Source organism: Conger conger, chromosome 16 (genome assembly GCF_963514075.1).
Source record: "Conger conger chromosome 16, fConCon1.1, whole genome shotgun sequence".
In the NCBI taxonomy this organism is placed as follows: domain Eukaryota; kingdom Metazoa; phylum Chordata; class Actinopteri; order Anguilliformes; family Congridae; genus Conger; species Conger conger.
The window spans coordinates 27,512,117-27,584,205 of NC_083775.1; the positions used below are offsets into that span (position 1 = coordinate 27,512,117).

Sequence of the window (72,089 nt, forward strand, 5' to 3'; positions counted from 1 at the left end):
ACACTCACAGCAATGGCAATAGGCTGCCATGCAAGGCACCAGGAGCATTCGGGGGCTGGTACAGGAACACGTCAACACACCCAAGGCAGGATCGAACCGACTGCCAGACTGCTCTTACCTCCTGAGCCAATGTCACCTCAAACAAATATCCAGTTCTGTAAACCGATAGTTAGAAAACATATTAAAATTGAACCTTTACTTATACAGGGTAAAATGTTTAAAAGGTTAGAGAGCCCGTCCAGTGCCTTTTAAACCTTTTACTTTTACTTCTGAAAACATCAATAGTCAGTATGGATGTGGGGTTACACTGTAATGAGTTCTTGTGCAACTATTCATCAATAATTACCATAGATTTTAAACCTCAAATAGAGATTATGAAGGAGAAAATGTCTGCTGACAGTGATGCTAGTGTTCTAGTTCAGCTATGAAGAGCCATCGTCTGATTGCAGAAGAAAAGTATCCATACCTGGGAAACTGTCACCATTTGAATACTGCTCATAGCTTAATTAATAATTAAAAACTGGTACAGAATCACTTAGTCCAATCCTACCCAAAAGGGGCTGATATGGGTGCAGGTCTTTTTTGTTTTAGACCAGCACAAAACCCAACTGAAGACCTGGATGATAAAAGAACCAGGCATCTTCGTGCGGGGCAAAAACAAAAACCTGCACCGGCATCAGCCACTGTCGGATGAGGCTAGACATCCCAGATCTAAAGAAAATATCTCAGGGACAAAGCAAAGTAACAAAGTAAAGTATCCAACCAGAGGTTTAATGAAGAATCACGTTAAGGTTGCTGAACACATGCAATAACTGAAAAACGTTAAACCCAGTTCACAAAGCGGGACACAATGCCCAAATCTTGTATGGCACAGCCAAGACATGCCAATATAACAGACTGGTTAGCACTCAGTGACGAAAATGCATAGGAACCAAGAGCTTTTGTTAAATTGACAGGGGGAAATGGCTAAAGCTAAATTCCGCTCAATACCGGGAAGAATTTTGTCACACAGATTTATCAACGTGCAGACCATCTTGCTGTGTCATGCACCAAGGTGTCCAAGACACCATACGGAATACCATAGTTTGATAGCCTGTAAATTAAGCATCACGTTCTTATTCTAGATTCGTATACTTGCAAGTGATCAAATTCCACCTTACAGGAGAGAGGTGCTGATAAGAATTTTTTATTTTTTTTTCTAATCATTTATAAATTCATTTAAATGCAAATCATATCACAAGAACCCAGAACAAAATAAGAATGACAAAATAAGACAGGAGAGCAAGAAGACATTTGCTACAGGTTTGGTGTGGTGGTGACAACCAATAAAAACATACAAAATCATTCATATCATGCGGATCTGAGCACAGAAAAAAAAGAAAGAAAGAAAATGAACACACATTTTTAGTGTTTTTTGTACATTTTTGTAAACATGTCTAGATCGTTAAAACACAATATGGCAATTCGAAGGGAAAAATAAAAATACATGGAAACAAGATAATTCAATGTGGTAATCACAGGCATGAAAACACTGCATGGCAATAATGCTTTAGAGCCAAAAGTTATTATAAAAAAAAAAATTTACCCATTTTCCTTCCGCAATTGTAAACACTGTTTACAGTTGTATTATGGTTATACAATATGTTCGATGTGATCCAGAAAAATACCACAGTATCTGCGCTACATACATGAAAACCTGTCCCTGGTCATGAATGAACAGTGATATGAGGTATATAAAGGTCGATTTCATCCGTTTGTCTCGTGTCGTTAAAACACGGAGCATGATTGGAGTGGTCAGTCTTTGTTCCCTGTGATATTACAGCTGAGCGGTCCCAGCTAGGCTTCAGGGCTCTGCCGGTCACAGGTGTGGAGGGAGGGGCTCGGGAGAATAGAACTGAACAGATAACCTCCCCGCTGCAAACCAGCGGCAGTGGAAGACAAAGCAACCATCGTTCCGGCTACAAATCGAAGAATCGCCATCGAAATTATTACACTATCCTTCATTAGGCATGCAAATTGGGGCTTCCTCAACTATTTCTTTACAAAGAGGTGTGATGAGTTTGTTAGTTTTTTTTTTTTTCCAGCTTTTTGGCTTGTTAAAAGTAACGGGAAATAGTTTTTTTTTTTTTTTTTTTTTTTTTTTTTGCAAATTACAATTGCATCCACATGGGCTCATTGTGTCGGTTTGTCTGTTCAGTGGTACAGTGTTCTCTGGGCAATACTTTTACACTTACCTGATTAAATGGTGATAATTTACAAAGAGGTCCTCGTCCCCATTTAACCTGTTTACATATCTGATAACATCCAGGTGACAACGCAAAAACAATTCCCCCGCCCCGCCCCCCCCTCCCCCCTCCCCAATACTGCCCCACCCCACCCCCAGAGTGCCTCATAAGGCCATTCCAAAACTAAGAAACCCCCCCCACCCCCATCCCAACCGCCCCAACCTCCCCATCCCACCCAAACCCTGCCCACCCCAACACCGATCGGCTGACACATCATCCTCGAACAACTGGCGGCCCCAACCAACGTCTCTTTTTAAAAGCAAGTCAGTTCTCCCTCTTATCTGAATGGGCTGTTTCTTAAAAAAAAGAAGAAAAAAAAAAAGAAACAAAACAGGGAAAAAGTGCTCGTTAAAGAAACAGGTGGAGAAAGAAAGAGCGGGAGACGGAGCTGAAGAAACTTCCGGAAAATCTCCGGACGACGTCGCTACGCAATCGCTACCGAGCGCCAGGGTTCGACGCGGCCCACGCGGGCGGAGTTTCGCGACTGGGGGCTTCCCCCCCACCCGCCATCCCAGCGCCATTCGTAACAGTCCCATTTTTTTTTCTTTTTTAAATGCCCCATTGCTCGCTGCAACTCCAACCCTGTGACAAACTGAATGTGCGGGGGGACTCCACCACTTCCCTCTTCTAAACTGACCACAGGTCCTTTTTTTTTTTTTTACAAATTCCCTCCTCTATCACATTGCAGTCACCCCCCCACTCTGACATATACTGTACTCATAAATATATATGGCCCTTACTGAAAGAAACATGAGTGTTTCGCATTGACAAAAAGTACCATAATCTCCATTCAGCTAAGTGGAAAGTGTTCTTAGTGTAACCAAGCAGGCAGCATCATCATTTGTCGCACTCTGTTCTAAAGAAAAAAAACAAAAAAAAAAAACACCTTTGTTGCACTTGCAAACATACAGCTCTAAAAAGAAACTAACAATAATTAAAACAAAGAGTGCTCCTGCTGCATCTCACAATAAAATTCTCCTTATTACACTTTTTTCCTGAGTTATACTTTAAATCCTTGTAACAGACAATATCTTTTATTTTTTGCCATTTCATATCTGGGCTGTTCCCTGCCATCATTATCATTATTAATTATTTTTCACAATTGTAAAGTTGATTGCTAAAACACATAGGTTTGAGGGGAAAAGAAATGTCAAGCCAGTCCTTTGCTACACTAATATTTTTGCTTAAAAAGTACTTCTCCATCTATTAGTTAACGACCAGACCTAATTTTACACTAATGAATAAAACAGACTAAACACAGAGGGCGGGAAAAAAACAAAAACAAAAAAAAAAATTCAAAACATTGCATTTGAAGGAGGTCACACAGACCCATTCCGGTTCGATTTTATACAAACATTATAATGGCAGTGTAATAATTAAAACATAGCCTCATTAAAAAACAAAAAAAAAACATTAATAATAGTAATAACACAAGAAAAAAAAAAAATGAACAAACCTCCAAAACTAGGTCTACCGTCTCAGACCTTACCTGTAGCTTTGGCTTGTGGGAGTCTTGGATCTTGAACTAACTGGCTCATTGACATCAGCTAACAAACTAGTGAAACCTGAGAATTCTGTCACGGGAGTCCTAATCCTGTGGTCCACCTCTGCGTTCGAGTCAGTGCTGAACCCCAGGGGCACCCGGCTGCCCCCTTTGAACTGGGAGCCGAAGGCCTGGGCGAAGTTTTCCATCTGGTAAGGGGGCCGGAGGTCCACGCCCTTGGAGGGGTCGATGGGGGCCAGGTCCTGGGCCGGGAGCTGGTAGGCCGAGCTGCTCTTGGGCGGGCCGTCTTTGTGGCCGCCCAGGTCCGGGGGTGGGATCTGGAAGGCCCCGGGGGAGGACTGCTTCTCCAGCTGCTCGGTGAGCTCCTGAGAGGGGGTGAGCTGCTGGTGGTCCAGGCCGCCCAGGTGGAAGCTGGGCTGGGAGGAGGACGAGGAGGAAGAGGAGGGCCCCGCCAGCAGCATGCCGAAGTGCGGCTTCGGCAGGGGGCCGGGCGGGGCCGAGGTAAGGGCGTGGCCGAAGCCGCACTCCAGGGGGGCGGCGGCGTAGACGTGCTTGTCGGAGAAGAGCGGCGGGCTGGCGGAGGAGGCCGCGCCGGCGAAGGGCCCGCTGGGGCCCGACAGGAAGCTGGCGCTGTGGCTGGTGCGCTCCAGGGCCTGCAGGAGGAAGCGCGAGTACTCGTGCATGATCACCGCCTTCTCGCCCACCTTGTCGTCCTCGTCCCCGCCCTCAGGCGGCGGCGGCGCGGCTGGGTGCAGCTCCACGTGCTGGTCCCCGCCCAGGTCGAAGGGCACGTCGTGCGGCCCCTCGGCCTTCTGGGAGTAGTGGTCCAGCAGGCTCTGGAGGACCTCGTCCGGGATGCCCGACTTGTCGTGCTTGGGGTCGGAGGCCCCCATGGGGGAGGAGTCCAGCAGGCCGAGAGGGGCGTGGTCCAGGCCCCCGCCCACCACGGCACCCTGGATGACGGTGGGCTGCTGGGGCAGGTGGGCCACGCCCACCTCGTAGTCGCTGTTGGCGGCGGCGTGCAGGTAGCGCCGCTTCTTCAGGAACTGCATGGCGTCGTCGTAGTTGCTGCTGCTGGGCGGGGCCTGCTTGGCCTCGGGGCCCTGCATGAGCCCCATGCCGTCCATCACGCCCAGGGGCCCCGGCTTGCCGGAGGGGTCCTTTTCGGGGCCCTTGCGGTTGACCTTTTTGAAGAGCAGTTTGGGGGCGCGTCCGTGCAGGCCGCTGCCCGAGGCCTCGTAGTTCTGCAGGCCCAGGTCGCCGCCCGGCTCCCCCCCGGCCTCCGCGCCCTTCCTGCGCTTGCGCTCGCCGCCCTCCCCTTTGGACCTGCCCTTCTTACGGCCGGGGCCTCCGCCGTTTCCCTGAGCGAGGCCGTAGCCACCCTGCCCCATGTCACTCAGAGCCTGGTCCAGGGCCCCCGGGTCCAGCCCCTTCTTTATGGCTTCTCCACAGGTTCTTTTGTGCTTCAGCAGTCGATCCGTCCTGGAAAAATACTGAAACGGGACAGGCACACGTCAAAATTCAGGGGTTCTGCTCGATTAATCAAGACACGCACATTCTTTCGACCAGGGCTTCTCAACCCGGTTCCTCGAGATCTACCGTCCTGTAGGTTTTCACTCCGACCCCAACAAAGCACACCTCATTCAACAGCTAGAGATCTTGAGTTGGTAAGCAGAATTAGGTCTGCCAAATTAGGATTGAAAGAGTAGATTTCCAGGAACAGGGTTAGGCAGCCCTGATTTAAACCCTCAATGCCTTAACTTGTGCAAGTCTTAAGTACACAGACATCATAAGCTTTTGCATTGAGTGCCGATAGCAGGAGAGAATGTTCAGCATTAAACACACAACTCCATGACATTCATGGCCTGAAAATCATTAGTTTCAGGAACTAATTATGAAAACTTACGGACGATGTACCGTAAAACCTCAAATTGTGGCCGGGGTCTTTTATTTACTTAGGCTGCACAAAGCACAGGCCTTTATTAGGGGCAGGCTGGTATTCGAGGCAGGCCTTTATTTCTAATTAGGCTTCTGTTGTAGAATTTTATTCTTAGAAATAAAGTAAAAGGCTACACTTAAAGTGGGCCAACACTGTTCAACACTTCCTGTAACCATTCAGAAATCAATTAGTGTAGGCTAATCAGGAACACCGTTTGGTAAGTCATAGTGTCAGTCTTAACAGACTTAGTTTATTACAAATATTCTCAAACACAATAAATCACATGCAAGTCCAGAATCCATAAAACAACAACTTGCCAGACACGCCTTCATGAACAATAACAAATTAGCGTAGATAACAGCAAGTTAAGGATCTTTTTTTCCTAAAGTGCGTTTTATTGTGAGACATGCGTTTCGTTTGGAGCAGCATAACTGTAGGCTATCAAAAGATTTTCGCTTTGGTTTGGGATTTAATTTACTTTTGGACTGTTTGATTCTATTGCTAAATGTTGGGACTGATGGGCACTGAAATCTGGGGGGTATTTGATGGTTCACTGTTAAGTTGTAATGTAGTTGAAAGAGTGTTGGGATTTCCACCCGTCTGTTTATTGCGAGCCATGGCAGCCGCTTTCATTCATTCATTGAATATACGAAATACATGGAAACCTTATTGCGTAGCCAAGTAGCCTAAAGTTCATTTTTAATTTTGCCTGATTTACTTTTTATTAAATTTGTAGGCTGGAATGCCTTCGCGGCAACAATTGTGTTTAAATGTATACTGCTTCAGCCTTTGGCAAGCTACTCAGAAAGCGACTGGTAGCTTGAGAGCAACGTGTTGGGAGACCCATGGTGTAGGACAACAACTTTTCATTGGCAACAGTATTAAACCGACCTACAATATAAAATATTAAGAAGAGCTCTTTTATTTCATCGAGTTAAATCGAGACAATGTCTTCTAGTGCTCATGGACTGATAGCCCTACTGGTAGGCAATATTACCCCGGCTTGTATTTGGGGGGCGGCCTTTATTTGTCCGAATCGACCACGCCCCCGGCTATTATCCGAGGCCCGCCTTCAAATAGAATCCCGGACACAATTTGAGGATTTACGGCAAGTGAAATTAGCATAGATATAGACAGCACTCACCTGTTGGCAGGTGTCACATTTGTATGGCTTTTCTCCGCTGTGAGTCCTCTTGTGCCTCTCCATGTGGTACTTCTGAATGAACCGCATGTTACACTGGTCACAGCTGAAGGGCTTCTCTCCTGCAGCACAGATTACAACGAATCAACCACGGTCAGTGAAACACACACAACCAAATCAACCACGGTCAGAGGAAAAAACACAACAAAATCAACCACAGTCAGTGGAACACAGACAACCAAATCAACCAGTCAGTGGAACACAGACAACCAAATCAACCATGGTCACTGGACCACATGGTCAATTAAAACAGTCAGTCACTGGAACACCCTCAACCAATTTAACCAGGGTCACAAGAGCACCTCGTCTCAAAGACGACCATGGAGTCTGGTGTGGATTTTTGTTCAAGCCCAGCACTGAACACCCATTTCAGCTAATCATGGTCTTAAATGTAAGCCTCCCCCACACAGGCCTCTCTCAAATAAGACATGGAGGGGATTCCCATACTGCAATTACTGCTTATCCTTACTTGAAAACGGAGACCACAACCCCAAAAACCTACACTTTAACCGACAGAGTACAGTTTCACCCGCACAGGACATGTTCCTGTTACAGGAATCAGGGATTCATTTACATTTATGCTTTGAAATTTAGGAAGTGCTTGTATATAAAGGGGCTAGAGTGGAGGCAGGTCAAATCAAAGTCAAAAACAAGTCAAAGACACAGACAAAAACAAAAACAGTCGGAGACAAAAACAAATTCAAAGACAAAAACAAAGTCAAAAGGCAAACGCAAGTAGTTTTTCCTACTCTTCCCAGGACTCACCGCTGTGTATCTTCTCGTGCCGCTGCAGAAGGTACTTCTGGATGAAGCTCATGTTACACTGACTGCACCTGAAAGGCCTTTCTCCTGAAACAAGAGAGACAGAGCACACACAAGTCAACACCACTCTGAACACCTCACCCCACGCCACTGTACAGAGCACCTGACTCAACATCGACACCTTCCTGTTATCATGCAGTACCTGTTGAGCCCTTGGTTTTCTAAGACAAGCGAGGAAAACCCTTTTGTTGCACTTGAGGTATCTGGGTTGGGCTTGAAAAACAGTAAAGTGGCATGAATTTTAATTCCAAGAGGTTTGCTGCTTTGGTTGGCCGTTCAAAGAATTTGCGCAGAACCTCCGACTATTCCAGCATTTTCATTTTTACAGAATTTGCAACTCGTCACGATCTAATTTCAGAGACTTCAAAGGACCCATTTACATCAAAAGATCCTACGAAAAGAACTCCTAATATGATACAAACAGTAATAACTTTCACAAAAATATGGAGAAAAGTCAAAACAAAAAGGGAGCTGACAACACGGAGAACACAAAGCCGCGCGTTCGTCTTCTGAAACGGCTGAAGGAATAGGCGGTAAAGCCGTAAGTCCCGGAGACGGAGGAGGTGCAGGGCCCAGGCGGCCGGGCGTAGCCCCATACCCGTGTGGATGAGCACGTGTCGGCGCAGGTGGTAGGAGCTCCTGAAGGCTGCGTTGCAGTGCTCGCAGATGTGCGGCTTGGAGCCCGGCGAGAGGCTGCCCAAATCGCCGTCCAGCATCATTGACTGCGGACAGAGGAGAGGGGTACGGGGTTAGTTTTTTTTTTTTTTTTACGATCTCCTCTCCCATTCTCCCACGACAATGACCGCATGCTCAAGTCTACCCCACGCACCACTCCAGACTTCAGACAATACCACTCGGGTCTCATTGTTCCCCTGTCACTTAAGACACTAGAACTAACGCAGACAGAGTCTAGGGCAGATTTGTAGGAGCAGGGATACCGGCTGCATAATGCATGAAGGCGAAGACCGTTTACAACACTAACCGGAAGCAGACTCACAGCAGCTACAACACTGTGCTTTCATCGGCAAAATGACTGATGCCTCAATTAGTTTAACTTGCAGAACGGTAACATGTACCGTGGCAAAAACAGTACATGACATTATATTTAGCCTCATGCACCAGAGACTAATTCAAGGATGGGCAGCATTTTCAATGCATGTATTTGAAATACAAATTTGAATGCATGTCTGTCACATGCAACATGAGTTGCTTGTCTCTCTCCACAGTGCATACCTCCGTTCCAACTTCAAAGTTCAAGAACCATTTTGACCAACATGAATATATTCGGGAGGTATTCTGTAATTTAGTAAGCTGCACGTCGCTGCTTTCTGTATTTCTTCCCATTCCGGGTAACACTAACAGAATGGAAGGTTCTGGAACGTCAGAGGAGGAAATGGGGCCCTCTGAGGCCGGAGCCCGAGGAAACGGCCGTGGGCGGCACGCACCTTTGAGGAGTCCCCTCGTTTCCTCCGGGGCTTCCCCTCCTGGCTGTCGCCGTTTGACCTCCGACCCCTTCTCCCCGAGGAGTCTTTCACCAATCTCTGTGACAGCTGCAGGGACGACAAAGAGAAAGGAAATCAGTACGAGCGAGAGCAAGAGCGCACGAGGGAGAGAGAGAAAGAGAGAGAGAAAGAGGGAGAGGGTGAGAGAGAACCCAAATACGGGTGACAAAGGCTGCACCCGCCCCATTGAACGCGGGACAGCTTGTGGAGGAGCTGAGAAGTAGAGTAATAAACCCAAATTTACGGTCCCCTTGCTACCGCATCGGAGGTCACGGCTATGCCATTGCGGGAGGGCCGCAGACACAGGGCCGGTACGCAGCTGCAAACAAACCCAAAAGACCTCACATTCACCTCCAGCACAAGCTACACACAACACAGCACTGGGAGCATTAAAGTCCAACATTTCTAAGGGGGAAAGGTACTCACTTTTCACACTAACTGGGAATAAATGGAGATGGCTTCAATTAACTGAATTCATTTAAAGCAGTTCACTATTTAAAAGTCTCACCATGGATGGAAGTAAGTAAGAGTTCATTTTGACAATTTACCCGAACATATAAATTGGATTTAGTCTTCCCCAAAGCTTGCTCTACATCTGAATAAAAGGTCTGCGGGAGACTAAGTCTTCATCAAAATGGTGAGCTGGCTGGTGTTTGTTTTGCGGGAACAGACAATGCGTGCTGAACAATAAAAGAATACCAGCATGCTCCTATTATGCTGCCAAGTTAATTGAATCTGTTTCAACAGCTAACAAACACAATGCTATATTTTTAAGAACTAATGTATAGTCATGTTAGTGAGCTTTTAAACACCTACAGGGGACATGAATCAAGGGATTTTTCAGAAGCCTTTTCAGAAGGGCAGAAATTGCTAATTTTCCTAAATAAAATAGATCTCATTTTATCCAGACAGCATTTTAATTAAAATGTTGTGCTTTACAAAACGACTGACTTTAGCAATTCATTAGCATTACAAAAACACAGAACTTGCCAAATGATTATTCTGTTCCTCCTTTCGTGTTAAACGAAACATAAAAATAAACCTAGAGACGAAAGACTGTGTTAAGCGTCACATTTGGAAGTGTGCATACGCGTATATGTACTACTCTGAAGGCCCTACAGAGAAATGGACTTCCCGAACACGGCATAAACCCACGAGGTGTTTAAACATTCTGTAGCCATCTGTGACTAAAATCAAACCAGTGACGCCATACAAGAATACACACTGCATTAACAGCAATTATGTTTGTCGGGCAATAGAGCCCATCATTCATACTGCAGGTATCAATGTAGTGTTACAGCGATGCACTCTAGTTGAGGATCTCAAACGCTAGCCTCAATGGTGTTGATGCATGTGGTTCATGTGTATTTTGATTGTCTGTTTCATCACTTTCACTCAGTTGTATGCCAGTCCTTCACAAGCTGACACAATGCAGTAAAATGAAGTGTCCTTTTGTAATGATTATATTCACTGGCACCAATGACGCTGGAAACTCCCCGCTTTCAGCAATGGAACCAACCGTACTTCAGAGAAGTAAATCTAAAATTTTGATTTGCCTCATTTACGTCCTGATGGTTCACAAATACTGTGGCACGATTCACGGTCCACCAAGCCGAACCTCGCAGCAGACATGAAAATAATATATATTTTTTTTAAACCATAATTGCATTGAGCTGCGCGGGCCAAAATAAACCAAGATTAATTTTCCCCTAATCAAAGACAGATGCAGTGTGAATCAAGGGTTACCCAGAAACAACGCCTCAAGGAATTCCTCAGAACACGGCCACTGAACCCTTCCCTCCGGGTCGTTCCTAGCGTTTCTCGCGGTCGAAAACCAAAAAGACGTCTAAAAAACCCCCAAGCTGCAGCCTTCCGTTTTCACTCGGAAGCCGCCATTTTCTGTTTTGTCTCGCTGTGACTCGGTTTTTTACGCGCGATATCCGTTCCTAGGCTTTTCTAGCAGATTCTGTTACATAAACTATACTGAAAACTGTATGGTGAAGGCGATGAACGTTATTTCAGGCTTCGTACGCCGTGCCAAGTCCCCCGCGTGGAAGGCCTGGCTATTGTTAGACGGAGAGCCGAGGGTTCGACAGCTGGACGCTGGTTTCCGCAAGACGTCGAGCAGAAGAGCCTCGCCAGGATTCCTTTGTGCTGACAGGCGCAAAATGACATCACACTCTCTCAAGTAAAAGGTTCAGATTTCTGGAGCACTGAATCCATTTATATTGCTGTTATTCCTGGACTAAGACCACAGACACCCGGTATGGACTATGGACCGACCCAGTGCCCCCCCCCCCCCCATGTCACCCAGCATTTGGACTGACCCAGTTCAGGCTTTTCAAGCCTATGCCATGGTAGCCCAGTCTATCACCCCCCATTGAGTATTTCCAGGATGTTGCACCAAGCATGTTTCAGCAATACGATTCTAAAATAACGCTGAACATACAGCTAATATTAAACTCTCCGCTTCCTTGGTTACATAGTTGTTTTTTTTTAACCTTAAACTTGACCCGCCGGGTTTCTCAGGGAGGTGACCTGCAAAAACAACCACGACCCCCTAAAATCTGCCGCAGGCGAATGCTTTCATACGTCAACCATGAACAACTAGTTTGTAACGTTTATGAATAAGCGGGAACAAATGGTGACTTGGGGTCCAAAGCCTTGGCAAAAAGAGACATAAGTGTCTGTGCAGCACTCTATCCAACCTCCTCGTGTTTCTGTTCCTCCTCCGTACTTTGATCATGGAACTTTTCTGGAAGGAGAGGGGAAGTATACTTTTCAGTTTACCGACATTAGCCACATCTACGCATTCTGGAAGCGTTCAATTCACACCTCCACCAGTATTTTTAGATGCGGGGGGGGGGGGGGGGGCCAGACAAAAGTTCAAGAACAGAACACGAGGAAGCACCTGGGATGACCTCAGTTCAGTGTGCATTTTTCCACTCTTTACATCTGATGATGAAAGCATATTCTTCTTTTACTGAAGGAGAACATGTGTGAAAACCCTTCTGGTTGTACAGAGCAGACCACTGATTGAGCTAAGAGCTTCTAGCTTGAGAGCTACTATAAAGCCTGTACATTACACTGTAATACAGGACAAGTGGATAATTATGTAAACAGCACATACTAGGTACAGACCGCTGACATTTAAGTGAACGCCACAAGGTACCTTCCGCCATTCATTTCCCCTAAACACCGGGTGTTCATTAACTCACGGTTCTGTACAAATGAACAAATAAAGCAGAGAACTAGACTGGGGTGCATTACAGATTTTTAGATGCATGGTCAAAGAGGGTTCTGTTGATATGCGTATGTCCGTTTCAGAGTTTGTTTGTGCCATTAAGTAACTGCATAAACTAAGGCAAAAAGACTTAATTCATGTTGTCAACAACCACCCCAAGCCCAGTCCCCCCTCACCCCCAACCACCACTTGACCCTCCTTCTACCCCCACCCCCCTCAAAAACAACAAAAAAATATTAATTTTCTTCACGCAAGGCAAAAATATCATTCATGTTGTCAACAACCACCCCAAGCCCAGTTCCCCCTCGCACCCAACCACCACTTGACCCTCCTTCTACCCCCACCCCCCTCGAAAACAAAAACAAAAAAAATCTTCATTTTCTTCACGTAGTGACACACCGAACTCAAATGCACCCCTAACCATACTCACGTTGCCGAGGCTCAGGTCGTGCGCCAGCAGGTTCTGGTGGTGGTGGTGGTGGTGGTGGTGGTGGTGGTTGCCGAGCGACGCCTCCATCAGCAGGTCGCCGCCCTTGGCCGAGCAGCCCGGGTAGAGCGGCAGGCGGTAGTCCAGCTCCGTCAGCTTCTCCTGCTTGATGGAGGCGCCGTGGACGTAGTCCAGGCTGCAGTCGGGCGAGTCGCGCTCCTTCTTCAGCACCATCTCCTGCGGGGCCAGCTCGTGGAGCACGGACGGGGCCGAGGCCATGCGCGTGAAGCTGGTGACGGGAGGCAGGTGGCTGAACATCAGCATGCCCGGGGCGAAGTTGGGCTCCATCGCCCCGTTGCGGAGGAACTCGTTGCCCAGCTTGTCTTGGATAATGCTCATGGCGGGTCTTCGTCAGGGGCGGGGGAGAGGGGGGAAGGGGGGGAGCCAAACTTAACTGGAGCCAACTGCAAATACACTGGGAGAAGAACGTACAATTAGGTGATGAGTTTAACCCGTTATGGAATAAGGCGCCCTATAGAAAGGCCGAGGAACCACAATTAATTTTAACAGTCATGCGTCTTCAAAAACAGGCACATGATTGAATACAACGCTGGCGTCGTATCCGCCTGTTAAGAGAGATATAACAGCCTGTAGCGTAAGGTAAGGTAAAGGTAAAGGTAAAGGACTGGGACACGCAAGGTCGGTGGTTCTAATCCCGGAGTAGCCACAATATGATCCGCACAGCCGTTGGGCCCTTGAGCAAGGCCCTTAACCCTGCATTGCTCCAGGGGAGGACTGTCTCCTGCTTAGTCTAATCAACTGTACGTCGCTCTGGATAAGAGCGTCTGCCAAATGCCAATAATGTTATGTAATGTCACGAGAGATGTAACGTGCAGGTTGTATCCGCCCATAAGGGGTTAAAAAGTTAAAGAGTCTTGAAATGGTTCTGTGAGTGCAAGAAAAAAAAGTACACTTTTGGTTGTTTCTGCTTCTCTTGGCATGCAGGCCTGCACATTTCAGGGGGGAAAAAGGAAGGCTTTCACAGGCCCGGTCACTGGACGAGGCCCAAGAGCGAATAGCAGCCCCCCCCCCCCCATTTTGATTTTGGAGGCCCGAATAAAATTGATATATATATATTTTTTTTTTTTTTTATAGGGCCCCCAAAAGGTTAGCAGCAATCCTGTTGGGATGTGCCCGATATGTCTGACTAAGTATTTCATTTATTTCATCAACTAGAGTTTCAATTACATATGGAATGGCAACTAAGGTCATCTATTAACTGTTCTCCAAAGGGAAGACCTTGATTTCCTGCAGCAGACATAGTGAAGGTAACAGCAGGAGCAGAAGGTAAAGGATTCTGACTTGCTCAAGGAAAGGTGGCATGAACCCCATGAGGTGGTGAGGACGCTGTGTTTAGGGAACACAGCAGGACCTCAGACACCCCAAAGCCTGATAAATCAGTCACGCTCCAGTAAGTATGGCTACTCTCCCAGAGTAGCATAGGCCACTAAACTCAGAGCAGAGACAAAAGCTCCTGTACCCATCTATTTTCCACTTTTGAGTTGATGGATATTTGTTGATCTCATTCATCAACTACACACATATACATACACATATACAAATATACATACATATATACGAAATCACAGGTTGATTGTGAATTTCAGATTCATTTTGTTAGGCACATTTTTAAGCAAAAAAAATAAAATATGTTTATTAGACATTCCTTACACCGCAGTATATAAACCGTTTGCAGTTAAAATGCAAATTGGATTGACGAGAGTGTTCTTTTACGGTCTGCCTGATGGGATTAGGAAAGACTGGGTACGCAACCACAAGCTATCAACGTGATTAAAAATCATCCACTGACAATAAATGAGTGGCAGTCGGCAGCACTCGGCCCAGGTGAGGAACAGCAGGACTTATCTATGGGGTTATCGCAGGACACATTAAAGGCTAAATCTGGCGTCACTTCCTGTCTGGTCAGATCAACGTAGATCAAAGACTGCTCAAGCTAGTTGGACAGTAAAGCTCTTACCCTAGAGAGCACACGCTCCAGTGATATTAACTGGCCTTGCGACCTGCACGCGTTTCCCGCCAGTGTTAGAGTACCCCCATTTCTTTAAGTCTGTGAGTAAAAGTAACAGCTGGACAAGGAATCACCTCCTCTTTAAGGCACAGAGCCGACGGTAGTTGACAGGGCAATGCGTCACCGGTGATCGGAACATGAGTCAGATCCGTATTCTGCGAGAAATTAAAAAGTCTAGTGTGAATACAAGGCACAGGGTAGCTCACCACTTCGAACCTCCATTTCCGAACGAGAGCGAAAACAATACTGAGGTTCACCCATTTTAACGCTGCTTAAGCGAAGTGCGCGCGTCTAGTCGCCGGGAGACTATCTTACTTTGCCCTGTTATACACAGAGACTTGCACTTGATTGTGTCAATGTGAGGTCAGATAATTTTAGCCATACCTATCAGGTAAATATATTTGACCTACAATTAAACTTACATTGCCGAGCCAAGTTTCTTTAAAACATCTTCGTCGTAGGAATCTTTGTCGCAAGGACAAAGCGCAAATATATCATACTTGTTAAGCTGACAGTGAACCGCTTTTGTAATAATGGTTAGACATACTAAAATAGAACAAAATGTATATTCCGAGATTATTAAATGTCACTTTACGTAGTTGCATCTTGTATGAAACACTACTTGTCAGATCAGTCTTCTATAATCGGCAAATTTCCTTCGATAAACACACGACAGCAACATAAGCGGTAAGCGGCTGAATTATTCAGCATTGCTGAGCACAGCAGTGCCAGATAGTTTACATAATGCGGTTGAGAATACTGATCATTTCCTGATGCAACTCTGAGGTACTGCGGCAGTAAGGCCTGGTGAAATTTTAGCTGTGTTTATGAATGCATAAGGTCTCTCTCAAACGACATTCTCTAAGCCGATACTATAGGGATTAATACGGCGGGCAAAGATGCACGAAACTATTCGGTAAACAATGGCATCACGTTGATGTTGATTTTTCCAGAATACCCTCTGGGCATTCACAATGCCTTTACTGATAAAGTTACGCGTTATTCAATCTGGCATTGAACAAAACATCAAAGCAGCACTGCTTTCAGGTGACACTAACATCAATGATGCCAGTGTCGAAATCAAGACAACTATATCAGCTTGATGTGAATGCCAAAGTACAATTTAACAAATAAATATTAGCTCACTAACGTTAACGGTGTGTGTTTCTAATTTAGGAAAAATGAACTATCACTTGATGCAAGTGGTTCTGCGTTCAGAAAGGTTGATGTCACTAATGATAAGCAATACTGCAAGCCTGCTCAGGAGATGAGAACATAGTTTGTGTTAACCAACTAGCTAACGTACCTACATTAGGCATGGTAAACCGTTTTCATGCTATACATCTTATGAAAAAGCATTTTAATTGTGGCCTGTACAAGACACGTCACCTAATCTCTCGTGGGATGGTCTTAACCTTAACGTTACCTCACGGGCAAGTTTATTGTCTACGTTCATAAACAGAGCTAACAATACACCCATTTGTTGAGGATGAGGGGATATTCGTATTTTGGAGAATGCCGGTAGTTTGTCGTGCATTTGTTGAATATATGCACAGATTAGCGTGTTTATCAGTAGGCTAAGTATTCTACTGGACTAACGCTAGATTGTTATATTTCCTAGACTAGTTCATGAGCACTGTGTTAATTTAGTCGGTTAGCGGTTGCTAAATGTAGTCTTTCGTGTTCGCGAACATAAGATAACGTCACTAAGTTAATCATGAAAGGACAATCTAGCTGGCTAGCGAACGTTAGCTTGCTTCAGGAAATTCGCTTACGTTATCAGCCAACTAGCTCCCTTGCCACCTAAAACTAACTAGGAAACGTTAGCCAGCTTAAAATCAAATAAAACTAAAAGCACTGCTTGTCTGCCCATTAGCTCGAACATTACAAAAAAAATCGAATCAATTACAAAATCAAGTGGCACACATTGCACAAAATATGCGAATTAAAGCCCTAGCGTTAAAGGTCAAAGTGGTATAGTTAGCTAGCTAACTAACGTTAGCTGTTAAACAAACCGTTATTGTGGTATCCATATTCATATATTGCCTTGTCTCACAAAGGGCCTAGCACGCTAACGACGTTAGCCAGCTAGCTAAGTAAACCACAACATAGAAAGAAGGCGCACATATTTTTCCAATCACTTTTCTTAGTAAGCTAACCGGCCAATAGGCATGCTGTCGATAATTTATTGGGGGAAAAGTTAAAATATTGCACTGATTATACGATAACTTTTATACTAATGTAAGCTAAACCACCCAATCAATCCACATCGGTTCAAAAACACAAGGACGTGGGATATTAAATAGCCATAATGGTGCAGCTACGCAAGCAGTAACGTTAACCCCATAATAAATGGCCCATGCAACACTGCCGAACAATTGATGCTCGCCTCTCGGCACATCTACCGCTAGCTAGCTAGCTAACTGGCGGTGTGTTTCGTCTTATGGTAATAGCCGGTCATTTTCCCGGCTTGATTTTTAGCCTAAGGTCGTTTTTACATTTCGCTCACCAGTACATGACCACCGCTGGCCCTTTTCTGTTTGTATTTTTTCCTCTGGATCGTTCCTTTGAGTCTTCAAAGCCCAAACATTGTTCTACTGCAGCTGCTACCCTCCTCCATCTTGTCTCAGCGCGGGGAATTATGGGTATAGCGGACGGGTCCTGCGAGGAGACAGACGAGCGCCGTGATCCGGGGCAGGGGAGCAGTGGCCGACAGTGAACTGCGTTAAAGGACACGCGGGTGGCCCTACACGTGAAGGAGAAACAGTACTTCACCGCATGCCTTTCCACATTATTCAGCATAACAAAACCCCCCCTCCCTCAGCTTCCGATCTGAAATGATTTCCATTATATTTTGGGCGCCTTTGGAACATATAAGCATATCATTTCTAATATTTCACATTTCCTAAATTCATTATTTTTTTTGTTATTCATTAAAATCCATATGTTTTATGATTATAACTAGTTTCTGTTGTAATTAAGTAGATGTAGGGTCGGCTAAATGTGTCATTTACTATTTGACGAACAATGAAACAATAGTAGGTTAATAATAAAATGTGTTATAAAAAGTTACTTTAAAAAGTAGGACACCCTTCACATGACAAATGCTAATAAATTGTCCTAGATATTGTGTCAAAATGTAACAGAAAAGAAATGATCCTGAAACAGTATTATGCTATTAATTGGTACAGCGAGGATCCCTAGCGAGTGCAGCTAGGCCTAGCACAGAATGGCCAGGGTTTGAAGGGGTAACAGTTCCGAATCTGACTAACAAAAGATGTATGCTTTGGAAACAGTATTGAAAATGTGCTCACTTGGCTGAGGTACTGCTCCTGTGATCTCCCGAGGCTAGTAAGGTAAATGCCAGCTTTTCAATCACCCCCAACCCCCCACTATTTTTTTTTTCTTCCTACTTTGGAATCTGCGATTATGCCTCCAATTTCACCGCTGTGCTGTCCACGCCCACGCAAGGACCACTGCGGTTCAAATGGTAGCACTCCCCTGGCACATGCACCCACAAACCAGTGGCTATTCATTCAAATTACATGCCACACAGTACTAGTTAATGCCAGCTGTCTCACAGCACAAAGCCTACCCATTTCGCGTATACCTGTAGGCTTAATTGTCCGTGTGATGTTTCGTTTAATTTCAGCGAGAGAGATAATTAAACTGGAGACAGTATATTTCGTGTCGAAAATATAGAAGATTTGCTTGTGTCCACTGACGCTTCTGAAGAGAACTCGCATCACTGTGAAAAATGAGAAGGTTCAGGGTCCAACGTGTTTAAATATACATAATCGTTCCTAGCCCAGCATTCCAAGGGAGGTCACACAAGGGAATGCGGCAACTCACAGACAGATATGTGATGACATCACTCTCCTGGGAAAGCCAGTACATTACAGGAGCTGATGTATATACTGCGTATGAATTGATAAACTCAGTCGAGCATTCTCCGCTGCTTCAGTCATTTTCATCTCCTAACCCTGTAACGGAAACCACGGTCACGAAGCCTGTCACTTTCCAGCCAGGGAGAGATGTGGTTTTCATGAGATTTTATCAAACTGTTCAATTTAGGCCAAGACTCAGAATAAATAAACAATTCCTTGCACATTTTCATGCAGGGATGTAGCCATTTCAGCTCTGCGGGAGGAAAACCCACAGAAGGAAAACCAGGAGAAACTGCAGCAGCTCATCATGATTCATATTCCCCACCTGTGTTTAATATAAAAACATTCACGCACTCACACAAACAGCTTACACAGGCTATGACTGCAAAGTCTTATACAACCGGCCTTATACCAAGTAAGACATACTTCATGGGAAAACCAACATCACTGAAACGAGAAGCTCCAGACCATCCTGCTTATCGTATCCATGGATTTTTGCAGTTAACAAGTTGAAGGAAGAGATAATAAATGACATCTCCCAGTCATGGTATTATTAGGTATTCAAAGTGGTTCCTCTGTCGTGGGACTGTGAATAGATGGTTATTCCTTCACATGTTACAGCCCCCCCCCCCCCCCCCCCATCCCACCCCACCCCAACCCCAGATCATCTATAATTCAGCAGCAGGGGCATTAGCCGGCACATCCCCTGCGGAAGGCTCATGTAAAATTGGATTATTAAATATTTTATCACATTGTTTATTTATTATTGGAAGCCAGGGATGAGATGATTGACTTCCCAAGGTGAGTGATTATGGCCTTGAGCAGTGTGTGTGTGTGTGTGTTGTGTGTGTGTGAGAGTGAGAGAGAGAGAGAGAGAGAGAGAGAGAGACTGCACTGTGGGGGACAGGGAGGGGGTGGGTTTAGTCAGGGCCTCCCCATTCAGCGGTGCTGATGACAACTATTATAGCAGTGCTGGAAATGCAAACCTATACATTCCTGAATTAAACCAATATGTGCCCATTTAAATTATGCCGTGATCCAGGTGCACTATCTTTCAAAAGTTTGGCATCCCAGATACATTTTTGAAAGAAATTTATATTGATATTTGAAATTCACCAAGGTATTAAATTGATTAAAATAATTACAAAGTCCCATTTTCAGCAGACATTACTCCATTGTACGAACAACACACTGTTACTTCATCCTTAAATAATCATGTTAATGTGCTAATTTGGTCCTGGAGAAACCACTCCCATTATATTAAGCACAGCTGAAATCAATTGTGCAGTTTAATGAAGCTAAAATATATCTTTCGTTCAGTTGCTACACTATCTAGTACATGGCATTCATAAAGTTAAAAATTAGTTTAAAAATAGTGAAAAGAAACAGCTTTCTCCAGAATCTCATTAGTCAATGCTCTTTTCAGAGATGAACCCCATTTCATGTGTGAGATTGCCAAGAAAATGAAGATTTCATACAAAGGTGTGTACTACTGTCTTGAATGAGGAGAGAATACTGAATCTAACCAGGATATAAAGAGAGTTAGTTGTTGGTGTTTGTCAACATGAGGACCAGATTAGTTCCAATGAAAGTCAAGGAAGCCACTATGAGGCTGAGAAATGAGAAGAAGAAAAAAACAGTCAGATACATATACCAAACTTTCCCGCTTATCAAACACAACTGTTTGAAATATCATTAAGAAAGAGAGCACTGGTGAGCTCAATATTCACAAAGGGCCTGGTAGGCTAAGGAAGACTCTACAGTTGAGGACTGAAGAATTCTCGCCATAATGAAGAAAAACCCCCAAACGCCTGTCCCACAGATCGGAATGCCTCTTCTGGAAGATGTGGATGTGTCAAAGACTACTGTCCTCAGATGACTTCACAAACAGAACAACAGAGGCTACACTGCAAGATGCAAACCACTAGTTAGCCACAAAAAACAGGATGGTCAGGTTACAGTTTGCTAAGAAGTACCTAAAAGATTCGGCAGAGTTTTGGAAAAAAGGTCTTATGGACAGATACAACCATGATTCACGTGTATAGGCGTGGTGGCAACATTTGAGCACAAAAAAGAGTGGTGGCAAGAGCAAAGTATGGAGCCCAAAAGGAACTGCCCAAGATCCAAAGCACCCCCTCTAATCTGTGAAACATGGTGGCGGGGGTGTTATTGTGTGGGCATGTTTGTCTGCCACAGGTACTGGCTCATTTGTCTTCATTGATGACTGAATTATATGGAAGAATCTTATCTGCTCAAGTTCAAGCAAAGTGAATTGTGCATATATTAACTATTAAATTAAACAGTATTTCTAAAAGCGTTATTCGTTTTCTGTAAGGGTGGTCAGCCTGCAACGTTGACCCTTGTCAGTCTCAGATTCCTGCAGTGCGCACTGACAGTCACAAGCCTTGAATATCACAGGAATCTGGAATTACTCTATCATATACTGCACTGTGTTTTGATGCCAGGAAATGCTATATGTTTTTGAAATAACAATAGTAATGATCACAATACAATACCCCCCGCCCCTTCCGATATCCCTCTTGTCTAACCCTAACCCTTAATAAAAAAATGTTAACATTTTAAATTGCACTTACGATGACTATTGTCTTTTTGTTTTGTGTTTTCATGCATGTTTTGCTATTAATGGATTTGATGTTTTTAACTTATGGAAGAACCTATGCACCTGTAAATCACTTTGGATTAAAAGCGTCTGCTATACAACAGAAATGTAAATGTAAAAAATGTTGGTGAATGTTATTTCATTTTGAAGTACATTTAAGAGGCAACCGTGGCAACCAATCATTAATCAAACAAGTTAACCTCCAGAGAAGGAGGGATTTCAATATAGGTTTGTGCTATGAGCAAAAAATATATATATATTATCGGGGGAAGAGGGATTTTTTCTCAATATTTGATGCAGTCCACCTTTTTATTATAGTGGGGAAAGGAAATGAGTCCAGCAAAGCCTCATAAATAACATGTATGTTCACATATTGTGTTTGTATTAATTTGAGAAGGAGATGGAAGTGGGAGAGCTCTGGCAGATGTGTTATTAATGGCACTCATTTATAACTGATGTTCCCAGGGCAGTGGGCATGTGTGGAAGAAATAGGGGAAACAGTCTTGGGTCTCTGCTCATTGTAATTGAAAGCAATTACACATCAGTAAAAGCACAAATTTCCCCTGGAAGCAAGAGCCTCATCAGAAAAGAAAACTCCCTTGATATTCTCGCTCTTTCACTACTGGGCAGTTGCCTGGTTCTGGTAACAATGCAGTCTTCACACCCAGTCTCTAGGGGGCACCTTTGTTTGGTGGACATGATTTAGTGTAGGCTGCCTCAGACCACGCGAAAAACATCATGTTTTCACGTGTGTATAGGTAATGTTCACCTAATTCTATAGTTCCGCGTGAAGTAGTTTGCATCTCCATTTTAATTGGACCGTATAGATTAATTTTGCCTGGCTAAATCCCTACCGCAATTCTAGTTGTAAGAATGTAACAGGTTAGAAAAAATAATATACGTTTCATTTCTCAAGTGCTATCCGTAATTAATTCCAGTAATAACACCAGCACCAATTAAAAGTGCTTCACATTTCTTACTGAAAGTTCAGGGTCAAAGTTATTGACATTAAGCAGTAGGCTAACGCCACCAGTTTATTACTGCTTTGATCTTCACGAACCAAGACTGACGAGCCAGTCTTGCATGCACTAACAAAGTACGAATATTCGCTTATTTCGATGGAAGATATGCCTACCTTTCCGTGCAATATAGTGCACTACAAGTCCACATAACTGCGTGGCCATGTAAACAGAACAAGCAGAATGGTGAATAACCAGTTCTGTTAAGGAGTACTTGGCCACGGTGTGATATTTCATCATTACTTCAGATTCAATACCCGTCTACATTTCCGGAGAGGCACATTGAGGTCCAGGCGAGAATGATCCGGTAATAACACCCTACATAGTAATTTGGAGAAGTAATTTGTTTCTCTCTTTGTTGGAGCGTCAAAACGAAGCAATGAGTCATTGCTTCCGGAAATGGTCCGAGCAGCATCTCAAGCAAAATGGGCCTTTCTGGTGTAGCCTATCTGATTTGCCAGAGTATCTGATTTTTTTTTTCACCGGCAAAAAAACACCGCTCCATATTGTACTAATGTTGAATTTTATTATCACCTACCTCATATCGGAATAACAATTAGCCCGGTTTGTTGCTTTAACTGTCAGATCATTTAAATGACCAGCGGTATCCAAAACACCAAACACAAATGACAGGATATCCTGCCTACACTAGGCCACCACGTGTTGATATACTTACCAAAGTGGTAAAATCCAGGTTCTATATAGCTTACATTACCATCGCGGTATCAGAAACTGTAAATTATTACTGTAGCTACATTCCTTAATTTGCCTTTCTGCATGTAAACAATTAGACGAAGCTGATAGGCTACCTATACCGGGGGGGGGGGGGCACATTGCCTTGTATATATTTTCATCAGAGTAGTTAAGGATTTAGAATAACCAGCCCAAATGTTCTAGCCTATAACAAAATCTTGTTGGGTTGTGGTAGGCTACATTACATCCCTTTCATTGCCAAAACTGAAACATCAGTTAAATTAACAACTGGAGAGAAAAAGACCTCAAGAGACCCATGTATTTGCCATTAATTAACGGGGTCCATACAAAGCAAAGAAAAGCACACTGCAGCCATGGTTTTAACACGTTGAAATATGTCATTAATAACAAACATTAACAACAACCAATACAAAAAAAGGATTACAAACAATTGAACCATATATCAAATTGCATTTGTCCGAATAACCATATGACCGTTTTCACTTTTCAATAACTGGTTTGTAAGTGAGAAATCAAGCCCATTACATTTTGGAAAACTAAACGTAAATGAACAGTATATGTACTATGGCTGAAGTTTCGGTAGGTGGCAGTATATCTCACATAAACACACAAATTCTCAGCCTCGTTTATGGTCTTTGCGCGGTGCTTTTTTTTGCACGTGGTCTACTTGTATATCCTATTAGTTGCGTCATACTGACAACACCATACAATCATGATTTAGATTCATTATAATGCATAATTAATTGGATATTGTTCAATTAATGAACAATATCCAATTAATTATGTATATTGGGTCTTGGGGCTGTTCATTAAACAGACCTAAGTAAGCACTATGTGAGGACAACAGAATACCACAGCTACTGAATCTAAAAACCAAAACTACAAATATCTTAAAATTGTAAAGACTATACGAAATAGTTTCGTGCAGTTCCCTGTATTATGTACGCCGATCATTAAAAATAAAATGGCATGCGCTTTTTTTCTCGATAGAGCCTATTTCTATTGTTCCAACCCAGCTTAACGTGCTTATTCACAATCACTTACTAGACTATCAGTCATCCGTCAGTATGACAAAAATACTACCATACTTTTCCATAAAGCTGTCCAAACAGAATTCCCAAAAGAATAGTATAGCATATTTTCCATATGTTAACGGACTTCGTCCTCCACATACTTCCCATAATTGTGAGAAGACAAGTCAATATGTTCCAACCCCACTCCACCCCCTTTAGCGCGCGCGTGCACGCTACACACACACACACACACACACACACACGCGCGCGCGCGCTCCATACACCTCATCCCCTCCCCAAATCATTCGCAAGTCATCGGTAGCTTGAAACGGTATTTCTCGTGGAGTATTCCAGAGACCCATGCTCTCTCTTTATCGACATGTTACGAAAAGCACAAACTAACATGCAACTGAAAGGTGAACTTACAGTGAGAGGCAGAGGGGAGATGAGACGGGACACCGCCGATGCTTAAGGATGCATCGTTTTTCACATTTATTTACAAGACCAATTAACTGGAATTAAGAACTTCACAAGACGGAAAGTATCAGCAGCAAAATAAAATCCTCGTATTTTGATTCATCAAGTTAACGCAAACAGCTTTCATGTATGCGCTTAACTACCAGGTTGTTCTTTTTACGCGTTGAAAACTATTTTCCGCTGATGAAAACAGATGCAACCAATGGATACCACCGGTAGCTAAGTGAATTATCTCCTCGTGGTAGGAACAGGTTGGCTCTCGAACGGAACGTCGCCAGCCTCCGTCGTCGCTGAAGTTATGTCTGCGTTACGGAGAAAATTTGGAGAGGACTACCAGGTTGTGAACACCAACAGGGGCAGCACTTACACTGCGCCCGTAAAGAAGAAGCGCCAGAGGTTTGTGGAGAAGAACGGCCGTTGCAATGTTCAGCACGGGAACCTTGGCGGAGAGACCAGCAGATACATCTCGGACCTCTTTACCACCTTGGTGGATCTGAAGTGGCGATGGAACCTTCTTATTTTTATTCTGACGTACACAATCGCCTGGCTGGTTATGGCATCCATGTGGTGGATCATCGCCTATATCAGGGGAGACCTAAACCATGGCCACGACCAGTCTTACACCCCATGTGTTGCCAACGTCTACAACTTTCCTTCAGCGTTCCTATTCTTCATTGAGACCGAGGCTACCATCGGCTATGGTTACCGATATATCACGGAAAAGTGCCCCGAAGGCATCATTCTGTTTCTGTTCCAGTCGCTTCTGGGGTCCATCGTAGACGCCTTCCTCATTGGCTGTATGTTTATCAAGATGTCCCAGCCAAAGAAGCGCGCGGAGACGCTGATGTTCAGCCAAGATGCCGTTATCTCGCAGCGAGACGGAAAACTCTGCCTGATGTTCAGAGTGGGCAACCTGAGAAACAGCCACATGGTGTCCGCACAGATCAGATGCAAACTCATAAAGGTAAGTTGAAATTGTGCCTGTAGCTTGTATAACCTACAACCCTACGCTTTTTGTAATCATCCATACAATTCATGAAGGGGGAATTTCGGATTGTATGATTAAGGTGAACAACGAATGAAATAACGCAATAATAATAATAATCGTTTTTACATTTACTCCCTAATGCAATACATGTAAATATTCAACAGCATTTGTTAAAGTGTCTTCTCGTGGAAAAATTAAATTCATTTTAAGTCATTTTCATATGGATACTTTTTTAGTAGCCTACATATATACTTTATTAGTACATATGAAGGCAAAAATGATCAAGTTAATATTCTTATATACTTCTTTAAAAGAGCAAAGATGCTGAAGATTAATGTACTCAACACTGCACGTGGCCCCTCATTATTAAGAATAAGTACCATGCAGCGAAGTTTTAAAATTATCCTAATTTATTATGGTAGTGGAAAAACTGGCAGCGTAAGTGATTGGTGTGAACGGCACTGATGCCTGAGAAATGGGAGGACAGTTCAAGCTGGATTGATGGTGACTCAAGATGAACTGTATGTAAGGCACACATATTTTCCTCAATTTGACGGTGAGAAATATCCTAGGCACTGGTAGGAGAATGAACGTGCGCAAGGTTTATGACGTGTCCGAGCTGCGAGATTTATAAGTATCCTAGTGGCCGCAGTTTGTCAAACGCTTTAACTCTGGTGACCGTGGGATGATAGTGTGTGAATAAAATGACTTTTCCACTTGGTCCAAAAGATAACAGGTCCCTTTCTGAGATTAGCTCCTTATTAATTATACGGGCTAAACAGTGTATCGCTATAATCCTGAAAACAGGGGATTACATTTTATGTGACAGGTTTTGTTGAGCCAGATAAGAGAATAAGAAGGTTGTAAACTGGGTGTTTCACAGTTGTGCTGGATTTGGTTCAACACAAACACGTTTCAGACATTAACACTTCAAAACCTGCTATTTTAACTGTGAATAGTTTGCTTTTATATTGATATTAAGGAAATCACAAAGATTCTGATCAAGTTGAATAGTCCAGGGACCAAGATACAGACCCAACGAGATAGCTATCATGGAAACGATTTGAAACAGCTACATTCTAGCCTTAGGGTATGAATCCAATAAATGCTATTCATATTTGAAAGATATGACTCTTTAGGCTGCTGTTACTTCATCTCTTTTTCTTCCTGATAACCATAGTATTTTATTTCTGTGTTGAACTTTAGAAAGTGTTGAACGGTACACTTTTCTGCAGGCTGTAAGGTTAACTTTATACAATTAACCATACAGCGTTCAGAAATGTGCTGTACTAGACCAAAAAGCACATTGAGGCATAGTTTGGTTCACAGAACCGTTTTTCCCTGTCTCGGCTCTCATGCAAATCTGTTAAAACAGCAATGACTAGCACAAGGCTGAAACCTGAAGCTTTGGTGAGAGCTACCGCGAAAAACGAGTCAGAAGCCCCAATCTGACTTGTCGCTTTTGTTTGTTTTTCTGTCGCCCCAGTGCGTCCGCATTATTACGGAGCGCTGAACAGGCTACGAGTCAAATTAATGACACGTGAATTCCTGAGGGGCTGGGATGAGAGGCGTCAGACACTGCGCTAAACGAATGTCCCTTAACCACTGAGCTAACCCTCACCACAACTATTGCTTTACGTCAGTGAAAGACCCCTTTTCGAAGCCTCGGTATGGCCTTGCTGTAGATCACTGAAGTGTTTCTGAGCCAGGCATAACAAAAGCTACTTGCTATATATATTTCCTTTTTGATCACTACACTACCAATAAGTGCAAACTGTATACACTGGTATTCCTAGTATTGCTTGATTAAATGGACTGCTATTCACAGTTTTTATGAACAAAATCTAATTGACTGGCGTTTCAGAAGGACTGAGGTTTAACCACGCTGAAGCCACGAGGTCTTTTTAAAGGGAAAGATTCATCTAAAATAATCGCTATTATAGGAACAGGAGCTCATTAATTCAGTAACATACGAATGGCTGGAAAGGTAAAGTACTCACCTCATGCTCAGTTCACTATATAACCCTTTCTCTCTCTCACTGAAAATAAAACCCAAACCATATCATATATATTTTAAAATTGATTTTATACTTAAACAATAGTTCTTTAAACAAACTACACAAAATGTGCAAATTCTATCTTATAAGTATCACAGACAAAGCATATGCGCATATGCATTGTACTGATGCTGTACTGCAGTACTGCAGAGGGTTCAAGGGTGGAGCTGTTGTGCCTTCTCTGTGATCCAGTCATTGGAATTATCTAATGTTACAACACTGAAGTTTTACATTTGATGCAGAAATATACAGTGGCTATTTTGAAGATTATCTGAAGAGTTCTCAACACTCAAAAAATGTGAGGTGCACTCTGTTTTAATGAGGAAGCCATTTTCTCAACACAGACAGAAAACAATGTGTAGCCAGAAGATATGAGATGTTCCAATTATTAATATGACCAGCTTGGTGATACATAGTATATTTTTATACAAGTAAAACTGAGATAAACAATATATACAGCAGTAAGTGACCAATTGGGGGGTGGGGGTTACATAATTGGAACAGTACCATTTGCTGGATTTCAGTTCAAACATTGATCCATCAATGGCATCACTGTCTGCGCCATGTGTCTGTGTGTTCCTGCTGAAATGGAAAAAGTTTTGTAACTGTGCCAGCTTTGAACAGAGCAATTTAGTGACCACTTACCATTTTGACTGAAGGGAGACCAACATTGCTGTATGTGAATTGCACGGGCAGGGTGGGCTGTGTCAGATCGGGTTTGCGGCCTGCTAACATGCAGTTGAGTTGACACAGCATGACAGGGCTTTCTACCCAACCCGCCAAAGGATTGAGGCACCACCAGCATGGCGTTTACAACTGTTAGACGAACATAAGAAAGAGCAGCAGTCGTGGGCGTAATTCCTGGCTTATTTAACTGAATTACTGTATCTGCTGCATGTTCATATCCGTTTTGCCACGCCTCACTCAGCAGCCATTTTGTTTGTGCCAGAGCCTTCTGGGAGAAAGCCCTATCAAAGCTATCATTTCCTCCACACTTGTAGGAGTCAGATGGCGCTGTGGCTGGACAAACGGACATGTGAGTGACAGACCCACCCATTTATTGGCCTCCTTTGGGAAGCTTGCATCACCGGTTTTCACTTAAATCTGTGAATGCGTCCAATTCGTGAGAAAAACAAAAGGCAACCTTTACGACAAGCACAGTAGACAGTAAAATGTTAAGAGTTGAATTGATTCTGAAAGAGTAAAGTTAATCTGATTCCTCGTGGTCTCATGCAGAGTTAAATTAACATTTTATTGGGTGATAATGGCATAAAACATCTTCATCGTTGTAGTGCTGTAAAATGTAATAAACAACCCGTGGTACACTTTACTGTACAGTAAAGATTTACTTTTTCGACAATGAGTGAGCTTGGGAAAATGGAGAGTAAAGGCCAGTTTATAGTCCAAATCACAGTGCGTTCCTGAATGTTCTATTGTCGCCCGATGCAGACTGTGGTTGTTGCCCTTGGCAAAAAACATAAACGTACTCCAGTCGCCCAGAGTATATACCAAACGTCCATTGCATGTCGTCGGTCGTGGACTACACTCTGCCACTGGACTATAAACTAGCCTTTACAGCTCAGTTTTGTTTGCATGCACCACTGGCCTATGCTGTATGCTTGCAGGATTCAGGTTGAAGTGCAGGAGAGCAGACAGCGGAAGGAATCGATTCCTTTCACTGAGTAGTAAAGCCGTCTTTTCCACACCATTAAGCAGTGTTACCCTGACTAACTTCAAACTTTCATCTTTCATGAAAGCTGTACCAAGTTCCTGGGTGTCACTATCCAGATATTATCCACACAAAATCTCATGAAGACAGAGAGAGTCATTCGCCGGTTCTGCTCGAAGGAGAAAACGGTCTCCCCTGCAAAGAGGAGGAGCCAGAGGTAGGGGTGGTAGTTTACTGGTAGTGGGGTGATTGATTTCTAATGCCGTTCAGGTAGACTGGGAAATGCAATTATACAGAGAGGCTGCAGCAGGCCTGGGGATGGCCTTGCAGGCATTGATCAGATCAGATGCTTCACAGCTGCTGCTGGAGATTGTGGAAGCGCTAATGTTTTAACCCTTGCGTGTCCTGACTGCAGCCAAGCTGCGTACAAAGCTCAGGGTCAGCTCTGACAAAACCTGGGTCAAATACGTATATTTTGGATTCAAATGCAGTTCTATGCTTAACTGAGGTTATCTGGAGTATTGGAACCTATGCCATACTCGAAAAGTACAAACACCACCTTCTGGTTCTGTTGTTTGTTGCACCAGGCAAAATCAATGAAGGACAGAAACATATTTGAATCCAAAACAATAAGACACCCTGGTGTCATGCATGGTTGGTGGGTTCGCAGTTCTCACAAAATTGTACTACTTTTTGGACTACTTTTTTGGGCTATTTTTTTAGCAAGGGCACGACCACAAGAAAGCAAGCTCTCTTGACAGTAAACCAGTCAGCACAGTTAAGAGGAGCAGTTGTATGTGATAGGTTATACTTGCATCCATGGCGATCTCAACACTCCCCCTCGTGTTCCATCATCAGTTTTGGGCTATCTCGCTCCAGGCTTGTATAGGTATTCGATGACCTTTGATTGACTGGTGTGCACAGTCACCGCTGTTTAACATGGCCACATGACTGGCGGCAGCTCACCCCGAGGGCACCGAACCAGGGGACCAGGGATTGTCATTCCCTCAGAAGCTTGCATGCTCCTGTGGTTACTGGAGGTATTACAGCTTATTAAGCCTCTGGTGCCAAAAAGCAAATTTCCCCATTGAAGTCCATTCGAAACTATGAATTTACCCCAGTGAAAAAATATACTATTTCAATAGTACTTTTAATTTCTAAAATGTCTTCACACTGAACTAATTACTCTCCAGGGGCAGCTTTTTTCTGATCTGTACAGAAGAAGATAAAAAAAATTCCTATTCATCCCTTCCCGCTTAGGAAGCCAGTGTCCATGCTCTGGTGCCAAAAAGCCCCATAGCCAAAATGGCAGCCTCCATGATTTGGCTTCATGTGCCATTGAGCAGCTCCCATAGGAATCCATGGAACTGCTAAGTGGAAGCTGTCTCCAGTTCTTATACTTCTCGACACACGAAACCCAGGACAGAGCCTGGAGCTGGAAAACTAAAAGAAGCAAATATTACTCACTCTGTAAAAAAGCACACAGGGAGCACAATGTTTCATAACCACTGAAATCACAGCCAAATTCAGTTGCTCTTATGTCTCTTTCACCTGAAATTGGGAAGAAAATGCACAATAACTGCACCTCTTAGCAATTTTCCTCTGTCCCTTCTTTCACTTACAGCTACTTACTGCTAAATTGCTTTGTTGAGGTCGCTGTGCAGTACGTGAAAGGAAGAAAACTAAAAAGGTCCATTTTCGGTTAACAAAATTGACTTGAGATTTTCGGTCATAAACTGCATTGTGACCGAGGGGTGAGGTCATTGGGCTTTGAGAATTCAGCCTGCGTGTTCTGCTTTGCCGCTGATGTAATTAGACTTTTAATTAATTACTTCTTACAAAACCAAACCTAATAAACATGTCATTTATTATGTTAACATGATTAACGAGGGCTTTTAGAACAACAGCATGGGATATGCATCATTTGCAGAGTCGCTTGCTTTTGCTTTCCTAGATATTGTTATAAGCACCACTTGACTAAAAACGGTGGGTTTTTGAGGCTTGTGCAGTGGCTTAAATTGAAGAACCATGTTAAAGAACGGGGTTATGCTCTCACCTAACTTGAGTCATGCGTACTTCCCTTTGCAGAGAGCTGAGCAATTGTGTGAGAGCAATTTCCTGAAGGGCACTTTGTAGAGACATAAAATAACTTAATAAATACAGAATGGCTTGGTAATTTTCCAAAATTATTTTTGGATGTTTGTAACGCTCCACAAAAGTAGCAGCTACGGACGGAGAGGTGGAAGAAGAGATGGACTGAAATATTGGAAGGAAGAAATAATTATAATAATCAAGCTCGACCTTCAAATATTTGTCTTATTCTCCTCTAATATGGATTGCTCTAACCATATTCTATTGTATGCGGTATTGCATGAGTACACCCACACATGCACATCGAGCTACAGGTTTCCTCTACACAAGTCTGTGTATCTTAAGGGAATAGGAGAGTTGTCATGTTTATCTCTTTCCCTCTTTCCCTTTTGACATCAAGTCCTTCAATTCTGACAGGCACTGTGCAACATCTGAAAGCTTCCCACCCAGTGCCAGGGGACTCTTTTCACCATCGATTGTATGACTGCCAGGTTACTCCAGTATCACTGAAAATATTTCATATTCGTTCGTCCTCTTGCCATCAGTCAAAAACGGCCTCAAGGCAGCAAGAGCAGGTGTATCGATCAAGATGTGGCCCCTGTATGAAAAGTTAATCGCAGCTATTTATCTAATGCTTTTATCCAAAGGGACTTACAGTTGATTAGACTAAGCAGGGGCCAAGCAGGGCCTTGGCTCAAGCGCCCAACAGCTGTGGCTACACTGGGGCTGGAACCACCAACCTTCCGGGTCCCAGTCAAGCAACTTAGCCATGAGGCTATCGGCTGCCCCAAGGCCTTTATTTCAGGGCTGGCAGGGCTTGCCAACACTGTGTCCAAGCAGAGAAGGTTATGTTGGCCACTGAGCACCATAGTCAGAAAACAGTCAGCTGTTCCCCTCATTTCCATGTTTGGCAGCAGGGTGGAAATCTCTAAAAAAAACAGTTCAGGCAGGCCAGCGGTAGTCTGTTAGCGGGGCAGCTACACCTCCCACACACACGAGGGAGGTGGCCGCGGCCAAAGATCACGCTGAGAACCTCCTGCTAATGAAGGCCTGGGTGCTAATTATGGCTATTCAGCGGTGCTGTTAGCATGGAATAGGTCACAATCTGGCACTGCACGTTGATTTGGTTAACAGACCACCTGGGGTGGCGGCACGGATGGTGCAGTGGGTAGCACTGCTGCCTCACAGCAAGGAGGTCCTGGGTTCGAATCCCCGTCGGCCGGGGCCTCTCTGTGCGGAGTTTGCATGTTCTCCCCGTGTCTGCGTGGGTTTCCTCCGGGTACTCCGGTTTCCTCCCACAGTCCAAAGACATGCACGTTAGGCTGATTGGAGAGTCTAAATTGCCCATAGGTATGAGTGTGTGAGTGAATGGTGTGTGTGCCCTGAGATAGACTGGCGACCTGTCCAGGGTGTATTCCTGCCTTTCGCCCAATGTATGCTGGGATAGGCTCCAGCTCCCCTGCGACCCTGTTCAGGATAAGCGGGTTCAGATAATGGATGGATGGATGGATGGACCACCTGGGGTCATCTGATGGAAAACGTGCACGCACAGTCACACATACACACACACAAACACACATACATGTCACACACAGATATATGCACACTTACACCAGTGGAGGCTGCTGAGCTTAAAATCGAGGAGGGAGAAATCATCCCCTTAAACTGATTTTCTTGGCTGGTTTTCAATCATTTTCCTTGATTAACAAGTTTGCCAATGATTTGAATAACCTGTTGGCAGGTAACTACACAGCTTCTTTCTTCACACCATGTTTGGAAGATTAAATAAAAAATTAAATTTAGAAATAGATGTTTAATTCACCAAGTGCACAAAAAGTGTACTCTGTTAACTACCATATTGCAATAAAGGCTATATTTACCAAATTTGTGTATTGTAGATCTTTATGATGAATATCATCTGCTGTGGAAAAAGGGCAGCTACATGTATCCACAATTTTTAAAAAAAACGTTGATTGAAATGGGCACAATTTTGAGTACAGTTGAGAGAAATAATCCGTTTTAGGGAATGTTTTCTGCCTATTTTCAAAATTTTACACACACTACACTCACCCACAGACATGCACACACATACACTGATATGAGCACTTTATTTGGTATTTATTAGACTTATTTTTTAGACTCATTGGTCTTCTGCTACTGTAGCCTATCCACTTAAGATGTTTGACGCATTGTGTGTTCAGAGATGCTCTTCTGCATACCAGTGTTGTAATGCGATGTTATTTTGATGTTATTACTGTCACCTTCCTGTCAGATTTGACCAGTCTGGCCCTTCTCCTCTGACCTCTCTCATTAACAAGGCATTCACACAGTTACTGCTGCTCACTGGATGTTTTTTGTTTTTCACACCATTCTCTGCAAACTCTAGAGACTGTCACTTAATCACTTAAATCACATTTCTTCCCCATTCTGACATTTGGTCTGAAAAACCATTATGTATGCTTTTATGCCTTTCATTGCTGCCATATGATTGGCTGATTAAATATTTTCATTAACAAAGCTGGTGTACAGGTCTACCAAACAAAGTGCTCAGTGAGTGTACACTCACTTGCATGTCACTCACACACAGATGCACACACACTTACAGACAGATACAGATATACACACATCACTCACATGCAGACAGTTATGCGCACACACGCACACCCACAAATACATGTACACAGAAACGTACGCTGTATTAAACCTTTGTGTGTCATATAAATATTTTACCATGCACACAGGCAGGTTATATATTTCTGAGATTATTTGCGTAGTAAATAGATCTTTCGGGATTTTCAATTTGACCTTTGTCTTCTAATTTCCACGAGGGAGGGCTGGGATATGTAGCAATAACATCAGCTACAACATGTTTGGAATTAGAAAGTACTTGTGACATTGCGATTGTGTGCATGAAAATGCATTGGTGCAGATGTATGGACTTGCGTGTATGCATGTGTACACATACAACAGGCTTTGCGTGTCAACATTAGTGACATCCTCATTTCTGCCTTTCATCTTAAATCGAACAGACAGGGGTCAAAACGTGACCTGCGGTAGCCCAGAGCTGCCGTGATAACCCCTATGTTCGCCCAGAAATCAACAAACTCAGCTATGGAAATGAGAAAGGCTTTGTGTGCGTGCTATCGTCGTGCTAACGTGCTAACATACATAGACGTGCTAACACCCCTTCCTGTATATACAATACGCTTCAGAGATGTTAAATATGTTAATGTGACAGCGAACTTGCCGAAGGGGAGGTGCGTGCGGTTTGACAGAGGCGTGTTGGCGCGTAATCGGCCGAAGCTCTGTGGAGAGACCGGCGGACGGGAGGCGCGGCGGAGTCCGTCAGCGGCCGTACCTCAGCGCTTGGCAGCGGAGCCGGAGAGCGGAGGCAGAGGCTGGCTGCCGTCTCGTGGCGCGGCTCATCGGGAGGCCTGGGGAGGGATGCGCGCTGATCCCTGGAAAAGGGAACAATAAAAAGGAAGAATGCCGAGCACAGTAATCCCGTATCCGGCTTGCTTCCCGAAGAGCCGGGGGTGTGGGGTGGGGATTGGGGGGGGACTACTGAGTGGATTGTGCTGGTTCCAGGAAGCCTTCCCATTCTGATGAGCTAAGTGGAGGATCCACGTTTGCTTAAAATGTTTGTGAAGGGGACACTCGGAGCGTAATCTTAGCTCCAGTCAATCCCCAGATGAATCGGTTGCAATCGTTTCACAGCTAAATGATGTCAACCCATAGCCTTGGATTATCTTCTGAACAATGCAGTGCTAGCGTTGAAGCGGCCAATTAAAGTGGACCTGAAGAGATGACGCAAAATAAAGTAGGAGGGGCCACAGTCCATTGGGGGTGGAGTCCATCTGCCTGCTCTCAAACGGCTCCAGTGATTGGTTTAAGGCCTGTCTTTAAGTATCTCCCCCCAAGTTTCCCTGTAACTGTAGCCTCCAGACATTTAACATCTCGCCTTGTTTTAACCAAAAATCAGACCCTTCACATCTGGTCTGCTTCAGTGTCCATGTGAAATTAATCTGAACGGTGTTTAGCTGGTGGGGGAATGAGCAGGTTAAGCTTCAGGTTTGTTGAGCAAATTACAGTCGACAGGGCTGGTATTTCTTGAGATCTTGGCTAATTGCAATGGTTATACAACCCAGCCTCCCCTTGTCATGTCATAATGTCTCTGCGTGTGTGTGTGAGATTGCAGGATTTTGTCTCCTGAACCATTTGCTATTTTTGCTGTGCCTCAGCTGCAGTAAAATTAATACAGCAGATTGATCTGATTGTAGGATTACACCACAGGGCGGTGATGGGGTTTGTAGTTCATTTTCTCTCCCGTTGCTGACGAAATCCTTCCCTGGCATGAGGCTGACAGCATGAATGTTCCCTTTAAAGATCTAAAGGTTACATGTATCTGTATTGTATCTCTCTTGCTCTCTCTCTCTATTCAAGCTTGTTTTATTGTGTTTTATTGACATGACAACAACATAAAGGACAATAACGATGGTAATGAATAATAGTCAATATTCCTACAGAATTTTCTCCCACTTATCTCTGACTCCCTGCATGTTGTGCACAATGACTACAGAATGAGCACAGCTTCCTTACAACAAATCCAAGATTGCAATACAGACCCCTCACCACCTGCGGTTTCCGCTAAGCCTGAAGCACGACGGACCTCGATAAACCTAAAAACATCCACAGGCCTCAAACGGCAGTACCCAGCTAATTCGGGGGCTTTATCCAGCCTTATTTTTAAAAAGGTTTTCTGTTTCCGTGGCACCCAACTGTCAGCAGGTAATTGGCATTCTTGTAATTGGCTCAGTTTTGATTGGCTCAGTTTTCTGCCCTCTGCCTTGTGTGCCGTCTGAACTACCCCATGTCTGCGGAGGCCCCCCTCAAGCTCGGCCCCCGTCGATGGTGGCTTTGTGACCCCCTGTATGGCTCTGTCCAAACAAGGCTTCTCCCGCCAGCATGAACACAGAGAGGCAGATCTGAACTGAGAGGGCAGGGCTATGCTGTGTGTTGAGCTCTAGAATTCACACAGTGCTCTGTCGTGATAAGATTTTTCAGCAAATAGTTTTCGAATAGTTTCTAGGCCAACAACAGAACAAGTATGTTCTCATTTCCGTTAACTGGTGTAAGTGGGGGACTCACCTCCGTGCTCTCTCTAAAAGGCAGATTAGTCAAGAGCCTGAAAACATCAGAGCAGTTGGTTTATTTCATGAAGGCCTTTTCCCCCTCTTAAGACCACTCTTTTGAGCGATGGACGACAGGGGGTGCTGTTCTGCACATGAGCTAATGGATTAGAGCCTGCAGGTGTGCAGGACTTGTAGTACTAGTGGGGACTTAAAACTCAGTGCTGGGTTTGACAGTAAGGTCTGTGTATTTGTTTGTGAATGTGTGTGCTTGTGTGTGAGATTGTATGGGTGTCTATGTGAGTTTGTATTCTACCCCTTTCCTTTTTCTTAGTTTTTGAAAGCTGCCATCTATACAAAGTAAAGTATTACAGAGACTCGCAAAGAGTGAGTGACAGAGGAAGCCCATCTTCACCTCAAGCACAATGACCACTGCTGGCTGCTGATTATCCAGCGAATCATGTGGGCTGATGTTCAGCATCATACACCTCACCAATCGTTGCTCTATCATGGTGTTATTCATCTGGAGCTCACTGAGAGTCTTTTTTCAACCTTCTGTCTACACACAGTGCTTCCGGCGAACCTCGAGGGTAGTGTGCCTGAGCGAGGCCAGTCCAGCACATGCCAGGTTTAGCCAGTGCAACGCACCTATGCTTTGTTCCCTGTTCGGTGTCCCGTATAATCCCCTGCTTGTATCACTTCACAGACATCCCACACAGAACCTTCTGGGGCAGGAGCACCATCTGGGGTAGTGCCGGGGGTTTGGTGGGAGAGGAAGGGGCTTGCAGTGAACCAATAGCAGCATGCCTGAAGTGACATTCGGACCGGGTCTGAACTGGTCATCTCTCACAAGCTAAATTAATGTATTGTTCCACATTGGGAGCGTGCACCAGCTCTCCTGTTTTATTATGGCTGGTTGAAGGCGTGTGAGTGAACGTTTCTTTCTGTCAGCCAGCCAGTGACTGAACACGAGCGCTGTTGAGAGCCAACAGATGTTCTCATAAAACAGACTGTGTATTTCAATTTGCAGCAGAGGGGCTGTGTGTATGTCATTCTGAAACAGAAACAGTGTGTGTATTTCAGTTTGATGTTGTCTGTGTGTGTTTGTGTTTTAGTCTGACTTAGTCTGTGGATGTTTCAGTCTGGTGTGGTCTCTGTGTGTTTTAGTCTGACATGGTCTGAGTGAGTATTTCAGTCTGATGTTGTCTGTGTGTGTGTGTATATTTCAGTCTGATTTCATCTGTGTGTGTTTCAGTCTGATGTTGTCTCTGTGTTTCAGTCTGACATGGTGTGTATGTATATTTCAGTCTGATGTTTTCTGTATGTATATTTCAGTCTGATGTTGTCTGTGTGTGTTTCAGCCTGACATGGTGTGTGTTTTTGTCTGATGTTGTCTGTGTGTTTTAGTCTGACATGGTGTGTGTGTGTTTTAGTCTGATGTTGTCTGTGTATATTTCAGTCTGACATGGTGTGTGTGTGTGTGTGTGTGTGTATATTTCAGCCTGATGTCGTCTGTGTGTGTTTGGGTTTCAGTCTCGACAGACTCCGGAGGGGGAGTTCCTGCCACTGGACCAGTGTGAGCTGGATGTGGGGTTTGGGACGGGGGCGGACCAGCTCTTCCTGGTTTCCCCCCTCACCATCTGCCACGAGATCAATCCCAAGAGCCCTTTCTTCGACCTGTCACAGCGCTCGCTCATGAGCGAGCAGTTCGAGGTGGTGGTAATCCTGGAGGGCATTGTGGAGACCACAGGTGAGGCCCGAAACACCTCCCATGCACCCTTTCATCTAATTTACTCTAATTCTCTCTTCTTTCATACCACATAGACTGATGAGATGACAAAATCCAATCATCTAACCATCTAAGACCCCCATATAACAGATGTTAACATGACTATGTCTCTTCTCAACAGTCAGATGAACTGCACTGCAAAAACCAAAATAAGTATTTTGGTCTTGTTGGTCTTGTTTTATCTTATATCTTTTACTTTGTTGCTAAGACAAAATATTGCCGATATTTTGACTCGTTTCAAGATTTGCCAATGGGGTAAGAAAATAATATTTTCTTCATGAGAGAGAAAATTAAGATCTTAAATCTTATTACAAGACTAAAATGCTTGTTAAGATTTTGTAGTGTGGGAAATCTAATTCTAATTTATTTTATTGTGCCGTTATTGACAATTGACAGAAGTTTGTTTTATAATTAGTCTGAACATTATGAAAGACCTTGTTTGTGAATAACCTTTGGTGATGGCTTATTCTATTACATTTCCCAGAAAATTAAAAGAGGATTAAGATGGGAGAAGCATGTAGTGAAGTCTGTAGTGCAGGCAAAAGTCAACCCATGTATGAGTACCACAGTGCAGCTGGGGGTTTGATATCTCACAACGGGACTTTGTTTACTGTGATCCCCTCAATATCTGCAACCCTGGCTGTGTTCGGAATGGCTCCCTATACACTATATAATCCACTATATAGGGGATCGGCCATTTTGTAGGGCATTTGAATGTTCGGTATCAAATTTGACACCCTAATAGTTCGACACGCAATATTCCCCACAATGCACCGCAAAATGGAGGGTACAAAACGATGTACACTAGTTGATCACCGGAGAGATTTTTGTCAATATTGCGATGGTTGAGCCTGCTGAGCTCGTCTACGAATGTAAGGCTGGCAGTACATGCTCACGCAAACAACAATAGGTTTTTGCTTAATTGTTTATTAGTTATTAATCAAGGATACATTATTTGTACATGCACACAAATAGCCAGAAAGCCCTAGTTTGAAACAAAATAAAGAAAGAAACATTACTGTTTGTTGCTTGATACCAAGCCGCTGACAGCTGATGCAAGTGTTGCACGTTGTGAAGTAACCTGCTCAGAATCCATAGTGTCCAAAATCATTTTTCACAAACTGAATCACTATCCAGCGCTCTGTGGAGAGATCCCTATGTAGTGTACAGGGAGGGAGGGAGTGAGTGAATGAGCCATTTCAAACGCAGCCCGTCTCGTTTCCTGCCATCTGAGTAAAGTGAAAAAATACATAAGAGTCTGTCTGCTCTTCTTTATAGATTATATCTTTATATCTTTAAATCTTTATAGAAAGATTTGGGAAAGATGATGTCCAGCCCCAGTACTGTGGACAGAACGTGCGACTGTTGCCCTAGGCTTGTGGGAGATTAGGCCTGGGGTTTCTGTGAACCGTGTTCAATTATTTGTGGAATACGATACGCAACAAATTTTGATTCTGAACCTGCCTAATCCTCCACACTGGTTCCAATAATAATAATGAATTATTTAGCCGATGCTTTTTCCAAAACAACTTACAGTTGATTAGACAAAGCAGGTGACAGTCCCTCCCAGAGCAATGTGGGGTTAAGGGCCTTGCTCAAGCACTCAACAGCTGTGTGGATATTATCATGGCTACACCGAACCACCAACCTTCCAGGTCCCAGTCATGTACTTTAGCCAGCAGGCTACAGGCTGCCCTGCGGTGCCCCACAGTGTTGCATGCAGGCAGCTTGGTAGCACAATAGGATTAGGCAGGAGGCAGGCAGTTAGTGTAAAACCCAACGCTAACCCAATGACGGAATTTAGCGAGGGCTGAAGGTATCAGCGTGCTCGTCCTTCTGGTGTTGCTGAAAGAATACTAATAGGGTTAAAAATTAGTGGCCCCTATGCAGACAGTCTAGATCAGCCAATAAACAAACCACGATACAAAGGCTGTAGTACCACTCTGCCTTCTGCTCTTTACTGGTCCGGGCTGACCCAGAATCTCCACAATAGGGCCAATAGATTCACCTTCGTTTATCTGACTCCATTTTAGAATAATAATTTAGATGAGTTGTCCACATTTAGTGGATGTCGTATTTATAATTTTGACTTGATCGCTATAGGAATCCTGTACTGATATTTACTCTCCGAACAGTCCTCTGCTGGTACCACCGCATGTCACATCGTGCGTAATGTGCACGTCTCACGAACTGACTAGCTATCTGTAGTCATTACAGAGGTCGCAGGAATAGCTACTCTCGGGTATATCTGTTTACAGCCTAGGGACCCAAGCAGACCAACATAGCTACGGCTGTGCTTGACATGAATGAACTACCATGCGGAGGCGAGGGATTTACCAACATAGGTCTACGGGTGCTATACGCCGTGATACAGTAAGTGGAAATAATCATCCTCCCTAGACCAGTTCGAGGGGGTAAACCAAGCATTCCCTGTATAACTTTGAGTGTCAGTAAGGAAAACCAAACAGATCAAGTTTTAACAGTTTATTTTACCAGGCAGGTTACATACACGTAATTGCATACTAGTTTCAAATAAAAAACATTACAATGGAAACCAAATTACGGAGTCTTAAAAGTCATACCTGGTAATAAAAGCTACATACGGGAGTCTGGCTACAGACACCCTGTACGTAGAAATTACGTGCACGGAGTGCACGGGAGGCTGATTGCATTCTCCCAGATTGCTTAGTTCACTGTCCTGAAATCCAAAATCTGGCCTTTGATGTTAACCCTAAAAATGGGTCACCCATCTGTAATTTGGAGCCACGCCTCCCCAGGAAGCGCAGGGGGGTTGAGGCACATGGCTTTCACTGGGGCAGAGCTCCACACAGCTTCCCCTGGTTGGTTATGATGTACAGGGTTTGCTGTTGCAGGAATAAAACCATTGCACCAGACGCACTGAAACAATCAGAATAATACCAAACATGAATATTATCTAAACTGACTTTGTCATGAAACACCCAATGCTGTACACATCATTTAGTGACTGAGTAAAAGAGGGAGAGAGCAATAAAGGGGGGTTCAGGAGAAGGTCAGGGCCTAACAGGCCGTGCCCTCTGAAACCTTCCCCTGCCGTAAAGGATGTTGCCCCGTCGTAACGAGTTTTACGCCTGGAGGCCTGAGTCTTCCCCCACAGGCTCCTGCCCGTATGGGTGCGGAGATAGTGGGGGTTAATGATGCATGCTCCTAAATTACTTTACAGCCACATATTCCACAATACCAGAGGAAGCCAGCAAGCTGACCAGCCCTGAGTGATAATGCCAGATTTCCAGCCTTACATTAGTGTAGCACGGATAGCGTCTTCGCGGCCTCAAAACACTGGTGAGACTGACTCCCCCCACCCCAAACGTGCTCGCCCCCAATTGCGATAGGCCTCCAGCACGTGAATGTGTTTAAAGCTGGAAAGATTTAAGGCTCCCTTTCGATGACGGTTGAAGGGACAACCACGGTGTGCTGACAGGGGTTATGTTTCACTTCGTTTTCGGCTGGGACTAAACGGCGAGCTTGTGCGCACGAGCAAATAAGCTCTGGATTGTGGAGTCTTAAGCGCTTATCGATCGGTGCGGCCCGCACCACAGAAAGGTCAAAGGAAATCATTGAGCAGGAGAGCCGAAATGAAAGGGGTGATAGATATCATCATCCAGCCAGAGCCGACAAAGTTTTCCGGTTCGTGTAAGGCCACCACTCTTAAGCCAATACACGGGCCATTTTCTGCGCCGCGCACAAGTACAGAACAGAGAAACAGAGCCAATTAAGCACAGATATTTGCAGTTTCAGTGATATGTTGCCTTTTGAAAATAGGTTGCATTACTATTCATCGTAACTCCGATAAACTAAATGCGTATCAGCGATTTAATGCAACCATGGCTGATGCATATAATGTTTCAGGAAATTGAAAAATCTGACACTTTTGCAAGTTCTATTTATTTTCTCATGAATAAATTTGACCAGGCTCGGATGTCGCTGCAGTTTCATCTACAGCGTAATTCTCCCCAGTTTTTACAGTTTCAGATGCGGTGGATAGTCATGCACTATCCTGTCGTGCACCCGCTAGGTTTAAGGGGAGACAGGGAGACATTTCACCTTCCAATATTGTCACATTAATTCATTCGTAGACTAGCTAGTATGCTTGTGAGACTAGACGGGCCAGCAGGTTACCGATGTTGAAGTGAAAGCTATGCCTTTGTGGACGGTGCTGAGACATGTTCAGCCATGATGTTCATGTGTTGGACAGGGATGTCTCCTGCAGCCAGTGCTAATTTCCCCTGGGTCCTATGAGGTGAAGCGTATGTGGCCATAATGTTAATGTGTTAAATACACCCCAATGGAGTGCATTTTAACTCTAAACATGTTACTGTCTTGCATCACGTTGGGAGGTCAGCCTTCCTGCCACCTCCATGCATTCCTTATGGCCTTCAAAGTCGATCCTTTCAGGCCGATGGAACTGGCCTACAAGTGCAAGTGCACGTTCCAACAGAACAGAAAAAATAGCACACCTTTTAAAGGCTGTGGTATTTTCCCTTAACTTTGACAAAATGTTTTATTTTTGTTCTCCACAAAGACAGTTTGGCGAGTTCAGCGTCACTGAAATTAGCTTGCAAAACTGAAGCAAAAGTGTGAATCTTTCCTTTACTTAAGTCAAACTAAAGGACAAATGGGCAAAATGTGTTCACAGTTAGAGGTGTGGGTGTCTGAACCCTGAATAGACAGAGAGAGGTGTGAGAGTTCTCACAATAGCCCCAGGGTTGAACCTATGGCTTACCAGAAACAATACATGTCGGCTCATCTGCTGGACTTTCAGAAGTGCTGAAAGCAGTTAGCCACATGCTTCATCAGCTGGGTAGTTATTACGCTATGATGTCATTTTGCTGATTTAAGGGCAAGTGCTGAAGGTTTCTTCAAATAGGCACAGAGCTTTGAGAGGCCTGTTCAGGTGAGAGAGCAGGACAGTCATTACATCATTAAAGACCAGGATGAACACTGACTGAAAATCCTGGAACGTGTTGTCGCTACTCAAATCACCACTTACCTGCAATCCCATAACCTCTTCGAACAATTTCAATCCGGTTTCCGCTCCAAACACAGCACAGAGACGGCCCTCGTCAGAGTCACCAACGACCTCCTGCTCTCCTGCGACATCGGTTCACTCAACATCCTCATCCTCCTCGACCTTAGTGCTGCATTTGACACCATCAACCACCCCATCCTCCTTTCACGCCTCAAATCCACCCTTGGTATCACTGGCACTGCCCTTTCCTGGTTCACCTCCTACCTTTCCGACAGACATCAATTCATCTCCATAAACAACTGTAAATCCGTCACAACCCCCGTCAACCAAGGTGTCCCCCAGGGCTCGGTGCTTGGCCCCCTTCTGTTCATCCTTTACATTCTCCCCCTTGGACAGATCCTTCGCCGCCATGGCCTCAATTTCCACTGTTACGCAGACGACACACAGCTCTACCTCCCCTCCAAAACCATCACTGCTACCACTCTCTCCACCCTCACCACCTGCCTGTCTGATATTAAAACCTGGATGCAAACAAACTTTCTAAAACTCAACTGCAATAAATTCGAGATCCTTATCATTGGTCCAGATGCCCTCACCCGCTCCACTCGCAATTTCTCCCTCAACATCGACGGCTCTATTGTCACCCCCTCCACCAAAGTTCGTAACCTTGGTGTCATCTTTGATCCCACCCTCTCCTTCCAGTCCCATGTCAACCAAATCACTAAAACAGCCTTCTTCCACCTCCGCAACATTGCCTCCGCCTCCATCCCTCCCTATCCCAAACTGCTGCAGAGACACTCATCCATGCCTTTATCTCATCCAGACTCGACTACTGCAATAGCCTCCTCTACGGTACCACCTCCAAAATCCTTAAAAAACTGCAATATGTGCAAAACTCTGCTGCCCGCCTCCTCACCAGAACCCACTCCAGAGACCACATCACCCCAGTCCTCCATGACCTTCACTGGCTCCCAGTCAAACACAGAATTGACTTTAAAATTCTCACTACCACTTACAAGGCCCTCAATAACCAGGCTCCCCAATACCTCTCCGACCTCCTTCAACCTCATGTCCCCACCCGCTCCCTCAGATCTGCTGATGCCAACCTCCTTGATTTCCCCCACAGGAAAACCAAACGCACCTGGGGTGACAGGTCCTTTTTCAGTCGCTGCCCCCACTCTCTGGAACGCACTGCCACCCCACATTAAGACAGCCCCCACCCTTTCCGTGTTCAAAACGTCCCTCAAAACCCACCTATTCAGACTTGCTTTCCCCACATTTTAAATCTCCCTCTAGCCTTAGCTGTTGTTTTAATCCAGCCCTTTTTAGCCTTTTAACTTTTGGTTTTCTCTCATAATAAAGTTGTTTGTTTTGTTTTGCTCCCTTTACATTTAGTTTTTGTTCTTAATCTTTCCTCTTTTTAGCCTTTTTATTTATATTTTTTCTTAATAAAGCTGTTATTTTTATTTCTTTTGTAAAGCGTCTTTGGGTACCATGAAAAGCGCTATATAAATTTGATGTATTATTATTATTTATTATTATTAATAAGAACCCGTCAAGGCATGTTATTGGCCCTCACTATTTTGGCCCTCGCTGAGCATGTCAGTTTAAATCATGACTCTACTGCTCTCTCACCTAAGTAGACCTCTCAACCCTCTTCTTTGGGCCTATTTGAAGCATAGGAAAAAAGAGCAGCTTTGAGTGGCCAATTTTGCTGAGAGTCCCAGAACATCATTAAAGACCAGGAGGAACACTGACAATAAGGACCCTTCAAGAGATGTTTTTGGCAGGGCACGTCGGTTTAAATCCACAAAGAATCACAACTCTCTTAGACCGGTGGAGTTATGGCGGAATACAACGCGTGCAGGTTGCTGTGAAAGGGTCCCATTTTCTTTATGTCCTATGAAATGGTAAAATCTACTCCCATAGTTCTGTTATTGTGATATTCCTTGCTGAATATGGAGTTGAATGGTGACAGAGCCGTGTGGGCTCATGATGTGTGGAGAATAAGAATGGCATTCTGCAAAGGCTCTGCGCAGTGACTGAACAATGGTGAGGTAACTCTGAAACAATTACAATCTTCAAGGACAGAAATCAGGCTGACAGCTCATTCTTCAAATTATTTCAGCTTGTGCAAAAGAAAACAATGGAAACTGCACCTTGGGAAAAGTAGTGCAGTTGAACTATTGACACCGAATGCTTCAGTCAAGACTAACTTCAATCAAAATGACACGCACAAAGACAGGTGCACATGCACTAGGGCAGGGAAAGTATAAAAATGTCATGCCATGATTATTCTGGCCAAAATGATTGATTTACGGTATTATCTCGATATAGTTAAAATACTGTTTGCTGAAAATCATAGTACCAAAACATAGGCTACTACAATCATTTCACAACATACCAGGAAAATCTATAAGTCTCAGTATGGCATAGCCTCCCAGTCCGTTCTGAAACTTCCCATTTTTGAACCAAGCCAACGTTAAATACACTTAGGAAACATCTTAGCATAGCCTACATCTATATCAGCTACCAATACAGAAATATACCGTTGGGTCAAGAAAGTCGTCTAAGAAGTTGTTTAACAAGGAGGTAACCTACAGTTTCAAATCAGATCAAGTGGATCTCAGAATTCTGAATTCCATAGAAGTATTAGGAGGCTTCAGCTGTTAGCAGAATTACAACAGCAGATGCCTCCAGATTTGTTTTACAGAATTTAGCATTCTGAGCGTACTGTATGAACTGGTGAGTAAGCTACCGGTCCACTTCAGGCACTGGACAGAAATGATAAACTGTGGTCGTGGCAGAGACTGACAGACGCTCTTTGGTCATGGATGATAAAATAGACTAGGTGACTTATGCAGGAGGCGTGCACATGAGTGAGAAATGCACAGCTCCAGGAACTGAAAAAAGAGCATGCAACACCCAGGGAATGAGTCTGTCTCTCTCCCACCCTCACTTTCTCTCTTTCTCTCTCCCTCCCTCCCTCTGTCTCTCTCCCTCCCTCTCTGTCGCTCTCCTTCCCTCCCTCTCTCTCTGTCTCTCTCACTCTCTCCCTCCCTCCTCCCCTTCTCTGTCTCTCTCCCTCCCTCTCTTTCTCTCTCTCCCTCCCTCCTCCCCCTCTGTCTCTGTGTCTCTCCCTCCCTCTCTTTCTCTCTCTCCCTCCCTCTATCTGCCTCTCTCTCTCCCTCCCTCCTCCCCCTCTGTCTTTCTGTCTCTCTCCCTCCCTCTTTCTCTCCCTCCCTCCCTCCCTCTCTCTGCCTCTCTCTCTCTCCCTCCTCCCCTCTCTGTCTCTCTCCCTCCCTCTCTTTCTCTCACTCCCTCCCTCCCTCACTCTCTACCGCTCTCTCTCTTTCTCTCTCCCTCCCTCCTCCCCCTCTCTGTCCCTCTCTCTCCCTCCCTCCCTCTCTGTCTCTCTTGCTCCCTCTCTCTCCCTCCCTCCCTCCTCCCCCTCTCTCAGGAATGACGTGCCAGGCTCGGACGTCCTACACGGAGGACGAGGTCCTGTGGGGCCACCGCTTCCTGCCCGTCATGTCCCTGGAGGAGGGCTTCTTCCGGGTGGACTACTCCCAGTTCCACAGCACCTTCGAGGTGCCCACCCCGCCGCTGAGCGTGAAGGAGCAGGAGGAGAAGGTCTCGCCGGCCTCGCCCGCCGGCACCCCCACACTGTGCTGCGGGCGCGAGCGCCTCTTCTCGGCGGACTGCGCGGACGACGACCGCCCGGGGCGGGCGCTCCCCAGCAAGCTGCAGCGCATGAGCTCGTCGGGGAAGGAGGAGCTCCAGCGCAAGGCCCTGAAGATCAGCTCGCAGCCCACCGAGCGGGCCTCCAGCACGGGGGACCTGCCTCTGCGGCTGCAGCGCATCGGCTCCGTGCCCGGCCAGGGCGAGCAGGACGGCCGGGCCGAGCGGCAGCCCCTGAAGGTGGGCTCCGAGCCCATGATTCAGTCCACCGGGGAGCTCCAGCACCTGGGCCTCTGCTCCATCCTCGCCCACAGCCCCGCGCCCATCCCCGCGCCCCCCGCCGGGGGCCGGCTGGAGGGAAGCCTGCCGGCCAAACTGCGCAGGATGAACGCGGACCGCTGACGGCGCCGGGGCGGCAGGAACCGAACGGACTTTTTACAGACAGAGGAAAATAAAAGGAGAAGGAAGACCTGAATGGAAATGTAATGGCGGTTAAGAGCGGAGGACGAGGAATGTGTTGAACTGGGACTACTGTGATCTGTGTTGTTTTCTTCACCTTTAACCGCACTTCACCCAGCGCTGCACTGGGAAACTACATTTCCCACAATGCTGCCCCTGTGATGACACCACCCACCATCCCCCACCTCCGCACTGTGTGCATGCATTCAGCGCAATCCACTCTCATCAAATTCTCATCTCATTAAATAATTGGACTATATTTTAACATAATAAACAGCACATTGATAAATTCACACAGCTTTATTTCTGACTTGTTTCTGGGTAAATCACTTTCTGTCCTTTGCTTTTACTGAGGATGCAGCATTTGTAAGAACACGCACACCCATTTCCTCTGACGCGCAAGGTCCTCTGGGTGTGTGTCGCTCTAAACTGATTGGACACGGTAGTGTGCACTTCAACTGGAGCCCCGCCTACTTCCTGTGTCCCATACTTTCCCCCCTCACAACATTAGTAGAGTTAATAGCCATCATCAGTGACTTTCTGACACTGGCTACAACTTTCCCGTACGGCGTTTGCTTGCACGCAAAACAGTGAGTTTGCTTGCCATTTTAGTTATTTTGTTTTGTTTGGAGCTCCTGCTTCTGTTGTTCCCGTTCTGTTGAGCCCACAGCACAAATACCACAGCGAGCAATGCCGACAGTATGCAGGGGTTTCCGGGCAACAGCCCGAAAAAAAACATCTATCGATTTTTTTCCTGGCATGAATCACGAATAACATGAGACAGAGGCTGGGCTACCAAGCATTACCAAGAAAGAACAAAAACAGCTTTCTGACTATGGCATTCCACATAGGATAAACATACCTGCTTCTGCTGTGCTACACCGGACTAAACATGCTGTGTGGGGTTGCCAGAGGCCTGGAAATATAACACTCAGCTGGGGTCTGCTTGCTGTGGAAAATGCTGTGGTACAACTGACCCACAGCTGAAGCTCAAGGGTCAGAGGAAACGTTGCTATATTCATCCCTTCCTGAGGTCTTCATCCGTCGCCTTCCATTCGTCCAAAGAGCGCTCCGAGACGTTCAAGACACTCCGGCGCATCTCTCAAATGACAATCAAAGCTTGTTCTCTTTTTGCTGCGCATACATTATTTCAAACTGTATCTCAGCTGAATAATACACGTTCAGACATTATAAATATACATTTGTTTGTGGTGGTGGGTGTTGAATATGAACTCAAAGTAAAAAAATATTTTACCTAATGATTTGCTCACATCAGGAAAATAAATAAAAACAAAGGCAATTTTGAAAAAGGCATCTGTTTCTGGTCAGTAATTATCTAGAATGTAATAATCTGTGGTGTGTGATTGATGCTATATAACAGCTTTTTACATAAATTGTGAAGCAAGCCTGGAATGACCTGCTCTCATAATGTGTGCTGTACCGTGTGCGTCCTTCTCGGCATTAGTATTTTACAAGCACTGGGGAATAAAAACAGCACCTATTCTGCCATTTTAACTGGCCTGATAGGATGAAATACGCACTTCGTTTCAGTCATAAGCATTGTGCCTCAGCTGCAATGAGTTATCTTCAGGGATAGCTCCTAGGATATTCCGCTGCTTTGTCTTCCGTTGATATATGGATCCATTTTCTGAGCTTTTTTCTATTCAAGTACAGTACAATGGCAGAAAGTCTGCCATTATTTCAACAACTGCTTTTTAGAAATGTTCAGAAAATGAATACGAGAACTGTTAATAACTGATACTAACATAAAGGGCCTGTTTCAGAAAGTATATTAATGTTGTTTGCATGCATTGTATCCATTCACAATATGAGAGAGAGAGAGAGAGAGAGAGAGAGAGAGAGAGAGAGAGAGAGAGAGAGAGAGAGACTGCCATTTCAGTAGCATTGAAACCGAAGCAGGTCCCCTCTCCCTAACAAAGTTACTGTAATTCCGAAGGCCTGGGTTTAGACACAGCTATTACTGCTTCCTCTGGGGGCTGCCAGACTTATATTTGCATTAGTTATTCTTTTAGAGACAATGATAATAAACACATTTTCTCATTAAAACGAGCCATTTAATATAAAACAAATTTGCCTTGCCTCGGTTTGGGAAAACCTGCCTCAGTTGGGAGCCAACATTACAACAAATGAATAACACTCGGGCAAATCTATCTTCCATCTTCCTGCTTGGATTGCTGACTATATCATGAAATGTATTAAGCGTTGACGGCTTCTGGCATTTTTCAATAAAGGCACACATATGGGAATACAAGAGAACTGAAACAGAAGTCAGTGGGTATGCCCAGTCACTTATTTTCACAGAATGCTTCCTACAGCAAGAGAATCTCTGCATCAAGCAGACGTCCTTTCATCGATCATGTTTCATTCATTTTTGACAAAATACTGCAGTGAATCTAGTGGCACGCAATGTCAGAGGATTCTTGTTTCAGAGGCTTTTCCATAACTGAAGAAAATGATGAGATGTATCGCATAAGTACGTTTTTACAAGATAAGTCTTGTCAACGTTAATCGTTTTAAACGATTAAATGCTGTACGCTGCGAATCATGCACTAGCATGCATGGCTGAGCATCCCAAATTGCGCACGGGAAGCTTACAGTAGAATGTGATTCGACTGCAGCCAGAGGGGGTAAACTTTTTAAACCAGAGCGGACGCGTATTTACAAACACCTGTGAATGAAAACGTGCGTTTACCACACGTGGAGGTACTCTCTGAACACGTAAATAACTAGAATATTGTGCATAGCAAAAAGGTCTTGTAGTTGCTTGGTGACAATTTCCCCATTTAAAAGAATGGAAGAAAAATGGAATGACGCTAAATTGAAGCTATGGATGATCAGTGACGATAGGCTTGAATAGCAAACTTTTTTCACCAAACTGGGACCAGAATACATTCCAGCAGAAAGCCATGGTGAGCACAATTCTCAGTGTAAACATCAACAATGGACCTCGATGGACTTTTTTTCTGCTAATCAATTCACCCACAATGTGCATTCGAAAAACTCAACAGCAACGTCTCTTTCCAAATATAATGCCGTAGTTACTCGCGAACATCAGCAAAGCTGAAAAATGCATTTCCTACTATTTCCACTACTGTATGAACTCGCCAACTGTGTCTGTGCAAGCAGAAGCTTCCACTGAAGCTCTCCAGTATTCTAGGGCAAACTGTCAATTGTTTTGCTCAGTGTTTTAGCCGGCTAATTGCTCTTGTCTTGCGTATGGAAAGATGAAAGTGTACGTGTTAACCAGGTGTGAACGTTAGTTAGCGAAATTGTGCCAAGACAACATAGGGACTCCTTTAGTTCGCAATGTCGGACAATGAATACTCGTGTGCTTTGGCAGAAAGTTCTGTTTTTGTGAGACAGTTGGCAAGTTCCCACAGTAGAGGAAATAGTTCTCGATTAAAATGAGCTCTGTTGATGTTCGCGAGTAACTACGGTATTATATTTGGAAAGAGACGTTGCTTTTGAGTTTTGCACATTGTGGGTGAATTGATTACCAGAAAAAAGTTAAGTCCATACAAGGTCCATTGTATCATGGTGAACAGCGTCTATACAATTTGTCACATCTCAGGAAAGATATCTGGATGGATAGATAGTACACTGGGTAAGTGGAAACATATTGTAATTTCATTTTGGGGCGAACAGACGACGATCTTTCCTTGAGACAACCTGGCAACCACGCAGTAGGTCAGAAAAACTATAGGGCAAATGTCGTTAAGCAGGACTGTGTACAGCACATATGTGTGTGCAGACAGGAGACACAGTAGCCTACATACGGTGTCTACTGTTCGCTGAAGTCTATATTTCACCGTGCGAATAAAAGGCTATATTTGCAGGAAATCAATATCAGAATTAGATTTGTTGAACGCTCATAAAGCGTAGCCTAGCCTTTGGCTTTTCATTATGAATTCCACTGGGCGTTGGGAGGCTGAGTGAGTTATACATGTCCAGCGCTCTCCTTCATCGCCGGAGCCGGGCGGCAGAGCACACACAAGCCTGAACCTATTTCAGCTGATGAATGACTCTTAATGATGGGAAAGAAATTAGTGAAGCAGTGCGCAATGAGGTCATGAATTGAATCCAATACATGTTGGAATTGGGACATTCTTTCATTTTTATTGGACGTTCTGGATAAGAGTGACTGCTCTTAGAGTGACTGTCAACCAATGGTCAGATGACCATTGCTTGACGGTGCGCATGGAAGGAAGTGAGCAAGGCTGAGCAAATGCACACGCACACACACACACACACACACACACACACAGATGAGTCTGCTTTATCCTAGCAAGCGGAAAGATGCTTCTTGGTCTCCATTTTGGACAGAGTGACCGTGTGACATTAATAATTGGCCTGACTGAAGAGAAGGAAAATATGTTTTTTCATTACACAGCAGGACTGTTTGAGATCAGTGAGTTCCGGATGTGGGTACAGAATGTTCTATGGAGTGCACTGCCTGTGTGTGTGTGTGTGTGTGTGTGTGTGTCTGTGTGGATGTGTAAGTGGGTGAATGTGTGAGTGTGTGCGTGTGTGTGTGTCTCAACTCCTGGCAGGTGAGACACAGGCTCACTGCAGAGTGATAATGACACTGCCTCTCTCTCAGCAGGAAACAACATGAGGTCATCACCACTTCCTGCTGCACGTCACCACACAGAGGGGCTGTGTGCAGGTACACGTGTGTGCACACCTAGCACAGAGGCACACGCACACACTTTATATCTCACTCTCACTCTCACACACACACAGACACAGGTACACATGTGTGTGTATGTGTGCACAGAGGCACACGCACACACTTTATATCTCACTCACACACACAAACAAGCACAGGCACACACAGAGGGGCTGTGTGCAGGTACACGTGTGTGTGTGTGTGTGTACAGAGTACAGAGGCGCACGCACACAATTTGTATCTCAGTCTCTCTCTCTCTCTCTCTCTCTCTCTCACACACACAGACACACAGAGGGGCTGTGTGCAGGTACCCCTGTGTGTGTATGTGTGCACAGAGGTGCGCACACACACACTTTCTATCTCACTCTCAGTCTCACACACAAACAAACACGCACAGCAGTAAACACACACACACTGCTGGCACACACACACACTTCCTATCTCACAAACAAACGCACGCACACAATTTCTATCTCACTCTCAGTGTCACACACAAACAAAAAACAGGCACACACACGCACAGCTGTAAATACACACGCACTGCTGGCACACACACACACACACACACTCTATCTCACTCTCACACACAAACACAGGCACACACTTTCTATTACACTCTCACACACAAACAAACACAGGTACAAACGCACAGGTGTGAACAGGTCTGCATGCACAGACAAACACACACACCAGCTCTCACACACATACAGCACACACAGTTCATACATAAAACATTTACTGTATGTCACCTACTTCCTTTAATTTACTGACCCAATTTACATCTATGCACTGCCATGACAACACCTTGTATTATGGCAGATCATCAAAAGGATTACCATCACAATTCACCCTGCACCACTTAAAATATATCAAGCACATTGCTATGACAACAGTAATATAAAGACACGTTATTATAACATAAATATAACTGATCAGCAATCCAGTGTCTACAACAAGGTTCTGCATCTACCTCTTCCTGAGGGCAAACAAGATTAAAATTAATCGATAAATTATGTTTCAAAATAATGTTTACCACATGTGATTTATGTAATTATATATACGATTATGATGTACAGCACACAACGGACCAATTGGCCACTGGTTGCGTACCAACGGTTTACACTACACAGGCAAAGCAAAAGTGAGACAATCACAACATAACTTGCTTATATGATATCTGACAGTATAATTCAATATGTGCAATATCAAATTCATCAGTTACAGTCTCTGTGGCAACCCCATGATGTGTTCTACTTCATGTAGCCCTCTCGAGACCAGTATATGTAACAACCAAATTAATGGTTCAAAGATGACCACTTCTTAAAAATGTATCTGGAAAACAGAACTTTGGGCTATCGTCTAAGCGCTTTCCATTGTGCTGGATAGAGATATAGAGCCCTCGACTTTGTGATGACCGTACATATATTTCAGCCATGACAATGCAGGTAAACAGTCCAGCCACTCTCACGTCATCATAACACGGAATACAAGCAAGGACAGTCGAAAATTGCTTGAGATCATACTTGCACAGATAATCAGAAATGCAGTGGCAGCTGTCATTGAAAACACAGCTAGCAAATGCGTATGCAACCTCAATAAAGCACTAGCTATGCTAATACACCAGAATGCAAACCCTGAATTCATACAGATAACACATAACCGAAAAAGAACATAGAAGAACGTAAACATAAAACATAAAGCTATAAAAAACCGCGAATCATTATTTGTTACTCGTCCGTATCCATACCAGACTGCACAGTGAGTGCAGAGCTCGCTCACGCGGTGCAGGACGAAGGTGACCTGTGAATAACCGGGGCGCTGGGAGCCTTGCCGCAGCCTCAGATAGGCTCTCGCCAGACGGCCAATCAGCCGCCCACATCTCCCAACTGGGCCGGCCCGAGGAGGACCCACACTCCCGCGACTGTTGGCACAAAGTTCTGAGCTGATAAACAGACGGCCATTTTTCACGGCGGAAGAGTGTGACAGCTAAATAGAGAGCGGGAGATAAGGGGCTCGTGAGGGAGGGAGGGAGAGAGGGAAGCAGATGGAGAAATAGAGAGAAAGAGAGAGAGAGAGAGAGAGAGAAAGACTGCGTTCACCGTAGGGAACAGTGCGAGACACGGTCTGCTGGCTGTAATTAGGTGCTGTTCCCACCAGCATGCATACAGGGGCCTGCTCTAATAGGAGAGCAGAACCATCAGATGATTACTGATCCCCATGTCTGTCCTCCCAAAGCTCTGGAGTGGGGCGAATACGCAATCGGTTTGGATTCAAATACTTCTCTACGCTTTATTGAGCTTGTCTGGTGTATCAAAGCCTAGGAAGTACTCTCAAAAAGTGTGAAACCTACCTTCTGTTCCTCTTGGTTCGCTCAATTGCACCAGGCCAGATCAATCATGGACAGAAAAGTATTTGAATGCAAAACTGTGATGTATTTGACCCCGATCTGGGCACATTTTTAATGCGCCGATCTCACTAACCCCCTGTGCTGATCCTTCACCCCCGCCCTCGGAGTGGCAAGCCAATTACGCTGCTCCATGTGAGCCGGCCAAACTCGGTGTGCAACTGCATCAAGGTCCGTTGTTTTAGCCGTGCCATATTGTGCCATATTTCAACTGGGTGTTTTTGGGTCCCCTTGGAGCAAGGGAAGGGAATGTCAGGAGAAAGCATCAAACTCAGATCTGCACAATAAAACTTGCATCACCCAGGTGGGTGCTACACATTGGTGGTGGTCGAGGTGAGTTCCCCCCTCTTCACCGTAAAGCATTTTGAGTGTCAAGAAAAGCGCTATATCCATCCATCCATCCTGGAGAGCGGTCTGGATCCATTAACCTTGTGGTAATAACACAGTATTGTCTATGGCATGAGAAACTGTTTTCATTTACAATGAATCCGATCTAATTATGCCTCTCACTTAGGGCAAAATACCGTTAAAATGTGAAAATACTATCAATTAGTGAAGCTACTGTAATTTTGGAACATAACCGAGCTAGTAAAATATGAATTATTGTTTCATTATTTCATTGAATTATTAATGACCTCTTTCCCTAGTGCTGAACACAGCCCGTCTATAAAATGACAATAAAATCTCAAATTACAACATTAAAAGAAGGCTATGACTAAGAGCACATTACTGCAATGTGAATATGTAATGTAACGTAATGAAGAGTGAATTCATCCAGGTGCAGCGCTGAGGCCTGAACAGTCAGTTAATCAGAGGTCTGCATGCTGGTGTTGCTGTGAGATACGGACTTGGTAATAACTCCCAGCCCACTGCGGCCCTGCCCGCTCCAGTGTATTGTCCCTGATGGATGCAGTCTCTCGTGAGGTAGTCTGTGTTTGATGTCCCCAGCGACCGGGGTCTACAAGCAGCGATGGTCTAATCATAGAAACATTCTGCGCTGTTGCTTGACTTTAAAATGAGATTCGTTTTCAATGCGACGCGCGCTGTTTGTGCATTCATGACAGGCCAGGCAATCTTTCTGTACTCTGACAGGAGACGTGATTGATGAAATGTATTCTGGGGGCTGGTGGCAGTGTGCATCGGAGGGCAGTATCAGGGAGATGTGGGGCAGTAGTCTGAGGGGGCCAGGGACTTGAGCCCCACTTACCCATCGAGCGTTGTCTGTGTCTCTGGCTGTCTGTCTGTCCATCTGTCCATCTCTGGCTGTTTCTCTGTCTGTCTGTGTCTCTGGCTGTATGTCAGTCCATCTGTTTGTCTGTCTGTCTGTGGTTGTCAATCTCAGTCCGTCTCTGTCTGTCTGTTTGCCTGTGGCTGTCGGTCTGTCTCTGGTTGTCCATCTCAGTTTGTCTGTCTGTCTCTGTCTGTCTGTCTGTCTGTCTCAGTCCGTCTCTGTCTGTCTGATTGCCTGTGGTTGTCTGTCTGTCTCCGTCTGTCTGTCTGTTTGTCTGTCCTCTCACCTCCTCAAACACACTCCAGCACAAACCTGTTAGGCAGCGGGAGTCACCTTCAGCTGAACCTGCAGGCTGGTATGAGAGTGCAGAGAATCTTTCATCTTGCTTTTATGTCCATCCATTCTTTTGTGATCGCTGTGAATTCACCTGCCTCTGAGTAATGTTCACTGACGTATGGAAACAGTAATTAAAGTTCAGACATTTTTTTCATGGCATGCTATTTGCAAGCAGAAAACAGCATTGAAGAGATACTGTGGTACCAGAAAATAAAATAAATAAAATCGATAAACCGCCCACAGAGTGGACACACTGCTGCTCTACTAGGGACAGACCAATACAGTGCACCTTTGGGGTCGTGTATATTTAAATTGCCTTATCCAAATACATTTCAGCAGCAAACACATTCACGCTTATGTAATCGCAGCTCAATTCAGGAGGCGATCCATTCACAAAGATGATTGCGAAACACAACTTCAATAAGCATGGATTTTCTGAGCTGAGACCTTGAGGTGATGCGGTTCCTACGCAAAAGCCCTCTTTTAGTTAACAGACCGAAACTGTTCGTCATTACAGGCTGAGTCACGCAATTCTTGAATTGCTTGACGACAAAGTTGACATTGAACATGCCCCCAGTAATTTGTTTTCTGATAGAACTGGCTATTACAGAGCTGTGCAGAAACAAATATTTACACTCCAAATTCAATACCCATATTACTTAGATAAAAATCATTCATTCCAAATGGGCCCATTCATTTCATTGACAAAGCAAGTTGTTCCAAGACATACTGAAGAGCTGCATTCAGGCCATTTACTCTGTGGCTCAATGGTTTCTTTTTAAGGCATTATTATCCCTGCACTGTTATTTCTGCATTACATTAAAATGAATCCCTTGAAGAATGGGCAATGTTTACAGAATCAGTACTTGTTCAACTTCAAAAGCAGGAGTGAGAAAAAAGGTGAAAAAATGGGACTTGCTGTCAAGTTAAGTTTAAAAAAATTGTGTTCAGGCAAGGCGGCACGGATGGTGCAGTGGGTAACACTGCCGCCTCACAGCAAGGAGGTCCTGGGTTCAAATCCCCGTCGGCCGGGGCCTCTCTGTGTGGAGTTTGCATGTTTTCCCCGTGTCTGTGTGGGTTTCCCCCGGGTACTCCGGTTTCCTCCCACAGTCCAAAGACATGCAGGTTAGGCTGATTGGAGAGTCTAAATTGCCCATAGGTATGAGTGTATGAGTGTGTGAGTGAATGGTGTGTGTGCCCTGCGATGGACTGGCGACCTATCCAGGGTATATTCCTGCCTTTCGCCCAATGTATGCTGGGATAGGCTCCGGCCCCCCTGTGACCCTGTTCAGGATAAGCGGGTTCCGATAATGGATGGATGGATGGATGGATGGATGGTGTTCAGGCAAGTGAGATCAAGCACGGCCTCATATGAAAAGTTATAAAGCAGAAAATATGCAATTTGGCATGACCCTCACTCAAAAGGTATCAAATAAAGTCTGGCCCATTGGCCAAAATGTCATATTTGACACAAAAAATATGATATATTATTGTACTAGTGAACAGTGCTGCTAACTACTTGGGCAAGGTTGCACAATTATTTGATTTGTATCAATATTTCAATGAATCCGTCAATATGACGCAAACAGCATTCAGTAATTGTCTGAATGCAGTTTGTGCTGAAGTGCAGGTGCGTATTTAGAGAAGTGTCCTCTTCTGTGGGTGCTTTATCAGAGAAGTGTTGAATGGCACAGTCAATGAAAAGTCAGAGTGTGATGAAACGAGATGCGTCACTGAATGAAAAATAGTGCTTGTTGAGATTTATTAATTATATTTACAGGTACAGAGGGAAATGCTTAATGTAGGCTTGGGCATTAGGCAAGGACCTCCAACACGCTCAACCCTCAGACAGTGAAAGTTACAGTTTGTGAGATTTGCAAATCGTATAGCTTCTAGTTAGGTTTCAACCAGCATCACTTGACAAGACATTTCGGTTTTCCTGAATTGCATCCAGTTGGAGCCCCACCTACAAGAAATCATGATTCGCCAGAAGGAACTGACCACAGACAGACTTATCTCAAATTAGCATGTCAAACTGGTTATGTGAGTAATACACTACTGTTACTGTATGAGTAGCCTAAACTATATTACCATAAGGTTATGAGGCTGACAAAAACAGTGATCACAAAACACCTGATGATAACAATTTGGGGGAGACGTACACCATATGAGGCACACATTACATCCAGCGCACCAAAGACTAAAATTTTAGAGAAACGGACAGGCAAGCTTGATTTATTGTGCATATTAAGAGCTTAAAGGTCACTTTTCTTAACGTTCAAATTTGTGTTGCAGTAGTAGCTATTAATAATGACATGTTTTTACTTTTGCATACTACAGGAACTACCAGCTACTTTCAGCCCTGAAATGTTTTTTACCAAACCCCTGAGCAAATACCACCTCCGCTCTCTTTTCTCTCCAAAAAAAGTTAGTAGTAGTTTGTAATTTCGCACGCTCTTTCGGGTAACTTGACTGAAGTTCAAGGACTTTCACTGTAAAGTAATTGGTACGTTGTACAACTACAGTTTCAGCATAGTTTCTCTAATACTAAGTAACGCATATGTGCTATACAACTGCATGCATACAGTGCATCCGGAAAGTATTCACAGCGCTTCACTTTCCCCACATTTTGTTATGTTACAGCCTTATTCCAAAATGGAATAAATTAATAATGACAACGTGAAAAAAGTTTTTTTGATATTTTTGCGAATTTATTAAAAATAAAAAACTAAGAAATCACATGTACATAAGTATTCACAGCCTTTGGGCTCAGGTGCATCCTGTTTCCACTGATCAACCTTGAGATGTTTATACAGCTTAATTGGAGTCCACCTGTGGTAAATTCAGTTGATTGGACATGATTTGGAAAGGCACACACCTGGACATACTACCAGGACTCTTCCTAGAGCTGGCCGCCCGTCTAAACTGAGCAATCGGGGGAGAAGGGCCTTAGTCAGGGAGGTGACCAAGAACCCGATGGTCACTCTGTCAGAGCTCCAGTGTTCCTCTGTGGAGAGAGGAGAACCTTCCAGAAGGACAACCATCTCTGCAGCAATCCACCAATCAGGCCTGTATGGTAGAGTGGCCAGACGGAAGCCACTCCTTAGTAAAAGGCACATGGCAGCCCGCCTGGAGTTTGCCAAAAAGCACCTGAAGGACTCTCAGACCATGAGAAACAAAATTCTCTGGTCTGATGAGACAAAGATTAAACTCTTTGGCGTGAATGCCAGGCGTCATGTTTGGAGGAACCAGGCACCGCTCATCACCTGGCCAATACCATCCCTACAGTGAAGCATGGTGGTGGCAGCATCATGCTGTGGGGATGTTTTTCAGCGGCAGGAACTGGGAGACTAGTCAGGATTGAGGGAAAGATGAATGCAGCAATGTACAAAGACATCCTGGATGAAAACCTGCTCCAGAGCGCTCTTGACCTCAGACTGGGGCAATGGTTCATCATCTTTCAGCAGGACAACGACCCTAAGCACACAGCCAAGATATCAAAGGAGTGGCTTCAGGACAACTCTGTGAATGTCCTTGAGTGGGCCAGCCAGAGCCTAGACTTGAATCCAATTGAACATCTCTGGAGAGATCTGAAAATGGCTGTGCACCAACGCTCCCCATCCAATCTGATGGAGCTTGAGAGGTGCTGCAAAGAGGAATGGGCGAAACTGCCCAAAGATAGGTGTGCCAAGCTTGTGGCATCATATTCAAAAAGACTTGAGGCTGTAATTGCTGCCAAAGGTGCATCAACAAAGTATTGAGCAAAGGCTGTGAATACTTATGTACATGTGATTTCTTAGTTTTTTATTTATAATAAATTTGCAAAAATTAAAAAAAAACTTCATGTTGTCATTATGGGGTGTTGTGTGTAGAATTTATTCAATTTTGGAATAAGGCTGTAACATAACGTGGGAAAAGTGAAGCGCTGTGAATACTTTCCGGATGCACTGTATGTGGCTCCAGCATGTCAAGTCCTAACACACACTGTATGACTGACAGCGGATTAACACTTAAGTGAGTACTGTATGACACATTGTGTTCTGAATGACACTTAAGCCCCAAGGTTTAACACAAACTGGGGAGGTAATGCAGCCACAGGAGCAAGGAAATGGTCCATTACCAGCAGCTGAACTGGTTTCCACTGCAATCTCAGGTTCCACTGAAGGCTTCAACTTCACGAGTGCTCTCATCAGCTAACAGTGAGAGTGTCACATATTCACCAAGAAAGCCTGTCCACTCTGTGGATAGGATGGTGTTCTAGTCTACACCACTTTACATCTGAATGACACTACTGTGCATCTGAATGAGCTATAATATGCACGCTAGGTTTGTCACCCTTTAATGTATAATCTCAAGCAACTTGACGACCCAGTGACCTGACCTTACATTTCCAGTGATAAATTCAAATGAAGGCAACAAAAGTAGGATTTTTAAAGAAGTTTCAGATTTTTTTGTGACAAAATTGTAAACACAGAATCAGTTAAATGTAGCCGAAAGTATCGGTTTGGAGTAACCACAGGCGTTCTTGTTTGTTCAGCATTGAGGCCTGCATTTACCTGTACTGTAATGACATAAGCAGCAACCCTAGCAGTACCGTGAACTGTAAGCATTGTGCTGATCTGGATCCCACCTGTTAGTCACCTGTCATTCCATAACAACTCTTACGCCAGCACATTTGTGGTATAACGCCTCCTCACCTCCTCATGTTTTTGTGAAGCTGAGAGGAACCCACACAATCTATAATACCTAACTGATATGTGGTGAGCATTCTGCCACAAAATGGCTGCCGTTGCATCACCCAGGTGGGTGCTGCACATTAGTGGTGGTTGAGGCAAGTTTCCCCCCTCAGCACTAAAGCACTTTGAGTCTGAAAAAAGCAGTATATCTAAATATATATCAATATATCTACTCATCAATCTACTCCTGCTTCTGAAAAACAGCTGCCTCAAACCTCATGAACCTCATAGAAGTACAACACAAAGCACAACACAAAAAGGCATATGAGGTATAATAGGTATTATAAAGGATAGATTTATCTTACATTCTACTCACCAAGGCAGTACAAGTGTTATTTTGTTATTTGATGCTAGAAGATTAGGGGGGGGGGGTTCAGACATAGACATAATAATTTTAAAAATGATTCCACTTCCTTGATTAAGTGTTATGATGAGCAGACAAAGAAGGCAATCAAAAGTTAAAAAAACTTCTGCCAAAATTCACAAGACTACTATGGGACTCAATTAGACCTTTTAGACGTTTTCTATATTGTTTTCGACCAAACCCACCTATCAACCGAAATCACGATTAGACAGAAATGCAATGAAAACAAATGGGATGGGATGAATTATTCAAATGTGTTGGAAGGCCAGCAGAAAGAGGGCAAACATTCCCAGTGATTGACTGGATACCTGAGCATGTAACCTTTGCATTTGCTGTGTAGAAATTACACAGTGTGCATACAGTGTGATGTGGGATGCTTGGCACGTTTTGGTGGCAGGACCTTATTTACATCGGCAGTACAACGCAAACACACAGAGTAACCCCATCAGTTACAGTCCTCTCAGCCTGTCACCCATCAAGGTCCCAGATTACAAAGTCTGGATGTCAGATATCTGTAAACATGAATAATGGCTTCCCTCCAAAGTCTACTTATTATTTTCCTCATGTGTTTTATTTTTGGCTCCCGTCTCGTTCTGAAACCCTTTCCCTGGCAGACCAGACAGACCTTAACTACATCATATAACACGAGACAAAAACAGTGAGAATTTATGACACCTCGATACCTTTCCCCCCCAGAACTCCACTTTCTAATGTATATTATGGAGGCACATATCACCCAAGGCCATGATGTTGGGCTATAAGGACTGTCAGAAGGGATATAAACCTTGGTGCATCGAACACATCTTTCATTGAACAGGTACTATGTCCTTTTCATATACCTGCAATTAGAGCATGACTCAGTAGCAATGATAACATTTTAATTTGACCAAAATTACCCCCAAAAAAATTCTCTCATTTTATTTTTGCTTTTTCCTCAACTATGAGTTCTAACAGAATACACATATATGGGAACCATCAAGAGAGGCCACAAGAGCTAGTTTAACTGAAAAGGACTCATCAGAACTGTACACGTTGGATTGTAATGGCACAGAGTCAATGATAGAAGTTTTAATTGTATGCAGTCAACTGGAGTGAACAACCAGAGAGGCCTACTATTGTATTAGCATAGGTAGCCACAGCATGGTCTAGCCTTTTCAGAAATAATCGGTCATATTCTCAAATAAAACAGTGACTTTTGGGATTTAAGGGAAGTGGACAGGGGACAGCTCGACTGAAGACCGATGACTTGTTTCTTGCCATAGCTTAAGGAGCCAGCAGACAAAATAGCAAAGCTTTTTCTTTGGGGTTTATACTGTTTATACCGTCTCTTCAGATCCGTTACGCTTGTAGCTATTATGGCTTCTATCATCTCTATTAACCATGAAACATGGTGCTTCAAAACCTGTTCCCTATGAAAGGACCGGCTCTGATGCCCTTTGGCTGTCATTGTGCGTCTGAACCACTGGCTCATTCAGCAAGGCTGAAACCCCACTCTGCTCGCGCTCAAGCGTTCTGCTTTCCCTCTGAGGGAGAAAGCACACAGCCAAAGTCACGGTCACCTGGTCCGCTCTCCTCACCTACACAAAGCTGCAAGTGCATTCACCCTTGTAACAGAACATCTAAATGTTCTGTTACGGAACATGTTCAGTTCTGCTTTGTAGCACTGCGCTAATTGGGTCAAAAAGGCTTACCGTTGCATGCATTGACCACGGCAAAGGCTAGTATGAGGTTTTGTAGCATTAACCCTGAGAGATTAACTTTAGGTTTGGCACCAGGCTTTTACATTACATAAATGGCTTATCCAGAGCGACGTACAGTTGATTAGACTAAGCAGGAGACAATCCTCCCCTGGAGTAATGCAGGGTTAAGGGCCTTGCTCAAGGGCCCAACGGCTGTGCGGCTCTTATTGTGGCTACACCGGAGATAGAACCACCGTCCTTGCGGGTCTCAGTCGTGTACCTTAACCACTACGCTACAGGGTGCCCTCACAGGCCGCCACCATCTCGGAGGCGAAACTGACGCACGGAAGGGACAGGCTGCACAGCTGTTTTAGAGGCCCCTGTGACTGAGACCAAGAGCCTTCTGCATTCTGAAGGGGGGAACCCTCACAGCGGGAACAGAGAGGAACCCCGGCACGGAAGAGAGAGCTGGGACCGGGAAGGGCCGGAATGATCCGCGGATATCCAGCGCTCCCTTCCGCAGGCCGGAGAGAGCGAGGGACAAGTACGTCAACGCGCCAAACCTCATTAAGCACGGTCACTCCATTCACAGGGAACGGGGTCTTATTACTTCTCCCTCTTTCCGGAAGCTTAATTGGGTAAAGGGCGAATTGTAGCCGCGCTCACTTTGAATAGCAAATTAGTCACCGTGGTTAAATGGGCAATACATCATGGGAATTAATACCCTGTCCCCGGCGTGTAATTGCCACAACAGGACGGCTTTGTTTTGGGAACAGCTAAATTGTCGAAGGTGTTATTGTGAAGCAAATGAGACTAACAGTGGAACTCCCCGGACACCTCTTTGACCTTTTACTGTGTTTGGACGACAGAAGACCCAAAGGGACAGGGATGAATTAGTGAGGGTGAAGCAGAAAAAAAAAAGGGAAAAAGGCATTCCCCTTTACAAACTGCATGGGGTTTCCGATGATCTTTAGTCGCTTTGTGCAAACAAATTGCACGCTAATAACTATATTTAGAATAGCGTGGCTGCTAGTGGCTAATCATCATATTCTCAGTGGCTGTCCTGCTGACAATATGATGATTAACTGTGTCTCAAATTCGTAATCAATCATCTTGTGCTGGCTTCACCTGATGAATAGAAGTCCATTGATCATCTGCTGTATTTGAACTTTGTCTCAGTAAGGGAGCGCCCAGGGTTTTTGCCCCAATAGGACATGCTGGTGAATCCCAGTCCAGGTACATTCCCACATCACTCAAGCCCTTTGTCTGGGTTTGATTTTGCACATTAAGTACTTGGCTTAATTTTTCATATTTGATCCACCTTGCAGAATAAACTTATTGAAAGTATTGTCCTCATTCAATATCACCCTCTTCCTCACAGCCAGTGAAGTTACCTGCTTCTGAGGAGTTTCATGAAGATTCCCTCTAACACGTTCCTTCTGCTGCTCCTTCAGCTGGGTCATTCCGTGAAATATCAGGTGTGGGAGTAGACAACTCATTCAATAAAATAAATCCAAAACATTAGCCTCATTTGATTTGTCATTCTAGAGATATTGCTTCTTAAAACAGCAGGGGGGCAATTTGGGTTTGTGTTGATTTTGGAACATCATATCCTTGGCATTAAAGCAGGGAAAACCCTGAAAAATTGTAGTCTGGCACAATGTTCTGTCTAGTTTCACATTATGAATGATTTTCATGATTCTGCTCAGAAAACAAGTTTATAAAGGTGGAATTAAAGGTGAAAGTCTACATTGTAACCTCATTTTAATTATTAAATAGTTTCATTTCAAAACCAATGTGCTGGAGTACTGAGCCAAAAGAAGAAAATTGGAGCACTGTCCAAATAGTAAATGGTTGCCATTGAACTGAGATCACATTTAACAATGATAAAGATGTGATTTAAATAAATCCACTCTAATGAAGGCATGGTGGCATAAATCATGTTAGTTGTGGAAAAATTAAAATGACACACTCAATTATTTTTCACATTTCTCTTATTATATTCAAATAAACCATACATGCAAAAAGATTGTTGCTAATGTGTAACAGCTTTAATCTGTGGCAAGGCACAAAGACCAAAGTAATCAATCCGAGTCAGCACTTGCAAGTGCAAGTTCCATCTGTGGCTCGCATCTTTTGTAAATGAGGGATTGTGTTCTGTAAGTGGGGATGTAATAGCGAGTGTGATATTGCATGGGCTATGATTCCCTAAATCATTGTCGCAAGATCAAACAATCAACCGATGGCATTCAGTGTTTTAGCTGCTTTGTAGGCGGTGCTATGAGTTATGCCGTGGAGGATTTCAGCACTCGTTGACATTATCCATTGATTCAGCTGACTGAATTTCTGTTAAGGCCAGCATTCATGCAGTACAGGTGGATGAACAAGACATAGAAAAGCCAGTAGTAACTCCACTGCTATTACTGAACTGACATTGACACTGCGATAAACTTCATTCACCCCATTTATGCCTTGCACTCTGAATAGACGTGAAGACATCATAGGCCCTTGGCATATGCTTCCGGTCACTGCTGCTCCCACACCTGTATTACATGCCTGTCTGGAATTTTATATAACCAAATGCATGCTGGGATGTTGTTTGCTTCATTAATCCTTTTAAGATTACAAAAACTAGAATGTTCTTAACTGAACAAAGGGCCAAATCACAAACTGGTAATGGAAAACAATGTGTTGTAATACACTTAGAATTTAGAAAAAACATTCCCGACATTCAAAGGATTAATAGATAGCCGATAGTTTAGCCTCATTTATTCAGGTGTTTATCCTCATTTATTCAGGTGTTTTTCTTCACAACCTGTACGTATGTCTTTGTACAGAACCGTGGCCCTCACTCCTGGTCCTGGAGAGCCACAGGGTGTGCTGGCTTTTGTTGTTATTCAGGACTTAATTGATTCATTAAATCCGTTACAGTCAACTCACCTCTCCTGGTTTCTTGGGTCTGAATTGGTTGCTGATATTGAGGCGACAAGAAAAACCAGCACACCCTGCAGCTCTCTAGAACCAGGAGCAAAGAGCACTGGACTAGAACCTACACTGTGCCCAGTAGAATGAAATGCTTTCTGTGCCTTTGAGTGAGCCCATTCCTCCAGAAATGCCTTCTCAAATTAAACAGCACTCAAGGAAAAATGCACAGGCAAAGCCATGGCCTTCATTTTCACAAGCAAAAACAGCTAGAACGATTTGAATAAAAGCATAACCAACTCACAAAGTGGCTTAAATCACAAGTGTCCCAACACTCCAGGTTCCACAATGAGCAGCGCTCCTGTTTGAACACCTGCTCTCCACGGAAAGCCCTGCGGGACCCTTCAAATCCAAAAGCCAAACAGAACAGACTGACAAAGAGCCGCTTCGTCTGTTTGTCCTCCCTTTCCGACGCCTGTTGCTAACGGCAGCGCGCGAAACGCCAGTCGTGTAATTATCGCGCACGTTGAGTGGCTCGCGCATGGCGTGAGGGCCATTCTGGTCCTGTTGTCCAGGCCGGGCCAAGAGAGTCCGGGCCAAAACGCGACACGCCGCCAACAGGAACACAATCCGCTGCGCGTTAAAGCCAGACTTGGGAAGATAAATGGAAGCGGTGTTAAAAATCATTGGTCTGTTTAATAGCTGATGCAGAGCTTTATGCGTCCCAAGGCTGCCTTTGTGTTTCTCTCCTGGAGAAAGGCCTTCAGTGCCACTCTCACTGCCCATCTCCCCGGGTCTTTCACCCGCAATGTATGATACGCAGAAGAGACACCAGTTGAGAACAGTTCAAACTAACGCTGAGAACAATATTCTAATATTCATTACAAAAAAACAAAAAGGGTTTCTCAATTGATAAAACGACAGAAAACCAAAGAAGTAGGAAATGCTATTCTGGTTACAGAAATAATAATTTTACAAAGAAAACTCCTTTTCTGATGTCTCTGCTCATAAAAATCTGATTTATTTACAGCATTAGGTCAAAGGTAGCCATTGACAATCCATATTACATGGTGTGAGATGAGGAAAGATGAATAATTGGCCAGAGATTATCGTGCAGTACTGTACCTGACAGCAATGACGGCAAAACCTCTTTGGTCAAACATATTTTTAAGCACTTTAATATTTCAATGCTGTCATTACACCCCACCTCAAGGACAAGTGAAGCACAGAGCCGAGGACTTGGCATTCAGGGTGAGCGAGGGCACCAGGGGAGGGGAGGGGAGGGAGGGCAGGTGTAAACATTCTCCAGCGGCAGTCTCTCTGCAGTCGACCCAGGTCCACGGAGAACCCACGACTGTTCGCTCTTCACTTTCACACTCTACTGCCCTCTTTCAGTCTCTCCCCTCGTTCCCGCTGGCTGAGCCCTGGCAGCGGTTCAGAGAGCCCGCGCTGTTCCAACGGTGAGATTGCCGGTGTTAGCATGCTCCATTGGAAAGATGCTAATACAATTCCCCTCCTCAGAATATTTCCTTTTATCGTCGGCGAGATTGCAAGACGCTTCCGGCAATTTCCGCGGTCCCATTTCCCATTCAATTAGTTCTCCGGAGAATCTAGAACGGGCGGGGGTGGTTTCAGCTCTGGACCTGGGGAGATGCAGCATCTGCCATTTTGTTTTGATCTTAAAATCAGGAAACAATTTAGATCCAAGAAACCAGGTGAGGCTAAATAACTGTATAAATTATTCATTTAGTGTGAGCAACAATGAGAACCAGCACACCTTCCAGCTGTCCAGGGCCAGGGTTGGGGACCTATGATATGCAGAGCATCCCAAGGAAAGGAATCAACACTTCTGTCGCTATTCATACATTCCATTTCAGATAAGCTTTCTGCCACAGCATAGTTTAGCATGCTGATGAAGCCTTAAAAGTATCTTCCGCTATCTTCAACTCCTCCCTGAATGTGACATCAAGAAGTAGCAAAATGTTTATTAAAATGGAAATGGTGGCGCGTTGGACATCCTGTCTCAATCTTTCAATGGTGACTTCAGACAAAGTTAAAGGAAGTTTTCAACTTTTCACATTTTCAACACATTGCATATTGTTATTAAGCATGTCGGAATTTGGCGTGAGAGGCAAAGACATGCATAAAGCAAATTAAGTTCATAAATAAATGTTTTCTTTTATTCGCACATTATAAGCATAATTTCCATTAATAGTTACCAGTACTGACGTCACCTAACTGGAGTTTCATACCATTTATAATTTTCAAAGTATCTCCCATCAAGGAAGAGACAGCTTTTATTCTGGCTGAAATGACAGGCTCAAAATATTACGAGTGTATATGATGTACTTTTCGCAGGAACTGTAAATGGATTGAAGTGAAATATCATCACTGATGATGAACTCAAATGATTTCCTAATTTCATGCACCGATTGATTTGCTCTCACTCCCTACTGTAGACCCACCTAGGTGGTACACAGAAGCCATTTTGAACCATAAGTCTCACAGCACATTAGCAGATGTATCCAGGGAGTAATTCAATTAGCCTATTGCACTACACACCAAACTAATAGAGCCAGATTTGGAATTTTGCCAGGACATCAAGGAAGCCCTCACATTTCATAATGATGATACTTTTTGCAATAAAGTTGGTTTTAAATCAGCGTTTTCATTTTTTGTGAGGCCTCAGTGGAACCTCAGTAAAATGGTTAATAATGCTGCTGGTCTAAAAGACGCTACCTCCTGCAGCACAGCATCCCTCACTGCACAGGGACAAGTGCGCTCTTTCCAGTTGCTTATTTTTCACCTCCTGTTTCCTTTCCTCGCTCCTTTTCTTGCTCCTAGCTCCACCCATCACAGGGAGCCAAAAAAGGAAGTGAAGACAAAGGAATCAAGGAAACGTGAATTATGCGAATGGAATGTCCTTGCGCCTGCAAATGTCAGTTTGAAGCCACGTAATTTATGCGCAGCATATGGGGAGAGGTGGATCCACGGGTCGATCATTTGTATGCCATGTATTCCGAAAAAAAATACTTCTGCAAAGGATGTGCTCAGGTGAAAATAAGATGAAAAATACTTGATTGGAAAGAGCCTATTGTTTGATCAGTTCCTGTGGTGGTTGAACTCAAGGGAAGGCCACCCCCTACTGGCCAATTGTCTCTACTTCAGCGATGACCTTGTTGCCCCAGGAGGTCATCCATCCAATTATAATCTACTGTCTAGCACACATTCTTTCAGTCATCAAGGAGGAGAATGTTGATGAAGGCCACAGCTTCCAGCGGAACAATCACAAACACCGTTCAGCCTCTCTTATTTAGCACTGAACACCATTAGAAACATTAAAGGTCAGTTAAATATAATTAAGAACACAGCTGGAGGGAACTACAGGATCAAATGAACACTGATGTACATGACAGTGTGTACTGTAGAAAGGCCTTCATTTCCCATAAGCCCCAATAACCCCTTCAACCTTGAGCCGTATCAAAAGCTATCAATTAGCTTGTTCTGGCTAATGGTGTGACACAACAAAATGAACATGGAATCAGTATAATGTTGGCACAGCTTCAGTTAGTTTCGACAGCAGTGGCTTTCTTGATAGCAGCATGACAAACTATTTTCAGTCATGAAGGACAGGTGTTTTTGTATAGTGGAATGCAGCCAATTAATGATCGACACTTTGTGTTTGGAATGTAATGAATTGCAAACGCAAACTGTTTCTTCATTGTGTACCATTGGCAGGCCTCCCATCCAGATCCAGAAAACAATGAAAATAGACTGACTTAGTGCCTGCTCGACGGGCACTGTGACAATACCCTTCTTCTCTTTGATGATTGGAAGGAGGAAACATATTTCCCCAAAATACTAAAGACCAAGGACACGTCAAACAGAAGCCACAGCTGGGCCCACAGAAAACAATTGAATAGTTGTCAGCCACACCATTACCTGAAAATAATTCAGACACTGGGCTGAAATCAGAATGAACTGTATTTATGGGAGACAGCCTGTTGAAAAGGGCCACTAACTGAAATCCTGATAACTTCTAAACAATATATTGAAATCACAGTGCTTTCTGTTACCCCATATGACTCATGCCATCTTGGGATATATCAGTTATTTGCATCAGAATGACAGAATGACAGTGTCATCTCAACCGAAGGGAATTGACCAAAAATGCTTGAAATCCCAGTTCAATACCATATGTATGAATTCATTATAAGAAACTTTACATATTCACAATTTCAGGAGGTTTGAGGAACTTTTAATACATTAAGTTAAATATTCAGGAGAAAGAGATACAGACCAAGTTGTTTTGGCTCCGTTTTGGCCTTCAGGCTTTGTCTGCGAAAGGTGATATGAAAAAACAAAAATGACAAAATGAGAGTTTCACTGCTGATGTCCTGATATTTGCTTCTTCTAGATAAAGGACTCCTAATCTTATCCAAAAACCAGATGCCTGACTCAATTAACTGTGGTCTTCAATCAAAAACGTGATAACAATAATCTGGTGTCAGGGCTAAAATAAAAACCTGTACCCACACAGGTCCTTTTGAGATATGATTGGATACCCATGCTCTAGAGATAGATAGTTGCATTGATATAGAGCTTTTCTCACACTCAAAGTGCTTTACAGTGATGAGGGGGAAACCACCACTAATACTCAGCACCCACCTGGGGGATGCAGCGGCAGCCGTTTTGCCACAGAATGCAGAGAGCCCATAAGATGCTAGTTTTGGTAAGTGAGCAGAGCAGGAGGCTGGCTTTTCATGGTTTGTCTCTCTGAGTAAGAGGCTGGGTTTGGCTGACACAATGCCCACACAGGGCCTACACGAATCACCCAATATAAAAATACCACTAAATTAAAGCTGACAGCCTGCACTTTAACCTCATGTTCCACCTGTATGTTCAGTTTAATTTCAAATCCAATGTGCTGGAGTACAGAGCCAAAAAAGCAAAAATTACATTGCAGCCTAAATACTTTGCACTGTACTTAGTGACTAATTGAAGACTACTTCACTGAAATCATTAAAAAGGATGTGCACTGTCCAAACTAAAAAGACATACTATAAATCGTTCCAAAGATAAAACGATCATAAAGAATTTCTAGGGGTTCCATGTGTTCACAAAGGGAAGCACCTTGTTGTTGTACGTATGTAGTTTTGTTACTTTTCTTATAAAGGCAGGAAAGCAAAATGATTCAGATTAAACCTTTAATAATGTCTTAGAAGGTATAGCGGTCCTGTACTGCTGCTTACTATTCCTGGGATTTATTCCAGTGCCAGTGTAACAATAATCCCTATCTGCACATTGTCACAAATTCCAGTTCCAGAGCATTTGCTCTAGTTGTATTGTCTGGGACAGCTTCACCAAAAATGTTTGATTTGAATACCTAGCACAATGAGCCATGATTCATTTTCACGCCAGGTGAAGGCTACACCGTTTAAAATAATTGGTGATGAAAAGCATTCATTTTCATGCTTAATTTAATTGAGCCTAAAATATGCCTTGCATCAGAATGAAAAACGAAATCCACAAAAGCCATTTCCTTTCATTAGGCCTAACAATAAATATATCAGTAATGAGATTACTGAAGTCCATTTACTGACCTGAAAGTGAATTCTAATGCCAATCATTTACTGTGGCAGGTCCAGACTCTTAAGTAGACTTAATTTAGTTCAATATCCCCCCTCAAGCTTAGCATCACACTTAATTTAGTTTTCATACCATTGATCCCAGTAAGGGTTGGCAAAGAGTTGCCAAAGAGTTGCCAGGTGTGATTTGAAAAAAATAAAATCATTGAGAGCCAGGAAACTTCAGTATCAAAATCCATCTCCAGATTTTTGTTTGTTTGCTTTCGATACCAAGTTCCAAACCCTTTTCCTCACTTTTGCAGCCTACACACTGGTTTGTTTATTTGTCGTCTTTTATCTGGATCCGTTAAAGTTTTCTGAAAACTGTGCTGGAGTTTGGCTGGTACAAGGCTGGTGCAAATTACCTGAGGTCTGCTTCACAGCTGGTGTGAAAGAAATCCACCTCTGGTTCCAGGAAGCAAAATGGGGCACTCATGCACAAAGATGAGATGATGGGGTCATTGGAGATGTGCTAACCAAACAGGT

General features: G+C 44.1%; 2 protein-coding genes across 2 annotated transcripts; one reads left to right on the plus strand and one right to left on the minus strand.

The window, feature by feature from the left end:
* Positions 1-2,482: 2,482 nt before the first annotated feature.
* On the minus strand, positions 2,483-17,635 carry LOC133114829 (zinc finger protein 281-like). The gene is made up of 7 exons (XM_061224501.1): positions 17,523-17,635; positions 12,928-13,399; positions 9,197-9,301; positions 8,350-8,473; positions 7,695-7,778; positions 6,873-6,991; positions 2,483-5,282 (listed from the first exon to the last, which is right to left on the minus strand). Exons 2-7 carry the CDS (start codon positions 13,321-13,323, stop codon positions 3,771-3,773), a joined length of 2,340 nt encoding a protein of 779 aa, XP_061080485.1. The 5' UTR covers positions 13,324-13,399; positions 17,523-17,635; the 3' UTR covers positions 2,483-3,770.
* A 6,958-nt stretch (positions 17,636-24,593) lies between these two features.
* Positions 24,594-48,926, plus strand: LOC133114433 (G protein-activated inward rectifier potassium channel 1-like). Its single transcript, XM_061223815.1, has 3 exons — positions 24,594-25,707; positions 38,211-38,427; positions 46,935-48,926. The coding sequence occupies exons 1-3, from the start codon at positions 25,042-25,044 to the stop codon at positions 47,555-47,557; spliced, it is 1,506 nt and encodes a 501-aa protein (XP_061079799.1). The 5' UTR covers positions 24,594-25,041; the 3' UTR covers positions 47,558-48,926.
* The last annotated feature ends 23,163 nt before the right edge of the window (positions 48,927-72,089 follow it).

Coding starts and splice junctions, on each gene's coding strand:
- LOC133114829 (XM_061224501.1), bottom strand. CDS start 13,323: ATGAGCATTATCCAAGACAAGCTGGGCAACGAGTTCCTCCGCAACGGG. Junction 9,302..12,927: donor ACGACCTGAGCCTCGGCAAC/GTGAGTATGGTT, acceptor TCGTCCCTGCAG/CTGTCACAGAGATTGGTGAA. Junction 6,992..7,694: donor GCACGAGAAGATACACAGCG/GTGAGTCCTGGG, acceptor TCTGTGCTGCAG/GAGAGAAGCCCTTCAGCTGT.
- LOC133114433 (XM_061223815.1), top strand. CDS start 25,042: ATGTCTGCGTTACGGAGAAAATTTGGAGAGGACTACCAGGTTGTGAAC. Junction 25,708..38,210: donor TCAGATGCAAACTCATAAAG/GTAAGTTGAAAT, acceptor TTTGGGTTTCAG/TCTCGACAGACTCCGGAGGG. Junction 38,428..46,934: donor GGGCATTGTGGAGACCACAG/GTGAGGCCCGAA, acceptor CCCCTCTCTCAG/GAATGACGTGCCAGGCTCGG.